The sequence below is a fragment of the Periplaneta americana genome, chromosome 13, assembly GCF_040183065.1.
Source record: "Periplaneta americana isolate PAMFEO1 chromosome 13, P.americana_PAMFEO1_priV1, whole genome shotgun sequence".
NCBI lineage: Eukaryota > Metazoa > Arthropoda > Insecta > Blattodea > Blattidae > Periplaneta > Periplaneta americana.
In genome coordinates this window covers 13,172,445-13,244,533 of record NC_091129.1, presented here as the reverse complement: position 1 = coordinate 13,244,533, position 72,089 = coordinate 13,172,445, and the positions used below count along the sequence as shown (strand labels likewise).

The 72,089-nt window shown below is 35.9% G+C and overlaps 1 protein-coding gene across 3 annotated transcripts; it reads left to right on the top strand.

Moving 5' to 3' along the window:
- Nucleotides 1–14,670: 14,670 nt before the first annotated feature.
- Nucleotides 14,671–68,694, top strand: LOC138711755 (uncharacterized). 3 transcript variants are annotated; one of them, XR_011335441.1, is made up of 3 exons: nucleotides 14,671–14,828; nucleotides 20,528–20,625; nucleotides 32,918–33,159. XR_011335441.1 is itself a non-coding variant. In XM_069842939.1 (3 exons), the coding sequence occupies exons 1-3, from the start codon at nucleotides 14,771–14,773 to the stop codon at nucleotides 68,583–68,585; spliced, it is 372 nt and encodes a 123-aa protein (XP_069699040.1). In that variant the 5' UTR covers nucleotides 14,697–14,770; the 3' UTR covers nucleotides 68,586–68,694. The 3 variants fall into 3 exon arrangements, 2 of the variants coding, with proteins under 2 accessions (XP_069699040.1, XP_069699039.1); XM_069842939.1 differs by lacking the exons at nucleotides 20,528–20,625; nucleotides 32,918–33,159 and adding exons at nucleotides 62,878–63,026; nucleotides 68,421–68,694 and having other exon boundaries at nucleotides 14,697–14,828; XM_069842938.1 differs by lacking the exons at nucleotides 14,671–14,828; nucleotides 20,528–20,625; nucleotides 32,918–33,159 and adding exons at nucleotides 56,320–56,450; nucleotides 62,878–63,026; nucleotides 68,421–68,694.
- Nucleotides 68,695–72,089: the final 3,395 nt, after the last annotated feature.

Genomic DNA, 72,089 nt, shown 5'->3' with positions numbered 1-72,089 from the left:
AATGAACCTTCGGGTTCCTTAAATCCATTTGTAAGTAAGTAAGTAATAATTTATGACATAAGTACACACAGAATAAATGTTGGAAAAATACTAAATTAATATTAAATTAGAGATAAAAATAACATTTAAGTGTTACCTCTACCCCATAATTACACTATACTAGGAGCAGAAGAAATAGGCGGGTACTACCCCGACTCCTATACCCCTTAGAACCTGCTTTGTGTATGGTCCTGTCCCAAATAACTTACCCTTCCATTCGCATGTTTTTGTATTATAGAAAATCTTAAAAGAACAAATAAAATAATAACATGATTTCTAGTAATTACAAATACCTGATTTACTGAATACACTGGTCAACAATGATTTTGTTAAATAAATAATTTCGGGTGTATCTTATGTACTGGCATCTGCTGATTCCAAAAATGAAGTCAGAAATTTTCCATCACCCACTATTTTTTTTTTTTAATTTTTAAAATAAAATTTTCCTGTTTATTAGCACTTGTGGGATATAACATGCTGATTAGAAGGATTATTTTACATATACATTTCATACCTTTGTGTAAAAAATTGACTTATAATATTTGGTGATTTGTCACGAATGACAACAATGACATTTTTCTCTTAAAACTGTAATTGCAAGGTAAAGTTCCCAGATGAATAGAAGCTTTCTTGAAAGAAAGAAGCTAATCCTGTGCTGTCTTCCGTTGCCAATTGAATTCTAATAGAAGTGTATAATTCCGTACCTAATAGTGCATTGTAAGGAGTAGTGTAGAAGTGTATAATGTATAAGAAACATGTCTCGAAAGTGTTTTAATGATAGAAACAACTTCTGTTACGTGTGTGGTAAGCTCACTTGAAAAGAGCAGAGGCGAAATTTTACTCCTCTAGTTAGAAGAGCTTATGACTGTTATTTTAACAACAAAATAGACCAGAACAAGACATGGGGCCCAGAAATCTGTTGTGCCAAATGTGTAACGCTATTAACTGGCTGGTTAAAAGGATCCCGTCATATGCCTTTTGCAGTCCCTATGATATGGCGCGAACCTAAGGATCATTTGACAGACTGCTACTTCTGCTTGACAAATATATTTGGAATAAGTTTGAAGTCCAGACACACTGTTACAAATAAATATCCATCTTTAGATTCAGCAATTCGACTGATGTTTCATGGGCTAGGACTTCCCATACCAACACCACCAGATGACATAACATTGACTGAAGTAATTCAAAGTGTTCTTGATGTTCAGGATGGATTACGGAATGATCCAGATTTTGTGGAAGATGATACTATAAATGAACCTCACTTTCTAACACAGGAGGATTTAAATGATTTGGTTCGGGATCTTAGTTTAAGTAAAAACAAGGCAGAATTACTCGCCTCAAGATTGAAAGGCTGGAAGCTGCTGCAGAGTGACACAAAAGTAAGTTTCTTCCGCCAATGCCACAAGGAACTTGAGCATTTGTTTTCTAAAGAGAAGAACCTAGTTTTCTGCAATTATGTTGAGAATTTGTGCAAGTCACTGGGTGTTAAGCATAAACCTGAGAATTGGCGTTTCTTCATAAACTCATGGAAAACAAATTTGAAAGGAGTGTTACTGCATAATGGAAACAAATATCCATCCATTCCTTTAGCCCATGCAGTTGGTTTGAAGGAAAACTACGAGAATATAAAGCTCTTACTATCCACTGTCAAGTATGGCAATTTTTCTTGGCATATATGTGGGGATTTGAAAATAATAGCTACCTTACTTGGCTTACAGCTTATATTCAATTTTGCTGCTTCTTGTGCAAGTGGAATAACAGAGATAAACGTAATCATTATATAAAAAAGAACTGGCCAAAGAGAGAGTCACTTAATTCAGGACAAAAAAATGTTCAACAACACTCGTAAGTTCTGGAAAAATCTTATTACCTCCACTGCATATCAAACTAAGCTTGATTAAGAATTTTGTGAAAGCAATGGTTCCTGATGGCAGTGCATTTCTCTTCCTGAAAAATAAGTTCCCAAGAATGAGTGAAGCTAAACTAAAAGAAGGAATATTTGTTGGCCCTAGCATAAAGGAAATGATGAAACATTCGCAATTCGAAAATCAGTCAAATATGCAAGAAGCAGATGCATCGTTGTTTTTCAAAAACATTGTCACAAACTTTCTAGGGAACTTCAGGTCTGAGAACTACCGAGAACTGTCAGTGAGATGGTTGAGAACTACAAGATCATGGGATGTAATATGTCTTAAAAATACACTTTCTGCATTCCCATCTGAATTTCATCCCTGAAAACTAGGGGCTGTGAGCGACGAACACGGGAAGCGTTTCCACCAGGATATCGCGGAAATAGGTAGGTGCTATGAGTAAATGGTGTCCAAATATGTTGGCAAAGCGCAGTAGAGCCGAAAATTTACTTCACATACATTTTAGGTCAGTAAATGTAATTTCAGCTAAGATATCATAATACTACAACATATAGACATGAAAAATGTTTTTCATGTGATTACTCTAAAACCCTGGATGATGGAAAAGTTCTGTAAAAAGATTTGAAATCAGCACATAAAGGTCACTTAGAATCACCCATTTTTTCTCTTTTAACAGACGAGTGTTTAAATTTTGTTGACCAGTGATATTGCTGTTTTGTTTAGTTAACTGAGCGAACACAGGTCTGAAACTCATAAGTAGACATCGGATTTTTAGGCACTAAAAATTGCAGTTTTAGGCGCCTAAAATAAGCTCAAAATTTGTAAAATTAGGCTCTATTTTAATGAAAATAGGCATTTTAGGCACATCAAGGTATCATACTTATTTCTTTCACTGAAATTTTTAGTTATACACTAACATACGCACAAAAAAGTATGTTTAAACATTAAAAAAGGATATTATATTATATTTATAAACAGAGCTGCACAAATTTAATGTATTGAAACTAATGAAATAATGATTATTGATATCAAGATTACTCATTTTAAGTTATTGAAATTCAGTTCAATGCTCAGACTTTATTATAATTATCTGCACAGTACACCACCAGAATTTTTTCTAAATTCTCCACAGTTAACCTTTGCCTTTTGTCACTGAGAATCATTTTGAAAGCAGAAAAACTTCTTTCAACCGAAACTGATGTGAGAGGCGCAAATTTTAAATTAGGTACAATAGAAACATCAATACTTACTGGAACATTTACACTTTCCCCCGATATCACTCTTGATACTTTTTCCAACAATGAAAATCCTACATTCTTATTTAATACGTTGTCCCACTTATTTTTAACTTTTTTCCCAGTTTCGCCCAAAGCAGAATGTATGTTCACTTGAGCTTCCTTTACTATTGCTATTTGGCTACAAAGAGATTGTTTTTCACGTTCTAATTGTTCAATGCTTGCAGGTATGAAAGAAAAGTTTGATGTTATGTAGGCAATATCGTTTTTCACTCGTGAGTCATTCAGACAATCTTTCACTGCTTTCACACACGCTGCACTATCAGTTTCAGGTAATTTATCAATAACTGTGACCACTTCTTTAAAATATTTAGAATAATACACCACTGACTGAATCCAGGTTCCCCATCGTGTAACAACCGGCTGAGGTGGGAGTGGGATATCTGGAAAGTTCTCTCTGAATATTGAAATCCTGGATGGGGCTTTACAAAAACATTTTTTTGTGTTAGAAATAAACGAACTGACAAGAGGAAATTCATTCCGGATTGTTTCAGAAACCCTGTGAAGGCCATGTGCTAGACAGGTTACATGCGTGAGGTTAGGATAAAATGTTTTAAGAAGTGGAGCTGCAGCAACCATGTATGAGGCAGCATCAGTACAAAAACAACAGAACTTTAGAATCATCTATATTACCTGAGTATAAAGACTGTAGGCCTTTATTTACAAAATAAGCAATGGCTTGGCTATTCACTTTCGAAAGTTCCTTAACACATACGAGGTGTGGAATCGAAGGTCCATCAGGACTAAGTTTTCCTACTACCATATTTGCTATATACCTATTCATAGGATCTGAGGTTTCATCCACAGAGACCTATATGTAAGAATCACCTATATCCTCCCGAATGGAAGCTAAAGTTTCATTGTATATTCTGTCTAAGTAATTTTTTCTTAGGGTCGACTCAGAGGGGATATTTTGTTTGCAGTATTTTTGTAAAAACTGTCTTAAAACCGGATTTTCAATTGCATTCCAGGGAATGTTAGCAGCAACAAACGCTCTGGTTAAATCAGCATAGAAATTGCTGCTGAGATTGGATGAAGTAGGCTGTGGTAGTAAAGTTTGTTGCAGTTGATTTTTCTGCTGAGCTTTAGCCTTATGAGCCGCTCCTTGCACATGCTGCTTTAGGTGGCACTTCTTTTCTTGCGAAATCTAAAAATGCAAAGTAAACTGAATTAAAATAAAATCCTAATTGTTGTATTGCCGTATTTCTATCACAAAGTTAGTGGGTTCGAACAATCAAAATTTTAATGACCTGCAAATACTTTAACTATCGGAATTTAAAAGGTTAAAGTGTAGTGGTCTTAAAAAGAATTATACCTCAGGATAGCTCAGTCATTGTATAAATATTATAGGCCTACTCATTAAAATTAATAGAATTTATATATTTCAACTATTGTTACATACCTGTTTGCTACAAATCTTGCAGAATATTATTTTTCCATCATAAGTGAATTCTGAATATTCTGTTAGCCATTGCCGGATCAATGTAGATTTTGCACTTATATTTTTCGGCATTATCGCGTTAAACTTCACAGGAAAACGTCCTACCGCTCAAAACTTCTCAACACAAATAAGGTGAGGGAAAGAGCAACTGTTAACGAGCATTCAAATGAACCGTTGTTATTGAGATTCAATTGGACAAAAATACAAAGTTCCACTTATTGTTGCATTTCCTGGTAGTGTTAACACTAGGAGGGCCATTATTTTAAATATTTTGTAACGGTTTACCCTACTAATTCGCAGTTTTACGACTTTTCATAAATATTTCAAAAACACTCTTTCTCCAAAAATTGTGATTTTATGACACTCTGAAGGGCAGTACAACTAATCGGTTTCAGACCGAAAACAGTCATTTTTATAGTATAGTATATCTCTGAATCGGTAGCACCACATGTTGTGATTGTTGCCTGCTTCAAAACTAAGGTTGGTTCTTTGTCGGCATTTATGCCTCCAAACATGTTAAATGCGGTGAAATATATTGCGAGTGTCGTGAGATTCAAAACATTTTGTTTCCTTTATCAATGGTTTCATGGCCGGTGTGAAGCAAACTTTCCACTTTTTAAATGCCTTAAATTTCGCAGTGAATGCATGTATAAATTATAAAAAGTAAGAGTAAAATGCGAAACTTTACAGTGAGTTAGGCATTTTTAGGCGAATATTGACAAATTAGGTTCTAATAACCGTTTTAGGGCATTTTAGGGCACTATAAAACTCTTTGAATACCTTTCAATTTCCATGAAACACAAATATTAATAATTATTTTTACTTTTCTCCTAAAGAAACAAAATAGGCATTTGCCCTAGAATCCGATGTCTGCTCATAAGTGACAACAATAAGACATCACTAATGAGGTAACTAAGGCAGGAGATAATGAGTTATTGTGGCCAGTTCTCTTTCCCCTTCCATCGCATACATCGCAGAATAGTAGCATTATTACACTAATGAGACTTTAGATGATATCATTTATATCACTTCGCAAATTAGCCATTTCACAAATATATTAATTACTAGCCGTACCCTTGCGCTCCGCTGCACCCGTTAGAAATAAATATGAAGTAATTACATAATTAAAATAAGGCATTTGGTCCAGGGAACGTTCGTGTTTGATAGAAGGATTATGTCACTTAATTTAAATTGTATTTAAAAAATTAAAATGCCATCATTTTGATCCAGAGACCACTCATTTGGTCATAAAAATTATTTTAGGAAATACAGGAAACGAATGTACAGAATAGTCTATCAAGTTTTCTGTGCATAAGAAGCTATTTTAATCTTACCTGTCCTCGATTCACTCAGAAGTTACTGTAATAACATTATAGCATTATGTCCATCTAGAGAAACTACACTTTCCAATGGTGAATTAATAATTAATTATACAAATCGGTTAATTTAGCTTCCGATATTACTTCATACAAACACAGAAACATTCTCTATGTTTCATAGCTTTCGATTGTTGTTGTCCAAGGCCCCTTATAGACGAAGTCGTTTGTTTTTTATTTCATTACACCGCCTTAGATGGCGTTGTTACTGTAATTTTTAAACTCATTTATCTCATTAAATATCAGCCCTATCAAAATTTTGCATAGAATAAAACTTATCGGAAATTATTTTTAAAGAAACTTTTGTTATGTAATATTTTTCATGAAAATTAATAATAAGGGATATATTTCGATTTATTTAATTCAAGCCCCATTATAACCCACCTTTTAAATAAAATATTTTGAATGCCATATAGCCTAAAATCTAAGTTACAACGAACTTAATTTATATTCCAATTTTCATCGAAATCCGTTCAGCCATTATCGCGTGAAAAGGTAACAAATATCCAGACAGACAGACAGACATACAAACAAAAATTTCAAAAAAGCGATTTTCGGTTTCAGGGTGGTTAATTATATATGTTAGGACCAATTATTTTTGGAAAATCGAAAATTACCAGAAAAATTTCGGCTACAGATTTAGGCCTATTATTAGTATAGATATCATGTAGGCCTAATGTAAACCTAATACGAGGAATCAAATGTTCAGCATTACACACAATTAGTATTTTGTTTTTATGTGTTTTCGGAATAATGTATTAAAATAGTAACTAGTAAATAATGTTTATAAAGTTACCAACTTTGTGAATCATGAGGAAATTAAAAATTAAAGTGCAAAAAATAAATATATATTTACTATATGTAGAAAATGCACACGTTATTGTAACATGAACTAGTTTCGTAATAAAAAATACTTGTGTATTAGAAGCACACTTAAGAATGGTTTAGCTTAACAAAACAACACAATAAGTATGACTAAAAAATCCTTCTGCACAGATTCTCTTAACCGATCGTAGAGAAACACTACACGCCCGGGCATGGTTGTCTGCGTTGATGATAGGACACTTTTAATGTCGTCGCAAACTTTAAATTATTTGAAGAAACAACAAACTTTATAAATAATGCCTTTAATATGACTTCTGACAAGACTCGACTGGGACATTATAGCGATCACTTGGATGATTAGTATTTAAAAATACTGTTTATTGTGTTATTATGATATATTTTTTCAAACAATTTGTAACACAGTAATATCACAGACGAGCACTTGTCAACATCTAACATTCGAACGCAGCCACAGGAAGGTCTCTTTGTTCAGGTCATAAACCGCTAGAAAAAGTGTGGAGTGAGTACTGCCCGTGTCTCACGTCCTGAACCGAGAGCTCCCTATTGCTTATAACCACGACTCTTAGGTCTGCTCGGAGCGGCACGTCAGCTGCAGCGTGGCGGCACGGCAGCATATTACATGTGCCGAAAACATTATCCTATGCTATTGCAGGGGTCTTTACTGTTTATAATACTGGAAACACTAGTCGTGGTTACCACTATATCTCTGATGGCGATTTCCTTAAATGTATGTACACACTAGGCCATTCTTCGTTGAGTCTGGACAACTGCTGAATTACCATAGAGCAGCATTTCTCAAAGTATGTTCCGGGGTTCCGTGAGCCCTATGTGATTTTAAATTTTATTTTATACATTTTTACTTGGTTATTTAACGACATTGTATCAACTACTAGGTTATTTTGCACTGATGGGATTGATGATAGCGAAATAGTATTTGACGAGAGGAGGTCGGGGATTCGCCAAAGATTACCTGACATTCGCCTTACGGTTGGGGAAAACCTCGGGGAAAAAAATCCAACCAGATAATCAGCCCAAGCGGGAATCGAACCCGCGCTCGAGCGCAACTCAGGATCGATAGGCAAGCGCCTTAGCCGACTGGGCTGCTCCGGTGGCTATTTTATACTTAGTGGATACTATAAAAATATATAAATGTTACGAAAATATGAATCAGTAATAACATGAAACCACAGATAATAATAATAATAATAATAATAATAATAATAATAATAATAATAATAATAATAATAATAATCCAAGAATATGCGTAATATAATAATAATATATTTAATGAACATCTAAAACGGAAAATACCTATAATACTTATCACTTTCATGACTGGATTCTCTGCGCATGTGTTCACTAAAACAAAATATCGAAAAGACAAAATGCAGAAGTACAGTAAAATGCAGTAGTACCAGATGCAGGCTTAAAAAGCAAACACATTCGCCCCACTGAACAGAATTATTGAAATACTAGCTTTCACTTGTCTGTTAATTATTAAATACTAATCAAATATTACAAGGATTCCGCAATTACACTTTAGATTAAAAGGGGTCTCGCGGTGGAAAAAATTTGAGAAACACTGCCATTGTAGAAAGAGTTTACGGATGTGTACACATGACAACCATAATCGCGATTAGGTCGGTAATATCGAGTAGAGACTAGTGTACCACTGGTATTAGTGTTTAGTTACAGGAATTGATGAGAACATAATCTGTTTTGTCCATGGCTGATCTTGCTCCATAGCTGACGAATGGAATCCTGAAAAGGCCGATGTGTTGAACGTAGGGTAGTAGGCACATGCGGTACCTAGCACCTCCTACTCCCCCCCCCTCTGCCTCTCGCCCCGCAAAGAAACAGCTCAGGAAGTGAGGAACGGGCAGTAGTTCCCGCACAAGACCAAAAACCCGTCTATTTCTTCTGCCTTTACTATAATTGGATGGAGCAATATAATAATGCTTTTTACTTGGTAGTTCGAGACTTTTCCAAATTTCCACAAAATAGCGTGTTATAGTGCCGCATTTTCCCACCATCAATCCAAACACCTGCAGCATGTATTTTGCTTTATAGTAGTTCAACGTAGGCTCATAAATGCCCTCTGCTCGTTGTTCGCTTCCTCAGGCTGACCTTTGTGACGTTCAAATCTAACATCCGGGATATATCCTTTAGAACTATTTTCTTTGAAAGCGATTATGTCGATCCTACGTCAGGAAAATTTTGTAGGGGTACATACACTTTTTATCGCCTCTTTCTCATCCTTGATATTCAAGGTTACTATTGATATTTTCTTCGCCTAACCTGCCAACTCAGATTATTCGTAAAATCCGTATTTTAAATTATAATATAATAATAATAATAATAATAATAATAATAATAATAAAAACTCTTACTTACAAATGGCCATTAAGGAAACCGGAGGTTCATTGCCGCCCTCACATAAGCCCGCCATTGGTCCCTATCCTGAACAAGATATCATATCTCACATCCCTCAAATCCATTTTAATATCATCCCCCCATCTAAGTCTCGATCTTCCCAAAGGTCTTTTTCTCTCCGGTCCCCTAACTAACACTCTATATGCGTTTCTGGATTCGCCCATACGTGCTACATGCCCTGCCCATCTCAAGCGTCTGGATTTAATATTCCTAATTACTGTATGTTAGGTGAAGACTATAATGCGTGCAGTTCTGTGTTGTGTAACTTTCTCCATTCTCCTGTAACTTCATCCTTCTTAGTCCCAAATATTTTCCTAAGAACATTATTCTCAAAGACCCTTAATCTCTGTTCCTCTCTCAAAGTGATATTCCAAGTTTCACAACCATACAGAGCAACCGGTAATATAACTGTTTTATAAATTCTAACTTTCTGATTTTTTGACAGCAGACTGGATGATAAGAGCTTCTCAACCGAATAATAACAGAAATTCCCTGATTTATTCTGCGTTCAATTTCCTCCCGGGTGTAATATTTATATTTGTTACTGTTGATCCAAAAAATTTGAATTTTTTCGCCTTTTCAGATGATAAATTTCCAATTTTTATATTTCCATTTCGTACAATATTCTGGTCATGAGACATAATCATATTTATATTTTGTCTTTTCGGGATTTATTTCCAAACCTATCTCTTTACTTGCTTTAAGTAAAATTCCCGTGTTTTCCCTAAATGTGTGTCGATTTTCTCACGACATCTGTATAGACAAGAAGCGATGTAACCCGTTCAATTCCAAACCCTCTCTCTTATCCTGCACTTTCCTAATGACATATTCTAGAGGAAAGTTAAAATGTGAAGGTCCTATACGGACTCTGCTGTACCTTTCACTAAGACACATTTTAATTAATCGAACTAGTTTCTTGGGAACACCAAATTCAATACGAATATCATATAAAACTTCTCTCTTAACCGAGTCATATGCCTTTTTGAAATCTATGAATAACTGATGTACTGTATCCTTATACTCCCATTTTTTTCCTCTATTACCTGTCGAATACAAAAAATCTGATCAAAAGTTGAGCTATTACGCCTAAAAACACACTGATGATCCCCAATAATTTCATCTACATATGGAGTTAATCTCCTCAAAAGAATATTGGACAACATTTTGTACGACGTCAACAAAAGTAATATTCCTCGAAAGTTAATACAGTTAGTCTTTTCCCCCTTCTTAAAGATAGGTACAATTATGGACTCCTTCCATAGTTCTCGTAGGATTTTCTTTTCCCAAATAGCAAGTACAAGCTTATAAATTTCGCTAGATAATGAGTTTCCACCCTCTTATATTAATTCTGCTTGTATAATAATAATAATAATAATAATAATAATAATAATAATAATAATAATAATAATAATGTTAGAATAGACTTTCGATGTCCTATATAGAGCCCAGATTTATGGCACAATGCCTTTTTTTAAATTGATGAGCATTAGAAAAGATTTAAGTTCTCTATCAGACATTATGGGAAGGTTTTCCTTTTTCTCTTTTTTTGCCTTTTTGTATTTTGATACCTATTTCCTGCTTTTCTGTCTTTTTCTACCATTTTGTACCTTTTTCCTATTTTCTTATTTTTGCAATTCTCCTGTTATTGTAGTTTAGTTCTTATTTGACAGAGATTAGAAGTAGGTCTAATTGTCTGTTCCAATACAGTTCTTGTAAAACATTATTCTTGCGGCGGATTTCATTTTATAAATGTATTCAAGGTCAAGTAGGTCGCTACCTGATCATCGTAAATTTTCACTGAAATGTCGATTTAAAAAGTTATTGAAGACATTCTGGCGACATATTTTTCATTCTCGACAAGGATAGTTCTCTTTCAAAACATGCTGATTGTTAATACAAAAAATATTAACAAGAAAAACCAGTTCTTCAGTAAATGTTGCCGTTATACTTCAGTTCAAAATTTGACATCATGCCGAAGACAAATTAGTACTTACTTACTTACTAGCTTTTAAGGAACCCGGAGGTTCATTGCCACCCTCACATAAACCCGCCATTGGTCCCTATCCTGAGCAAGATTAATCCATTCTCTATCATCATATCCCACCTCCCTCAAATCCATTTTAATATTATCTTCCCATCTACGTCTCGGCCTCCTTAAAGGTCTTTTCCCCTCCGGCCTCCCAACTGAAACTCTATATGCATTTCTGGATTAGCCCATAATTGCTACATGCCCTGCCCATCTCAAACGTCTGGATTTAATGTTCCTAATTATGTCAGGTGAAGAATACAATGCGTGCAGTTCTGTGTTGTGTAGCTTTCTCCATTCTCCTGTAACTTCATCCCTCTTAGCCCCAAATATTTTCCTAAGTACCTTATTCTCAAACACCCTTAACCTATGTTCCTCTCTCAAAGTGAGAGTCCAAGTTTCACAACCATAAAGAACAACCGGTAATATAACTGTTTTATGAATTCTGACTTTCAGATTTTTTGATAGCAGACTGGATAATAAAAGCTTCTCAACCGAATAATAACAGGCATTTCCCATATTTATTCTGTGTTTAATTTCCTCCCGAGTATCATTTATATTTGTTACTGTTGCTCCAAGATATTTGAACTTCTCCACCTCTTCGAAGGATAAATATCCAATTTTTATATTTCTATGTCATACGATATTGTCGTCACGAGACATAATCATATACTTTGTCTTTTCGGGATTTACTTCCAACCGTATCTCTTTATTTGCTTCCAGTAAAATTCCAGTGTTTTCCTAATCGTTTGTGGATTTTCTCCTAACATATTCACACATTAATACGTAAATTAAATTGTTAAAAAGTTTGGAAGTCATATATTTTTTTTCAATGCAGTTTAGATGGAGCCTGAGTGGGTCTTTTTAAAAGTAAAGTAATGAAGGAGAAGTCACTCGCCTTGAGAAATTAATAACTCATAATATTGTTTCATAATAGTTCATCTACATACTAGAAATGTTTAGCTTAAATGTAGTTCTGTTTATAAGTACAGTATGCATAAGGGTGTAATAATTTGACTTATTTGAACTGTTGTATCAGTGAATCGAGGTGAGTCAGTGAAGTTATGGTTTTACAGTGCAGTGAATAGTTCCGATCAGTGATAATTTATAGCGTCAATGAAATGTGTTCTATAGTGTCAGCGAATTGTGTTATAGAGTGTCAGTTAATGTGTCCTAAAGTGTCAGTGAAATGCGTCATAGTGCCACTACAGTGAGTGAGATGAGAGTAAAGTGAAAGACTATTGAAACTTATGTAGGGCCTATACATATGTAGGTTGTATTGTAAAATTAGGTATTTTATGTTTTATTATTAATTATAATTATTGTTTTAAATTGTATTGTGTATTCTTATGGTATTGTATATATAATTGTATTGTGTATTGTAAATTTTATTGTGTATTGTTTATCATTTTATTGTGTACTAGTCGTACCCGTGCGCTCCGCTGCACCCGTTAAAAATAAATATAAAGTGATTACATAATTAAAATACAACATCTGGTCCAGGGAACATTCGTGTTTGATAGAAGGATAAATCGTTTAATATGTTACTTAATTTAAATTGTATTTGAATAATTCAAATGCGATCATTTTGGTCCAGAGACCACTCATTTGGTGCAATGATAATTCCTTTACCATGTTTCTTAATTGTTATTACATGCAAAAAAAATTAAAATATGATCATTTGATTCAGAGAACATCCGTTTTTGGTGCAATTTGGTCCCATCAAAATTTTACTTGGAATGAAACGTATTGGAAATAATTTTTAAAGAAACATTTGATATATAAATTTTTTCACAAAAATCAATAATAAGCGAGATATTTCGGTTTATTTATTTCAGGCCCCCTTATAACCCCCCTTTTAAATAAAGTATTTTGAATGCTATATAGCCTAAAATCTAAGTTACAACGAACTTAATTTATATTCCAATTTTCATCGAAATCCGGTCAGCCATTATAGCGTGAAAAGGTAACAAACATCCAGACAGACAAACATAAATATCAGTCCTATCAAAATTTTGCATGGGTTAAAACTTATCGGAATTCATTTTTAAAGAAAGTTTTGTTATGTAACATTTTTCACAAAAATCAATAATAAGCGAGATATTTCGGTTTATTTAATTCAGGTCCCCTTATAACCCCCCTTTTAAATAAAGTATTTTGAATGTCATATAGCCTAAAATCTAAGTTACACCGAACTTAATTTATGTTCCAATTTTCATCGAAATCCGTTCAGTCATTATCGCGTGAAAAGGTAACAAATATCCAGACAGACAGACAGACAGACATACAAACAAAAATTTCAAAAAAGCGATTTTCGATTTCAGGTGGTTAATTATATATGTTAGGGCCAATTATTTTTGGAAAATCGAAAATTACCAGAAAAATTTCGGCTACAGATTTATTATTAGTTTGGATTGTTCATATTGTGTATACCACTGCCACCGGGTGCTTGCCCACTTGCAGTGTAAACAAATACATACATACATACAATTTAAGTAATTACATATCACCTTAATTAATTACATACCAACTTAATTAATTACATATCAACTTAATTACGCATCATCTTAATTAATTACATATCACCTTAATTAATTACATATCAACTTAATTACGCATCATCTTAATTAATTACATATCACCTTAATTAATTACACATCAATTTAATTACTTATAATCTTAAATAATTACATATCACCTTAATTTATTTACATATCAACTTAAATACCGGTACATATAATCTTAATTAATATGCTATGTTTGTAATTTGTAATATAGAATAATCGTTGTAACTTTTCCGCTTCTTGAGACAACGGGACGCATTAACGAAAAACGGGACGCATTAACGAAAAACGGGACGATCCCGTATTTTACAGGACGTCTGGGTACCCTACAGAAAGAGAGTATGAGGAAAGGTAGACAAAAAAAAGAGAGAAAGAGCAAAACCGTGTTGGAAAGAAATTGTTGCCACTTAATATGTACCAGTACAAGAATATAGTTAGACACTAGGCAAATTAGTAGGCCTAATATGTTTACAGGGAAACAATTTCATTCGGGAGGCAACTATGTGCAGCCGAAGTGACTGTGTATCCGGAAGTGTTTTATGACAGCTCTCTGGCGAGTGTTATCGATAATCGTAAATCAAGATAACGTCATGTTTTGAGTCTAACAGTAATAAATTTTCAAAACGCGATGAGTAACGTAATATATTTCCTAAGAAAATCAAGCACCAAGCCGTCTTGCTTGATTGACATCTTGTTCCAATATTTCATAGTAGCACTGCACAAAGGACATCCGTGATGACAAGTATTGTAATTATAATGGTAAAGCATTTGAGTGGTATGTGTCACAAACTGTATATAAAGAAGTAACGTGCCGTGTTCAGGCCAGTCGTTATTCGTTTGCAGAAACCTTCACTTGGCACTTCTTCACCGAACAACATGATGAGCAAATCCCTCATTGTCTGTGTGGTTCTTGCTACGCTCCTGGCATTTTGTGGTAAGTTCCATTACTCTTTTCCATAGGCTATTGCAGTGAAAACTCTGTAAATTAGACATTTACGGTTCAACCAAAATGTGTCCGAGATAAAGAGTGGACAAAATCTCTGAATGCAATAGTGTAGCCTTTATATCAGAGCAGAAGTGGTGTAAGTCAAAAATGGGTAATGAGTAGGGCTAGGATTTTGATTAAATAATTGCATCTTTTTTCTAGTAAGCCAGAAGCATTGCTGCTTTAGTATTTATGTGTTATTTGATAAACTGAGTAGTAGTAGGTTATTTTACGACGCTTTATCAACAGCTTAGGTTATTTAGCGTCTGAATGAGATGAAGGTGATAATGCCAGTGATATGAGTCCGGGGTCCAAAACCGAAAGTTACCCAGCATTTGCTCATATTGGGTTGAGGGAAAACCCCGGAAAAAACCTCAACCGGGTAGCTTGCCCCGACCGGGAATCGAACCCGGGCCACCTGGTTTCGCGGCTAGACGCGCTAACCGATACTCCATAGGCGTGGACGATAAACTGAGTGTTTTAAGACATTTTGTTAGAGCATTTTTTGCATTTTTTGCCTGTTTCAACTTATGAGAGCATCTTTTGTTTTATTCGGTCATTTTTTAGGCATTTTCATTTAATTTTGGCCATAAATCCCCATTATTAATGTAAAATAATGTTTATTTCCTTTGATATTTTCTTTACATATTTTTTCCATTAATACCCATTATTTTGTATAATATTTAATCGTTTTTCTACACATATATTGCCATTTTAACATAGTACACCCCATGTAATGGATCGATCAAATACCCCTTCAATATAGACTCCTTTATACCTGCTAATTCCGGATCAGAGTGGCCTTGTGGTAGACTACATGGAAACTAAAAGTAAATTAAATCCATGGCGCTACAGCCCATGAAGGGCCAAGACCGACCAGCTGACTGCTGACCTCACATGCACATGCCGAAGCAGAGGTGAACGATCATACATGGAAAGTACATCAGCTAAAATAATTAAAGTGTACTACTTAAAAAAAATTATGTAAAATTTAATTTAATTACTAGTCTAAATATTAAGTACTACAAAACCTCTTTTCCTACTAAGCCAATTATGCAAAATCAATTTTTAGGGCATTTTTAATGACATTTTTTAAAGATTTTTAGGTCATAAATGCATTGGTTTTAGGACATTTTTTCATGATTTATAGGTCATCAAAATCCTAGCCCTAGTAATGAGGGTTAAAGTAAACATTCTGTAAAATACAGCGCAAAGTAGCAATTAACATTCAATTTATTTAAACTATTAGTAGTCAGTGGATAGCAAGAAGGACATATTAATTGCTATTTTGCGCTGTATTTCACAGAACTCTCATTTTAAACCTCATTACCCAATTTTGGCTTACACCACTTTTGCTCTGAACAGCTCATATAGTAGTGAAAAACGAAACTTCTTGTGTATTTTACCATGAAGCGTCTGAGACTCAAGTTTTAACGCGCTGATCTACCACTCAGGTGGCCCGACTTCGATCACCGGGCAGTTCATAATGGAATTTGTGGTGGACAAAAACGTTTCATAGGGATTTTCTCGGGGATTCCCGTAAACTATTTTTACTGCTGTCATTAATTATCTCTCTTCAAATTTTCATTACAATTTTTGAAATTTTATTTCTTCTTCAACTGTTTGACATTGCCAGTAGTTTGAAAGTTCCTTCCTTGGAGCAAGTAAAAGTCTGGAGTCAGCATAAGCTGCCTTTAAAGGCAACGTAGTAAAGGACAGAAGGACGAATCGGTTAGGAAAAATGTCCATTAACTACGGTCTTTCATACATTCTGTCTGTCGTGTCACCATCTTTCAAAGACTGTCCAATCGCGCGTTGACAGATTCTGACCAAGTTGCTTTCATCAGAATATCCAGTAATATAACTGTTTTTATAAATTCTATTTTTCATCTTTTTTGAATGTAAACTAGATGACAAACGTTTATCAACTGAAAAGTAGCAGGCATTTCCCATATTTATTCTGCGTTTAATTTCCTCTCGAGTGTCATTTCTATTTGTTACTGTTGCTTCAAAGTATTTGAATTTTTCCACCTCTTCAAAGAATAAATTTCCAATTTTTATGTTTCCATTTCGCACTATGTTCTGGTCACGAGACATAATCACATCGTTTGCTTTTCGGGATTTACTTCAAAACCTATCTCATTACTTCTTTCAAGTAAAACTGCCATGTTTTTCCTAAGAGTTTGTGGATTTTCTGCTAACATATTCAAGTCATCCGCATAAACAACCAGCTGATGCAATCCGTTCAATTCCAAACTCTCTCCGATTTCCTGGACTTTTCTAATGGCGTAGTGTAGAGTAAAGTTAAAAAGTAAAGGTGATAGTGCATCTCCTTGCTTTAGCCAGCAGTGAATTGGAAAAGCATCAGACAGAGACTGGCCTATACGGACTTGGTTATACATTTCAATGAAACACATTTTAGTTAATAGAAGTAGCTTCTTGGGAATACCAAATTCATTAAGAATATTATACAAAACTTTTTTTAATAGAGTCATATGTCTTTTAATGTTTATAAATAACTTGTATAACTTACACGTCACGTTTTCCTCTATTATCTGTCGAATACAAAAAAAACTAATCAATAGTCGATCTATTACGCCTGAAATCTCACTAATGATCCCCAATAATTTATACGTACTGAAAAAATTTTTGTCTTTGTTGATAGCTACAAAATAGATTAAAACTAGTGCCTTGTGCAGCAAATACTGCTGAAAACTAAGTCCATTAGACGTTCAAATAAAAATTTTTCAGATTTATTTTCAATGAAGAATACTTGTCTTTTTGATAGTTATTTGCTTCCATAATAATGAAACATACTCCCTCTGAATTGATTGTTTTAGGCCAAATACTTTTTCTTGAACCTATACAACATCAGTTTTTGAGTTTGAACGCGAAAACGCAAGTATCAATGTCAGGACGATAGCAGTAGCTATTTCAGGTCATTGTGGATTGTAGGCAAAAGTTAAAAAAATGTCAGGTTTGCTAAGCTTTCGAACAATAGCAATTTCGCAGAACTTGAAATGTAGAGCGTAAATTCATTTTATCCTACTAAGAGATCTTGCTGAAATGATCTGGAGACTACAAAAATTCTAGGCCTCTTTTTTTATCAGTAAGTAATACCTTTTGATCTTTCCTTAGGAACTGTAATTTTTGCGCTCTCTCGAGCCAATACTGAAGACAATGACACATATCAATATCTACATTACACCGTCATTATGTATATGAAAAAGACCCAACCCCACTGGGTTAATAAGTATAAAAATATTTTATTTTTAATAATAATATTATTATCTTACTTAAGTTTTGTAGTTACATACAGTATAGCAGTCATTCAGTAAATTATAGAAATGAAGATCTAAATTAAGATATTCTCTACATTTACTTACATAACCACAAAACGTTTCACTTTCATGTCATCAATATAGCATCAGTATTATGTACAATTAATGAAAAACAGATGCATCATGATATTAACTACAATAATATTTAATTTCTAATGGTAATAATGTCATCAAACCACCTCAAGTTTCGTAGATTTGAATATCCAATACACAGCTATGCTCAGAAAATTATACACTGCAGAATAAGTTTTTAATAACAAATTGAATTGAGCTCTAGATATGTCGGTAATCCTGCAGGTCATGGCCTTCGTGTAATAGCCTATTGTTTATTGTAGTGTGTGTTTTGTTCTGAAATTCAATCAAGTCGGCCGTGAATGTAATTAATTAGTTCTCAAAACTGACGAAAGATGGATTTTGGAATAAAGGAAAATGATGTAGGAAAATTGACATTTCACTGAAAACTGCTACTTTTCCGGAAAACTTTGGGTTCCAAGCTTCAAAATGAGGGGTCATTTATTAAAATCCGTTCAGCCGTTTTCCCGTAATTTCCATTACCAGTTCAAATTATATATATATATATATATATATATATATATATATATATAGATAATTCCCCAGCCTGTTAGTAGGGTAAGGTTGCGTATATCGCACCACTTTAGCATTTATAATTTTTATTGAACAATACAATTTTTATTTTCTGCATTTCTCTGTGGAAATACATTCCCAGAACATTTACCTTTCATGTAAAAAAGAATCCTTGAATTTGATTTAATATTTTTGAAGTAGAATGACATTTTCGAAACACTTGTCAGTGGTGCCATTTAGCAACCAGTTTCCTAAATAGCACCTGCGGTTTCTTAAATCGCACCTGTTTATCTGCAGGGAACTGGATGAAGGAAAGGTTTTAATATTGAACATATTGAACAGTATTTAATATGAATAATGTAATAAATGCAAATTAAAAGTTTATTGAAATTAGTGAAAGAGAGTAACGCATCTTCAAATGAAATTGAAAAAATAGAGCATAAATTACATAACATTTAAATTTCCTGAATGCGTTTTTTATTGTTACACATTTGCCATGTGCTTCACCAGGCAGTTCAAACTGTAAACTGCGTCAACTTTTCTCCACTATTATCTCGAACTGCTTCATGATTTAGATGTCTGAAATGGTTTGAAGATAGAAACATCTAAAGACTGGACCTCTGAGTATTATGACGAGGAAGCTAAAATAGGAGAACATTATTTTCCCGAGATAATATAGCTTCTAAATTTTTGGAATGGTTCGTATAGGTGGACATACAGAAGCAGCACTTTTTTCTATGACAGGTTTGAGTGGAAATAAAATGTTTGAGCTATTCGACAAATAGTTCACTGTTGATGTAACCTGAATCAGAGCAAACAAATAACGATCCTGGAAGAACACCAGCTGATAATGTAGGATGCACTGTTTGACGTTTAAAAATTTTAATAGGTGGCACAAAATATCTGGTGCGCTTGTACAACACACACTTGTTGTATTAACGCCCTTTTCACCACTTGATATTGCACCCACCTGATGCATTCCTCGTTGAGTTAAAATTTTTGGGCCTTCTTTTGTACGGCTAGAATTGCTACAGTTGCTCATATCGCACCGGTGCGAATTAGGCACCTACAAAGTGGTGCGAATTAAGAAACTACGTCATAAGTTATTATTTCCTTCATTCTAGCCTATAATCACCACATGTTCGAAAATCGTACTAAGTTAAATGTTCTTTAATATTTCTTTTAACCAATAACATCTTAAGATTATGGATTCCTTTGCATACAAATCCGTTATTTAGTTACAAAATGTTAGCTAAATATACATCCACCTGAGAGATTATATTAAATACTCTATCACCACGTTGCTAGCACAAACAAGTGGCAGAAATCAAGTGACATGGTGGAAGTTCATATGGTAGATTGTAACAATACCACTAGATGCTACACTACTACAGTAACTTGTTTTAAACTAGCAGTGGTGCCATTTAGGAAGCGGTGTGATTTATGCTACTCTACCCTAAGTATTATAATATGTATTTATATTAAACTTTTTCAATATTTTGTTCTAATTTAGACCGTTTCGACTACAAACTCACAAAAAATACACAATTATATAATAGAGTGTGAATTTCTATACAAGACTCTACTTAAAAAATCTGGTTGTTTAATGTATTAACATAGACAAGATACATTTCTGCTAGTTTTACATCCGTAGCTATGGTAGACATGTACATATTATTTGCTTATAACATATCACTTTAAATATAAAAACTCTTCCTACAGGCAGAACTGAGGGCGCAGAAGACTCCGAAAACCCCCTGTCTATTATAGGCAACTTTGGAACACAAATCGAAAATTTTATACAGCAACTAATTTCACAGGTAAGTAGACTTTATTTACTCAACAATATATTCTTTAAAGAATCCAGGTAATCTCACTGTATCTAACCATAGTAATTATCAGACCTTCTTAACGATTCTGGACTCATTTCGTTTCATCTCACTCAGACGCTAGATGATCATAGCAGTTGATAACCAATTAAAAACAATATTTTTCATATCCTTTGCTTCCTACACACTAAAAGAACCAATTATGATATGTGAGGAACCGTTGAAGAATGAATAGAGGACCTCAAAACAAGCAAAAATGTTCCTGTAAATACATAGTTAATTCAGTTACAACTTTATTTCTACATCTTCGTTTACAAAGTCCATGCATAATTCCACATACAGTGCTCAAAATGGCTACAGGCTTCTAAACGTCGCATCATGGAATGATTTACTCTCTCCCATATTCCGCGTGTCTGTTTTGTCTGCTGACACTCTTATTCAACATTTCAGAGACACAGTAAAGCTGGGCCCACACTATATAACAAAACACGTTACATAACAAACTTTGTTAAGTAACATGTTTCTTTAACTTGCTATATGTTATATTTGTGTTGGTATCAAAATAGCATCCTTGTAGCAAATTATATAACACGATAAATTAAATAAATGTCACGACTGAAAATGGCGTCGAGTGCAGATGATGTAGTTCTTGCTGCTGCTGCTTGTGTGATTCTGGCAGGAAGTAGTAGGCCTTGTGAACGAAAATGTTGGGTGCGGCCATCATTACAAGTTAGAAAACTATAAAGTAGAAGTAGCCTTTTAGCAGATCTTATGAGAGATGATGGTGATTCCTTGGCAGGAGAACTTGGATATGATGGATGTTTCAAAAACTTTGCCATAATGACCAGTTCTGATTTTGAATACCTTATAAACGTAATCGGACATAAGATAAGTAAGAAAGACACTTCATTTCGAGATGCAATACTGGCGAGAGAAACCGTTACTTTAAGATTTCTTTCAAGTGGAGATTCCTATAAAATTTTAAGCTATTTGTTCAAATTCTCAAGCCAGAGCATATCCAAGATTGTGCCAGAGTATGTGAAGCTATCACTGACTCATTTTGTCCCTTAAAAACAAGAGTATCTTGAAGTACACCCATTTTGATTTGTAGTGAGCGTTTGCTCCATATCCACTTTTCTCTTCCTTTAATTGTCTCTGGAACTGTCCAATAAGGATTCTCATTTCATTTTCAAACTCTTGCACATCCATTTTCATATTAACACCCAATTCAGCCCATACGTCGTGCTTTTTATTTGTCTTTGTAGTCCATATCATTCGCTGATCCCATAATACCCGTTTTTCTCTGTACAGCTCAATTAACTCATAAGTTGCAGTTTTGTTTCACTACATTATGCCAAGTTGACTTCGGAACACAGATTAATAATCACGCAAAGCGCACAGATAATGCTTGCAAGATACTACGCAGTATGCAAAACGCAGGACGTGATGATTCCAGCCAGATTCAGCTCGTATCGTTTTATGTAGCGGATGTGTTTTATAACAAGTTACAAGATGCGCAAACATGTTATATAACGATGTTCTATAACAGTGGCCGGCAGAAGCTGCAGTTATGACGTAAGAGCCAGTCAGGCCTCAAGAGCTTGGAAGAGCGAGCAGTTGAGTCGTATTACTGTTAACACGCACCAGCGCAGTGGCGTCAGTGCAGACAGTTCTTGGAGATAAATTGATGGAATCACATTCCTGTATTTTGCTAGGGAATAACTACTCTGCGGTCATGATGGCAACATTCTTGGCAAATTCCCCGTCATTAAAAGAACGCATGTTCTTTGCAATGGCTAGTGAAATCCTCTATCTTAAGCCTTAAGCTTACCATTGATTCACTGACAGTGTGTTCCCTAGCTTCACTTAACAATTTATCTTTCAATTGCTGCACTAGTACTTGTCGATATTCTCCCCCATATTTGTCATAATCATTTGTGTGGCATACAGAATAATGGCGTTGTATATTGAATTTCTTTACGTGCTGAAACAGCTGGCCACAAATCAAACACTTCGCCATTCCTCCATGCTCCATAACACAGTTTGATCTCGACAAAGCATTTAGCTTATGCACGATAGTAACACAAAGTGATGGTGTGTTTCAAAAGTTGAAATATACTTTGCATACTACTCACCAAGTTAGGGCCTAGATAGTTCAATCTGTATATTGTGTAGGAAAATGTCTGCTAAAAAACACTTGAACTGTTTTCAAGTTTCCGAGTAGACAAAGTGTTGTAGTACTGCTTAAATTATTTATTTCTATATTTGTATATTTATAGCAGTTTCGGAGCCTCATTTACATAATGCGAACGCTTCTGCAGCTGGCTGTATTATGCATTTCATATTATTATAAGTATATTAAATCTGATTACAAACCAAAATATTTTGTTACATTGATTTATCACGGATGTACAGTTTTGTTTTCGTACAATGTATTGTAATTGTGCTGTTCCTATACTACCTCAGACGAATGGATCGCGCTCTGTCATTGCATAGGCGCCGTGCCAACACTGTTCAGTTGAACCTTCTCTCCTCGCTGTGCTCAGTATGCAGAGTTTCCCGAGCAAAGAGCCGCTACGGCTCCGTGATATGACGTCACAGAGCACGGAACATGCCGGTCACTGTTCTATAACATCCTCTGATCTTTACCGACACCCGATGGATAACATATAACTTGCTATATAACACAAAAAAACTCATGTTATATAACATTTTCTTCCTGTTTCTACACCAAGTTATGTAACTTTGTTACATTGAAGGTCTTGTTGTTTGATAAACGTCTTCAAGGAAAGTGTTCAGCACAAGAACGCTTTGCTTCATTCTATTGCAATTAGCACATCCATACATGATGAGCATATATGCCATTTAACTCTGGTCCTGGAGATACAGAAGGAAGAGTCTACAGTGATGAAGTGTTTCAAAGAGAATGGATAAACTATATGAAAGAAACCAGAGAAGACAGACTAAAGGCAAGTGTTCTACTAAACAAAGTAGCAAGTGATATAGATACATTAGTAAACAGATACACTGAAGTGGAAAAGAAGTTAAAGGAGGTTGTCCAAGAGCAGGTGGTGTTAAAATCGACAGTTAAAAAATGGAAAAATGATAGTAGAATTAATAACATTGTGATTTATGGTGTTGAAGAGCGCGATCATGAAAAAGGAATTGATACTGGTTTCGTAGTGCTAGAATTATTAACTAAGTATTTCAGTCTAAACTTGGACATAAGTGCGATTAATAACGCGTATAGAGTCGGTAACGGAAAAAAAGACCAATTATTGTGAAATTGAACAGTTACTTTATCAAAGAGCACATCATTGCCAATACGCGTCAACTCAAAGGCACAAATATATTCATAGAAAATGGCTTTGCAAAAGAAATTAGAGAGAAAAGAAAGAAACTAATTCCAATATTAAAAGAAGCTCGAGGTAAAGGATTGAGGGCAACTTTAGTAAAAGATAAAATGAAGATAAACGGAAACATAGTTAACGTAGAGGCCTTAAATAATCAATTCACTGAGGATTTATTCAGTTGCTGCAACAACAGAAATAACGAAATAGAGACTTGTGGAAATAGAGCATCATCGACACCACACGTAAACAGAAGTGCATCACGAAACAGGAAGTCTAGAAGCGTAGAGAGGACTGATAAGAAAAGTAACTCATCAAGTGGGCAGAAGGAATCAGAAATAACAAATAGAAGAAGTGATGAGCTTAGGGGAGTGAATGATATTAGAGCATACCTAAATAAAAAATATCTGCCATTTTCTGATTAGAATACATTCTGATCACAATACAGTAGCAAGCAGCAAATACTGACAAATCCCAAGAGGAATAACAAATCACGGAACATCCACTATTCCTTGTTTTCAGTTGTCAGGTGACAATAATGACTATACGTCCTCTTTTCCTTTTACAAGGCCTACTGATTTAATAAACATGACCCATTAATACAGGTGAGTCAGGAGAAAAGATACATGGTTTGAGGGGTGGTAATATTGGTGATTGTAAGCAAAAAAGTTTATATGAACATATGTCCTCTTCTTAACGATCTCGGAGAAAACTAATTGAAACAATGAGGAACGGGAAAAGAGCAGATGATAGTATATTAAAACACTGTCACATTATGTTCTATTTAATTGTGTAAGGTAGGTGTCCCTGATATGGCCATGCTAAGGTTTGAGAATTTTTCTAGCCGCCATTTTGAAAAAAATGTAAACCACTTTTTTCTTACTCGTTCTCAGTCTAATGGACTTTTTTAAAACAATTTCTTTTCCCCATAAAAATAGCTTTAATTGTCCAAAAAGTCCCAAATTCCAAAAGTCTACCTAGTGGCCATATCAGGAACATGTGCACATGACGTGGCCACCCTTGTTCCATGTTCTACAAATCGTGATTGTTTTCAGTTTGATAGCGCAGTTGTGCTAAAATTAAATAATTTTGGTGTAAAATGAATAAACATGACATTTTTTTTATAATTCAAAAGTGTAGTCAAAACAGGTTTTTCCATAAGAAATTAAGTTGTTTTTTTTTAAATACAAAATGTTTGCGTAATCCCAGCTATAAGGCATGTAAATTTGTAACGTAAAAAAATAAAAGTGAAATGAACTTGATATGGTGCATTTGATATGGCCATATCAGGAGCAGGTAAGCTTTCACGAAAATCGTTTGATTATGAACAACTCGTAAAAGATACGCCATCAACGACAACACCAATCAACAGAACATTAAAAACTGAATGGAGTACGATTTCATGAAACAAGTTTTTGAAAAACATGCATAAAACAAAGGAGACTTACCAGAGAAAAATAAGAAGAGGTCACATGAAAACCGCAAAACAGGCAACTGACGCCATATTGCTCAACCTGATTGGATGGAAAACGATCAAGTGACATACCAGGATGCCCTTTCACTGGATGCTGCTGCAATTTAGCGGAATTTTTGGTTAACTAACTCACAATAGGGGGGTGGCCATATCAGGAACATGGTCATAACAGGAGCACCCACCTTACTTCTCTTTACAGAACATGTTCAAAAAGTCCATCGTCAACTTCAATGCACTTTGCAGCTTTTGTAGACAGTTACTGTGTTGCTGATCTGAGCTGATTCGGACATTCCTTTACTACAGCACAAGCATGTAAAATCCGAGCGAGAAGTTCCTCCCTTGTTTCCACTTTGCACTTGTAGACTTCGCTCTTAAGCCAACCCCACGTATGGTAATCCATTGGAGTAAGTCGGGTGACCTCGGTGGTCAAGAAATAACTCAACCGCGACCGATCCAACGCCCATTGCGGATTGAAATTGCCAATAAAGACAATACTACAACCTAATATCGTTTTGGTTGCGTCCGCATGTGAGTTCTGATGAAGGACATGAGACTGACGCCCGTGATTTTCAAACAGCTGTATGTCAGACACTATTAAGAATAGGGCATATGTTAATATAAACTTTTTTGTTAAGAATCGCTAATATTATCACACCTCACACCCTGTACTTTCCTCCTGACTCACTCTGTATATGAGCTAGATCACACGTACGAGGCGCAGCCAGAAAGTAAGTTTCCCAATTTTTTCCCCCTTGAAAGTAAACGTAGGGGAGAGTCGGGTAGTATCGGACATCGGGTAATATCGTACAGTGAGTTTCTTTCATCTACCACACGATGATAGTACCAGATTGACATGGTTACGTTTCTGTGATGTCGCATAGAGAAACGTAACCATGTCATTCAGGTACTACCATATGGTGGTAGATGAAAGAAACGCACTGTCCGATACTACCCGATGTCCCCTAATTAGCCGTGTCAATTGCGCATGCGTAACAGATCTATGACGTATCAATCATATGCCAGCCGGACAGGTCCCGCCTGGTGCCAGTAGCGTGGCAGCAGTGGTCCGAAATGGAAGCTCTTATTCCTTCTCCCGCCGCTTGCGAGGTTCGGTCGGTGATAAAGTTCTTTAATGCACAAAGCATTGCGCCAATTGAAATTCATCGGCAGCTCTGTCAGGTCTATGGGCCGAACATATCTCCCTCCCTCTCTCTCTCTCTCTCTCTCTCTCTCTCTCTCTCTCTCTCTCTCTCTCTCTCTCTCCCTCTCTCTCTCTCTCTCTCTCTCTGCACCTCAAGAAATTCCTGTCCTCCGGTGAGCGTTTTGGAGCTGAAGACGTCTGTCACACGCTGGTTCCATTCACAGGCGGCAGAGTTCTACGACAGAGGGATACAAAAGTTGATCCCACGATACGACAAGTGTCTCAATTCTGATGGTGGCTATGTTGAAAAATAGCTGAAACATTGCTGTACCTGTTGCCAATAAATGTTTTCCTGAAAGTGTGTGTTCTTTTTTTTTAAAGAGGGAAACTTACTTTCTGGATGCTCCTCGTACAATAGATTGTAGACCCAATAAAAAATGTATCTGTAATTAAAACACAAAGCGTACGCCTAATTGACTCCATGTTTAAATTAACTTTGTTACTTGTTTTAGGTTTTCTATCCATTCCCAAAATTTTCCGACATATCAGTTAATACTATACATAAGACAAACTCGAATAATTTCGCAGTACGTCTAATTTCGCAGTATCTCACACATTAATTAATTGCGGAGTTGTCAATGTTCGTTTGAGCTTACAAAAAATTCGAATAAATGGTAGAACCTGTCGGGGATGTTTCATGCAGGAAGATCTTATTGCAACGCATTCTGGGTAAAGTTTTACAACTATCTGCTTTAGTAGGAGTGTGTTTACTGAGATATCGTGAGTGAATTTGCAGTGTTGTTTCTGGACATGATATCGTCGAGATGTTCAGAACTGTAAGTATCACACTGTGATTAATGAATTCTCCACATTTTTATGATTAATTTGAACCCTTACTTGTTGTTTTATCTAATATAGTTTGTTCAATATCTTAACTAGTTTCCATTAGTTGCCGGCAGAGCAGTTCGAGTGGCACACAGATTCTAACTTCCTTCAAGAAGCGCTAAGAGCTAAGTATGCGATAGCCAGAAAATCTGTCCTACCATAGAGCAGCAGCCTCAACTCTCTCGAATTTGAACGATTTTTATGATGTGCTAGGAAGTGTGTACGTGAAGGCAGAACTGAGTGTACCAAGCCTGATCTCATTTGGAATTTAGATGAAACAGGGTTTTCATTGGATACCAAACCTAACAAAATTGTGTCCCCAAAAAGGAGCAAAGTCTGTCCACCTTCAAACAACGGCAGAGAAAGGAGAAACAACCATTGTTTTGTTAGCGGAATCTTATTCGGATTAGACCTAAATAGTTCTCATAAAGTATTTTTTCTATCTTTGGCACAATGTTTAATGCAAATATGTATTAGATAAATGTATTAATTTACAATTAATATGCAAGCCCTTTCCTGTTATTAGTGTTAATAATTGAAGCGCAGTTCTTCCATATTTATTGCCTAGTTTGTTAATGTGTGTTCAGTTCATGTGTGTAAACACGTACTGATGTTTAGATTACATTAAAACATGTTTTGAGTATTCTTGAGAATTGCATAAATGTTACTGCGAAATTGCCCGAGCAGTACTGCGAAGTTACACGAGTTCCTGAAAGATACACATATGATCTCATGTTTTAAGTGGAGCTATTTCTCTGTTGAGATACACCTTAAAAATCAAAATTTTATACCAACCAATAAAATTATGTCTAGTGATTAACTGGCGCATGAGGGAAGTTTCTTTAAGCATTTTTGGGTATAACTATAGATAGAAAACCTTAATACTGCGAAATTAGCCGAGTTTGCCTTACTACATATCGGACATATCATATATACCGGTTGTCCTAAAAACCTATTCATTAAATTTAAGGGATGGTAGAAGAAGTCAAAATAAACCTTTTTTTGTCATAAAATTTGGAATCGGCGTTCCGTTCTTAGCCCACTAGACGACTTTAGACCTGGGAATGCTGTGTCACATAAAGTTTATTATCCTGCTGGTTACAGCTATTGCCTGCCCTTTGAGCATTTAGAGGGAATTCTCAAAGTGAGGACCATTATCTGAACCACTGTCTGTCAGACTCTTAGAGAGATATACTCGTATATAAAAAAATGGTTTGACATAAATTAGCCTATCTTTCTATCAACGAAAATAAAACCATAATTATTCCATTCTCATTATCTGAAAAATATAACAAACCTCCTATATCTATATTAAGTACTAGCCGTACCCGTTCGCTCCGCTGCACCCGTTAGAAATAAATATAAAGTAATTACGTAATTAAAATAGGACATTTCATCCCGGGAACATTCGTGTTTGATAGAAGGATAAATCGTTTAATATGTTACTTAATTTAAATTGTATTTAAAAAATTAAAATGCGATCATTTTGGTCCAGAGAGCACTCATTTGGTGCAATGACAATTCCTTTAACATGTTTCTTATTTGTTATTACATGCAACCATAGTTTAATGAAGATTGGCATATCTTTTAGTTTTAATATTACTTGCTATATATTTCAGAAGTTATTGTAATAACATTGTAGAATTATGTCCATCTAAAGAAACTACACTTTCCAATGGTGAAATAATAATTAAACAATTAATTAGCTTCCGATATTACTTCATACAAACACAGAAACATTCTCTGCAGGCTATGTTTAATAGCTTTCGATTGTTGTTGTCCAAGGCCCCTTATAGACGAAGTCATTTGTTTTTATTTCAGTACAGCGCCTTAGATGGCGTTGTTATTGTAATTTTAAAACTCATTTATCTCATTAAATATCAGTCCCATCAAAATTGTGTATAGAATAAAACTTATCGGAAATTTTTTAAAGAAACTTTTGTTATGTAAGAGTTTTCATGAAAATTAATAATAAGGGAGATACTTCGATTTATTTCATTCAAGCCCCCTTATAACCCCCCTTTTAAATAAAGTATTTTGAATGCCATATAACCTAAAATCTAAGTTACTACGAACTTAATTTATATTCCAATTTTCATATAAATCGGTTCAGCCATTATCGCGTGAAAAGGTAACAAACATCCAGACAGACAGACAGATATACAAACAAAAATTTCGAAAAAGCGATTTTCGGTTTCAGGATGGATAATTATACATGTTGATACCAATTATTTTTGGAAAATCGAAAATTACAAGAAAAATTTTAGCTACAGATTTATTATAAGTATAGATTAAATTGCATAATTCTGATTGTTGTCTTATACAGTGTAAATGTCCGATTATTAAAGAGTCTTCTGAAGTTAAGTATTTATGCATAATTTTCGATAATCATTTGAAATGGAACCAACACATTAATTATCTTTGTAATAAATTACATAAATTAGTATATTATTTTGTTTTATTGAGGAATTACTTGTCAATAAGTTTATTACGTACAATATATTTAACTTTATTTCAATCGGTAATTATGTATGGAATTATAGGATGGGGTAGCTCATTTAAATCCAATTTTAATCCACTTTATTCATTACAGAAGAAAATAATTAAAATATGTCTTCATGAACCTATTGACTTTCCATCTGAAAATTTATTTCTAGACTTTAATGTACTTAACGTAAGACAAATTTATTATATTGTATTAATAAAATTCATACATAAAAATCGAAATAATTTTGAATTGTATTCTCATAGTTATGAAACAAAAGGTATGAATTCTTTAAGATTGTTTGAACCAAAATGCAACACTGTTACAGTATTTAATCACAGTAGTAATTTAGGCCCAAGAATATATAACAAATTTATATTTAAATATCCTAATCTTGTCACTTCTAATAGTTCTAGTATTAAATTTAAAAAGTTATGTATGGATTTTATAAAAATTGAAAAATTGTAAATTTAAATTTATATACTATAATTGCACAGTAGACATAAGACAAATTGTATTGTATAATTATTAATTTCAATTCAGGAATCCGCCCCTGAGCACGAGTTCTACTCTTTCAGGGGCGAGCTAAAATTTTTCTGTATATATTATATTTTATGTTAAAATTATTAGCAAAATAATAAATAAATAAATAAATAAATAAATAAATAAATAAATAAATAAATAAATAAACAAATAAATAAATAAATATAGCAGCAGCCTCAACTCGCTCGAATTTGAACGATTTTTATGATGTGCTAGAAAGTGTGTATGAGTACCAAGTCTAATCTCATTTGGAATTTAGATGAAACAAGGTTTTCATTGGTTACGAAGCCTAACAAAATTGTGTCCCCAAAAGGAGCAAAGTCTGTCCACCTTCAAACAACGGCAGAGAAGGAGAAACAACAATTGTTTTGCTAGCGGAAGCTTGTTGGGATTAGACCTAAATAGTTCTCATAAAGTATTTTTTCTATCTTTCGCACAGTGTTTAATGCAAACATGTGTTAGATAAATTTATTAATTTACAATTAATATGCAAGACTTACGTGTGAGTTCCTTAACTCCAACATTATTTAAAATCTATATTGATATGCCTTAAAAATTGGTCTAGAAATTATCGCCATATCGGACTGCAAATTCAACTAGATTATTATTTATACCGCCTATTATTTGCATATGATCAGGTAGTGATCACTCAGAATATAAATTATGCATCTTACATGATAAGAAAATTAATCTATATTAATAATAAATCTGTAGCCGAAATTTTTCTGGTAATTTTCGATTTTCCAAAAATAATTGGTCCTAACATATATAATTAACTACCCTGAAACCGAAAATCGATTTTTTGAAATTTTTGTTTGTATGTCTGTCTGTCTGTATGTTTGTTACCATTTCACCCGATAATGGCTGACCGGATTTCGAAGAAAATTGGAATATAAATTAAGTTCGTTGTAACTTAGATTTTAGACTATATGACATTCAAAATACATTATTTAAAAGGGGGGTTATAAGGCGGCCTGAATTAAATAAATCGAAATATCTCGCTTATTATTGATTTTTCTGAAAAATGTTGCATAACAAAAGTTTCTTTAAAAATAATGTGCGACAAGTTTCATTCCTTGAAAAATTTTGATAGGACTGATATTTAATGAGATAAATGAGTTTTAAAATTAAATAACTGCCATCTAAGGCCGTGTAATGAATTAAAAAACAAATGACTTCGTCTATAAGGGGCCTTGGACAGCAACAATCGAAAGCTATTAAATTTAGCCTACAGACAATGTTTCTGTGTTTGTATGAAGTAATATCGGCAGCTAAATTAACCGATTTGTATAATTAATTATTATTTCACCATTGGAAAGTGTAGTTTCTCTAGATGGACATAATGCTATAATGTTATTACAGTAACTTCTGATAAAATAATGTAATATAATATAATGTAATATAATATAATATAATATATGTAATATTATATAATATCATTTAAGTTAGTTGAAGGGTTCATAACATAGTGGGCCAAGCGCCATTTACTGAATACGTAGAAAACAAGGGTTAAAATTAAGTTATTACCATAATTCAATGGAATCCTATAACAAGTAAAATAAAATATACACATTAAATCTAAATGATGTCAATCTTCATGAAACTATGGTTGCTTGTAATAAAAATTAAGAAACATGGTAAGGAATTGTCATTGCACCAAATGAGTGTCTCTGGACCAAAATGATCCCATTTTAATTATTTGGATGCAATTTAAATTAAGTAACATATTGAACGATTTATCCTTCTATCAAACACGAATGTTCCCTGGATCAAATCTCCTATTTTAATTATGTAATTACTTTATATTTATTTCTAACGGGTGCAGCGGAGCGCACGGGTACGGCTAGTTACAGAATATGAGAAGTGATGATTACAGATAAATTTCGAAAAAATTTAATGTTTGACATTAGGTATGGATGAACAGTTAATACTTGACATAGAAAAGAAAATAAAAAATATATTGAAATTTGAATATAACTGGGTTCAAATTTGAAGAAGAACAAAACGATAAATTTTAATATTGAAAGAAGATTAATTCGTGGTAGCAGTATAATTATAATAATTTTAAACTAGTTTATTTTTCGACGCTTTAACAACATCTTAGGTTATTTAGCGTCTGAATAAGATGAAGATGATAATGACGGTGAAATGAGTCCGGGGTTCAGCAAAGAAAATTACCCAGCATTTGCTCATATTGGGTTGAGGAAAAACCCCGGAAAAATCTCAACTAGGTAACTTGCCCCGACCGGGATTCGAACCCGGTCCACCTGGTTTCGCGGCCAGTCGCGCTAACCGTTACTCCACAGGTGTGGACTGTATAATTATTGAAATGTTAAATTCAATTCTATGAAGTAGAAATATTAATGGATATCATACTTAGCCTTTGTTGATGTTTCTTTCTACAGATTCAAATGATGGTGAAGAATTTTCCACAACTTCTTCAAGGAGGCATACAAGAATTTATATCTGAAATTTCGAAGTATATTCCACCTGAATTTCAAGGCATTCTGCACAACCTGAATCAAACTATATATAGTGCAATTACGTCTGGCAAAAAGTAAAAAAAGTGTGTTATATTGAAATGTGTCTAAAAGAAATGTCATATCAATACTTAACTTAATTTAAGTAATAAAATACATGGAGCATATTTCGTTGATTCATTACTTGTAAATATAATTTCTAATTTTAGCTTTCTCCTTTAAGTACTAAATATCTCTAGAAAAAAAAATATATATGCTAATATACATAAAAAACAAATTAAGATAATAAAATTTGAAAACGAAGATGATGATGATGATGATGATGATGATGATGATGATGATACTGATTTTTAGTATGAAAACCCACCGCGAGACTGCAAAGATTTGAGCTCATATAGAGAGACATCATTTTATTTTTACTAACATTTCTAATATTAACCTGGCTATACTTCAGGATTAACAATTTAGAAACGGAAACACCTTTTGCTACCCCCTTCCACGACTGCAGTTTGTCGATAGTGGCGTAAAATACAAACAAATCACTTTAATAGGTATAGGAGGGAAGAAAATAGTTCGTCCATTTATGTAAACTAGGAAATATCGCGATTTTGAGTTTGTTAATTTTCATTAGGTTTTTCTTTAATAAAAATACAGTACTGTATTAACAATAAGTGTTTTTACTTACTGAGCTATCCATTCGGACGTATTCATTATGCAGTATATATTATGCTGTCTACAACACATTAGCATACAATATAGAGAATGAAGTTAAATTGAAAAATAATCATAATATGGATATTTAAATACATTTTTGAAAATGGTGGCCGTTCATTTCGATACAGGCTTCAGTTCTTTTGTGCATATTATCGCAATATATGCCTACTGTACCTAATTGCAATTAGGTCTACCGGTTTCGTCCTTCATACTAGTAACTCATGTTAAATTAATTGCGTACCTACTCTATAAAAGATTACCTTACGTACTGTAAATCCAATCTTTACTTCTGCCCGATCCGAAAAGATAAAAGTACTCAGACATGCTATCTACTCTCCGTCCAAGTGAGTTTGTCGCAGGGTCGTAGAAAGGAGGAAAATCACGTGACAATTGATTACTTAACGAGGCTCTTTTATTTAAGTTACTTTAAACAGTTGTATAAAATTACGAAGAAGTCCAATTCCTAACAGAAATTAATGTTTTCAGAAAAGAGCTAAGACAGCCCAGACAGTACCTGTGCGAAAATATGGTTCAATATTGAAAGCTCTTTCGTCACTGGAAAACGCGAAAATATTTCTGAAACATATCATACTTACTAACTCAGTACTGTACGGCGACTTTGACTGTATACGCGGCCTTGGTTCTGTGTGGTGGACGGTTGTAAGTAGAGGGAGTGGGAGTGAAGTACATTCAAAAACTCAAGTACAATAAAAATTGAAGTAAAAATAAAATGATGTCCCTGCAGTTAGAAATATGAATGTATACACAACAGCTACTAAACATGGTAACATGCCTTATACGATATTTCAAAGCCATTATTTAGTATTTAGTATTTATTTATTTAACCTGGTAGAGATAAGGCCGTAAGGCCTTCTCTGCCCCTCTACCAGAGAATTACAACTATAATATGAACAATAAAATTACAATTAACATTAAATTTACAATTACAATTACAATAAAAATTGAAGTACGACAAGGTTACCTGATTAATGAAAGCTAGACAATTTATCATAGAAGTTAAGAACAAAGAATATTTTTTTATTTACTGAATTACAAATTAAACCTACAATAACAAAAATCTATAGTAATGAAATTACCTGATATTGAAATATTTTGTGATAAATTAAGAGAACTATTTACAAGAAACCATGTCTGAACGAGTCTCAATTACTGACCAAGTGCCTAGTAAGTTTGCGTTTGAATTCAGTTTTATTTCGACAGTCCCTGATGCTAGCAGGTAACGAATTACAGAGTCTTGGCAGGGCTATTGTGAAAGAGGATGAGTATGAGGAGGTACGATGGGATGGTATTGTTAGTATTGTTTCATGGCGAGAGCGTGTGTTCAGATTATGGTGGGAAGAAAGGTAAGTGAAGCGAGACGACAGGTACGAAGAAATAGAAGAGTTCAAGATTTCGAAGAGAAGGAGAAGTGAATGTAAATTTCTTTTCTTATCTAGTTTGAGCCAACCTATTGTTTCCAGGGATGGGGTAATATGATCATATTTACGAACATTGCTTACAAAACGTACACACAAGTTATGAGCACGTTGAAGTTTCGTTTTGTTGTCGCTGGAAAGGTCAGTCAGTAAAATGTCAGCATAGTCAAAATAGGGAAATACAAGCGTCTGCACAAGTGACTTTTTTAAGCAAGAGGTAAGATGAACATTTATTCTTTTTAGCACATGGATAATAGAATATACTTTTCTGCAGGTTTCTGTGATTTGCATGTCCCAGTTGAGATTATTATCCATGTGAATGCCAAGATTTTTTACCGAAGAACTGAAAGGGATATGCACTGTACTTACTTTAACGGGGGAAATGTCGAGGTGTTTTACAGCGTCGGTTTGCCGTTTGTGTCCTAATATAATTGCTTGTGTCTTTCCAGGATTGATATTAAGATGGAATTTCTTTGTCCATGTCACAATCGAGTCAATGTCTTCGTTCAGTTTATCTATAGCGTCATTTATTCGGTCTAAGCGGGAAGAGATGTAGCATTGAAGATCGTCAGCATACAAGTGATAGTTACAATGCCTTATAGTGTTACATTTAATTGGCGAGGTTCGTATGACCCAGCATAAAGACCATCCCCTGATCTGCAGTACCATTCCCTCCATTTAGATGCATTCCTAACCCACACCAGCTGATTGCGCTAAGATTTGCTGTGTATTCGCAATGCAAGCAGGCAAGCCCTCCCGTGTCCAAACCAGCATCCCATGTATCCGGCAGCGATCAGAGAATGCTGTGAAATGGTGATGATCAGGCTTAGGATCCGAGAAAACTTAAGAATGAAGTGAAGTTAACAGTGCAACGGAGTATAGATGGGGTGAGGTTGCGCGTTGAGTTTTGTTTAAAGTAGCCACGTTCAATTAGTAGGCTAGCGGTGTCAAAGAGGACGGAAGCTTTGTAGTTTCAATAATTTTAATTATGTCGCTGTCCATTGTCGTCGACAAGTCTTTTGAAGGCCGCTCCATTGTCGTCGTCAAGTCTTTTGAAGGCCGCTCCAATACTCCACGCGGAGTGTATAAACCAGAGTTGCAAATTTTAGCAGTGTGTCTTATTCTAGTTCACAGTGAAAATTAATTATATTACAGTTCAGTGTATAATAAAAATGTGGAGGCCGAGGGAAGCGAATGAAGTGTCGGAACCGATACCCATGAACGCCAATAACGACGATGGTAATAATAATAATAATAATAATAATAATAATAATAATAATAATAATAATAATATATCAGAGTTAAATAACAATTCAAATTCAAAAGCTAGACCAAAATTATGTAAGCAGTGTCAAACGTTTGTGTGCAATGCTCACACGTATGTTCTGAAAAACAATTTAGGTCAAGGAAAAATTTCGGAGACATCTAAAATTCTTAAATTAAATAGAAATACTGTAAGTAAAATTATAAAAAAGGGACCTAAGACACCTAAAAAGCGTGGGCACAAAGTCACAAAATTTAATAAAGTAGATGGTTTTACGTGTGATTACATTCGCCGTGGAATATATAGTTCTTACAATAAGGGCCAATCCTTAACAATAAAAGAATTATTACAAAAAGTCAAACTTTCCGGTTTTCCTTATGGAGAAACATTTAATTATCTCTTTAAATAATTAATTTAAAATAAATAATCTAAATAATATAAATAATCTTCAAATTAACTCATGCTTTGAGCAACTAAGCCTAGCCCATATCCATGTTATATTAATATATAGCAGCAACAAACAAGACGTGACAACGTCGCATTTTCATTTTATTATCGGTGCATGCAATAAAGACCTACAAATCTTAAAAGGAATACCGCTGCCTAATAATTAAACGAGGCAACTTTACCTGTGCATTAGAGTACAATCCGGTTCGTGATCAGAGGTATAGTATTCTTCCGTCTCTCCCTACCAAACGAACTCAGGCCATCACAGTGCATTTTCAATATATAGTGAACAGTTTTTTTTCAAACTAGTTGCAAGTATGTACATGGTTGTTCATTGTAACGCTAACGACTTCAATGTCGCCGAAGGACATGAAAACTTGTGAGGTATGTATCCTACTTCATTTTTCACAGTCACTAGATTGTACAGGGACATCATTTTATTTTTACTTCAATTTTTATTGTACCTGAGTTTTTGAACGTACTTCACTCCCACCCCTTCTACTAATGAAGTTCAACCGTCCTCCACACAGATCCAAGACCGCATATACATTCATAGTAGCCTTACGGTCATAGTAAACAGTACGTTCCAAAAATATGTTCGCGTTTTCCTGTGACCAAAGAGCTTTCAATATTGCATCATTTTCCATTTGCCTACGTCGCATCCCGGTTTCCCCCACCTGCTTCTATTCGCCTCTCTGTAAATGCTAGTGGCTGGGCTGTCTTAGCTCTTTTCTGAGAACATTAATTCCTGTTAGAAATTGGACGTCTACGTAATATTATACCCATACAATTGTTTAAAATAACTTAAATAAAAGGGCCTCGTTAAGTAATTAATTGTCACGTGATTTCCTCCCTTTCTACGACGATGTGACGTAACCACTTGGACGGACAGTAGATAGCATTTCTGACAAGTGAGTAATTTTATCTTTTCGGATCGGGCAGAAGTGAAGACTGAATTTACAGTATGTAAGGTCTCTTTTATATAGTAGGTACAGAACTATTTCAACATGAGTTACTGATACGAAGTACGAACCTGGTAATTGGAATTACGTACGTCTATAGTGCGATAATATGCACATTAGAACTGAAGCTATATGGAAATTAACGGCCACCATTTTCAAAAATGTGTTTAAATATCCATATTATGATTATTTTTCAATTTAACTTCATTCTCTACATTGTACGCTAATGTGCTGTAGACAGTATAATATACACTGCATAATGAATACTGTTGTCACGCCAGGAGAAGGCGGCTGAAGTACTTAGACGGAGCGGAGGGGAAACAGTCGCGCATGCGCACCGCGCTGTTCACTGCAATATTCCTGTTTCACAAACATCTACTACACGTGTCTATGAGTCTTTGCGACTTTGTGAAAATAATAGTGGGGTTTTTACTGTAGTGTTTTATTAGTTTCAACAAGACAATTGTTTTCAGTCTACCACAAATCTTGTATTGCTTTAGTTATCATTTGCTTTTCGTGTTAATAGTGTTAATAATAATATAGTTAATAGAATTTATGTTATTGTATACTGTTATTTAGGTTTATAGCAGTTTTTTGTTTATTGTAAATATGTCGACAAAGAGGAAACTAGGATTGACAATCTATAGCGAAGAAAGGAATATTATCAGAAGTGCAAAATAATTCTATGATGAAGAAAAAGAACAACAGTGCCTTTGCATTCCTCTTACGAAACCTACAGCAAAGGTAGAAAAGTACTCTAATCTATCCACAAGAACAATACAGCGTATAAGGAATGAAATGAAAGACTGCACAGAAGAAAGTGCGTTGTCGACGCCTGAGGGAGAAAAAAAATGTAAACGTCCAGACTACCGAAACGCAAATGTAGATGACTTCGACGGGAGATTGACAAAAAAGATATAATTGAGAATTTGTATTTGAAAAAGAAAGAGGGCCACCGACGTAGCTCAGGAGGTAGCGCGTTTGCCTGCTGATCTGCAGTTGTGCTCGGGAGTGAGTTCGATTCCCGTTTGCGCTGACTACCTGGTTGGGTTTTTTCCGAGGTTTTCCCAAGAGGAAGGCGAATGTCAGGTAATCTATGGCGAATCCTTGGTTTCATTTCGCCAAATATCATCTCGCCATCATCAATTCAATCGACACTGAAGAAGCTAGTAGTTATTACAGTGTCTTTAAATAACAAGTAAAAAAATAGTACCAAGCTGCAACAAACGTCTACCCTTTTGCAAGATAAAATTGATTTGAAATGAAAGACAACATTAAGACGAATACTGAAGAAAAAGGATTCCAGGTGGAAGAAGTGTGCAGCAAAATATTGAGGAAAACACTGTAAATTAGAATACGTGAAGATATCTACAGCAAATAAGAAAGCTTAGGAAAGTGGAAAAACCGATTTTGTATCTGGACGAAGTGCGGTTAGATATGCCTACCAATTTAACGTTTCCCAAGTTCTGGCACGATAAAAATGTTACGGGAGTTTTGACTACCGTAAATGTGTCCAGAAGACTCATTGTTGTTCATCAGGATGGGGGCGGTGGGGCTAATGGCTTTGTTGAGAGATTCGAATTAATATACACGGCTGGAACATAAACAGACGATTATCATGGACAGATCATACTCCAGCAATTTTGAAAAATGTGATAATGATAGTCATAGCGACAGCACCGAAGATGCGGAATCTTTTATGTCTGACTCCGTTCCTGTGTAGCCAAGTAAGTGGACTGAAGTTTTCAGGTCAGAGTGTAGCGTAAAGTTCCCCCGTCCCGCTTATCTACTCCCCGCGCCAACTCGTAGCGCGAAGACAGTACGTCCGCATAGACAGATCAGTTCGTGAGTAAAAACACTTATTGTTAATAGTATACTGTATTTTGATTAAACAAAAACCTAATGAAACTCAAAATCGCGATATTTCTTAGTTTACGTAAATGGATGAACTACTTTTCTTCCTTCCTATACCTAGTAAAGTGATTTGTTTGTAAATTACGCCAGTATCATCGAACTCCAGTCGTGGAAGGGGGTAGCAAACGGTGTTTCCGGTTCTTAATCGTTGATCCAAAGGTATAGCCAGGTTAAAAATCAGAAATGTTAGTAAAAATAAAATGATGTCCCTGTACTATTAACAATGGAATATAACGCAGGACATTTACGTCGTTGGTTACATTCACAGTATGTCTGTCTACTATGTTCAAGGAACTCTATAGTCAAGTTGTGTGTAAATTTGTTGCTAAAGTGTCCCGGATCTTAAGCCTGGTGATGATATTGAGATCGTGACTGAATGATGTACAGTTCTTTTACGTTTTCGTTACCGACGGCAGAGTTGGAACTGTTGCAGTCGGAAGGAGAACGTAGAGGGGTGCTTGTACAGTACAGGTCAATAGAAATTAATCGCTGCAGGCCGAACGTGACATTGTGTGAGTGAGTAGTTGTATCAGAGCGCCTCTTCTATCCGCTCTGGTTGTAGTGATGGAGCATGGAGGGTCCTTCTCATGCAGTGACACATTCATACGGTAAGCAGACAATATACAGGGACATCATTTTATTTTTAATAACATTTTTAATATTAACCTGGCTATACCTTTAGAGAACCGGGAACACCGTTCGCTTCCTCCTTCCACGACTGGAGTTCGATGATACCGGCGTAAAACACAAACAAGTCACTTTACAGGGTATAGGAGGGAAGAAAAGTACTTCATCCATTTACGTAACCTGGGAAATATCGCGATTTTGAGTTTCATAATTTTCATTAGTTTTTTTTTAATCAAAATGCAGTACTGTATTAAGAATGGGTGCTTTTACTCACGAACTGAGCTATTCATGCGAACGTATTCATTATGCAGTGTATATTATACTGTCTACAGCACATTAGCGTACAATATAGAGAATGAAGTTAAATTGAAAAATAATCATAATATGAATATTTAAACACCATTTTTTTAAATAGTGGCCGTTCATTTCGACACAGGCTTCAGTTCTTTTGTGCATATTATCGCATTATATACTATTGCATCTAATTCCAATTGCCAGTTTTGTCCTTCGTACTAGTAACTCATGTTGAAATAATTCTGTACCTACTCTATAAAAGAGTACCTTACGTACTGTAAATTCAATCTTCACTTCTGCCCGACCCGCACAGATAAAATTACTCAGACATGCTATCTACTGTCCGTCCAAGTGGTTATGCCGCAGGATCGTAAAAAGGGGGAAAATCACGTGACAGTTAATTACTTAACGAGGCCCTTTTATTTAAGTCATTTTAAACAGTTGTATAATATTACGTAAACATCCAATTCCTAAGAGAAATTAATGTTTTCAGAAAAGAGCTAAGACAGCCCTGCTTTTACAGAGGGGCGTGCAGAAGCAGGTGGGGAAATCGGGATGCGACGTAGGCAAACGGACAGTACCTGTGCGAAAATATGATTCAATTTTGATAGCTCTTTCGTCACTGGAAAACGCGAACATATTTATGAAACGTACTATATTCAATAACTCAGTGCTGTTTACTATATGCGGCCTTCATTCTGTCTGGAGAACAGTTGAAACTTCATTAGTAGAAGGGGTGGGAGCGAAGTACATTCAAAAACTCAGATACAATAAAAATTGAAGTAAAAACAAGATGATGTCCCTGTACAATGTTATCCAGTTCTGTGAGTGTGAAAAGATAAACGATCTGTTCATTCCACTTCAAAAAGCAACTGAACGAGCAGCGAAATCCGTAGAAAAAGTATAAAAACTACGAGGCGCATCCAGAAAGTAAGTTTCCCTATTTTTTCCCCTTGAAAATAAACGTAATTAGCCGTGTCAATTGCGCATGCGTAACAGATCTACGGACAGGTCCCGCCTGGTGCCAGTAGCGTGGCAGCAGTGGTCCGAAATGAAAGCTCTTATTCCTTCTCCCGCCGCCTGCGAGGTTCGGTCGGTGATAAAGTTCTTTAATGCACAAAGCATTGCGCCAATTGAAATTCATCGGCAGCTCTGTCAGGTCTATGGGCCGAACATCAAGAGTTAGCAGATGGTGCGTCGCTGGTGTAGGCAGTTTTCCGAAGATCGTCAAAGTGTCCATGATGAAGAGCGCAGTGGGCGACCATCTCTCATCAATGATGATCGTGTTGAGCTCGTGCGACAGTGCATCATGGAGAACCGTCGCTTCACGATTACGGAGCTGAGCAGCCATTTTCCGCAGATATCGCGATCCTTGTTGCATGAGATTGTCACTAAGCACCTGCTGTTCAAAAAAGTGTGTGCCAGGTGGGTGCCATAAAACCTGACACATGAACACAAAATGCAACGTTTAGGAGCAGCACTGACATTTCTGCAACGGTATCACGATGACGGCGACGAGTTCCTCGACAGAATCGTCACGGGCGTTGAGACTTGGATTTCGGACTTCACCCCGGAAACCAAGCAGCAGTCAATGCATTGGCGGCATAGTGGATCTCCGGTCAGGACGAAATTCAAACAGACGCTGTCGGTACGGAAAGTGATGTGCACGGTGTTCTGGGACAGGAAGGGCATTCTGCTCATTGACTTCCTTCCAAGAGGTGAAACAGTGAACGCTGACCGTTACTGTGAAACACTGCGAAAATTGCGACGTGCCATTCAAAACAAGAGGCGTGGAATGCTTACTGCAGGTGTTGTGCTCCTCCATGACAATGCTCGTCCACATACGGCTCGGCGCACAGCAGCTGTTTCGACGGAATTTGGCTGGGAGTTGTTTGATCAACCACCCTACAGTCCTGATCTTGCTCCCAGCGATTTTCACGATTTCTTGCACCTCAAGAAATTCCTGTCCTCCGGTGAGCGTTTTGGCAACGACGAAGAGCTGAAGACGTCTGTCACACGCTGGTTCCATTCACAGGCGGCAGAGTTCTACGATAGAGGGATACAAAAGTTGATCCCACGATACGACAAGTGTCTCAATTCTGATGGTGGCTATGTTGAAATATAGCTGAAGCATTGCTGTACCTGTTGCCAATAAATGTTTTCCTGAAAGTGTGTGTTCTTTTTTTTTAATAGGGAAACTTAATTTCTGGATGCGCCTCGTATATATATATATATATATACATACATGGTTGTTCACTGTAACGCTAACGACTTCAATGTCGCCAAGGGACATGAAACCTTGTGAGGTATGTATCCTACTTAATTTTCCACCGTCACTAGATATTACTATTAATAATGGAATATAACGCAGGACATTTACGTCGTTGGTTACATTCACAGTATGTCTGTCTACTATGTTCAAGGAACTCTATAGTCAAGTTGTGTGTAAATTTGTTGCTAAAGTGTCCCGGATCTTAAGCCTGGTGATGATATTGAGATCGTGACTGAATGATGTACAGTTCTTTTACGTTTTCGTTACCGACTGCAGAGTTGGAACTGTTGCAGTCGGAAGGAGAACGTAGAGGGGTGCTTGTACAGTACAGGTCAATAGAAATTAATCGCTGCAGACCGAACGTGACATTGTGTGAGTGAGTAGTTGTATCAGAGCGCCTCTTCTATCCGCTCTGGTTGTAGTGATGGAGCATGGAGGGTCCTTCTCATGCAGTGACACATTCATACGGTAAGCAGATAATATAGAGTGTTATTACAGGGGCGGCTTTCGAAGAGGGGCTGCGGAGCTGCAGGACCCCCAGACATTTGTGGCTCTTGTCTCGTTTTATGTTGCGAAAAACATTTATTATACAGTCTCTATCTAGCGGCTCGAATTAAAAAAAAAATTCGATCTCAATGACATGCACGCAATCGTTAGTGTGAAGTCACTTCCTCCCCTGGTGCTGCCAGAGCGAAACCAGAGACAAGGACTATAGGGTGAAGCCACTTCCTCCCCTGGAGCTGCCAGTCTCGTCTCGGATGCTTTGTGCGTTAGTTTTACCCCTCCTCCCTGCTGCCCCTTGCCGTGAATCCAGAGTTTCCAGGAGCTGCAAAATTTGCAGCAGTTTGTCAGTAGCGCGCAGTTTTAAATACATTTTCTTTAATGTTGTGAGTATAACAAGTACAACAATGTTTAATTCTGTACAATATTTACAGTCTATTCAGTTCAGAACCTTAACAATTCAGGAGAAATGTGAAATTAAGTGCCCATCAGTTGAATCTCATAATGGAAAGAGCCCTAAACAAAATACAAAGGCTCGCATATTTTTTGCTAATTTATCCAGTATCCCTGCGTTCTTCTCTCGATCTCCACTCAGTCTGTATTAGATTAATGTGTTTCAAAGACAATTCCATCAGCTGGGGCAACAAGATGGATTTAAAATAAGAACAGTAAATGTTGTTCATGAGAAGAAGGAGCCATTGCTAGAATGTTTTCAAACCATAATGGAATCTGAAACATCTAACGTCACAATAAATGAGGCAAGCGCCCTGGTACGTACTCTTGAAGATCCTGAATTCAATTTCTGGCTCAGTTTTTTTCATTTATTGATGTATCATGTATATATATATTATACAACCAACTACAACATCGCCAGTTAGATATTTCTAAGTTTCAAATCTGCATATAAAAAATTAAATTATGGTTTATTTAACAACACTCGCCACTACAGGGGGTATATCAGCGTCGCCGGTGTGCCGGAATTTTGTCAGCAGGATTCTTTTAAATGCCAGTAAATCTACTGACATGAGCCTGTCTCATTTAAACACAACTTACAAGATAAAGCGCATGGAACTAATCTTTAAATAAAGTAAGTTGCTTGATTTATTTTTGTATGCAGCCCCCCTTAATTCAATACCCACGAGCCGCCACTGAGTGTTATCCAGTTTTGCGAGTATGAAAAGATAAACGGTCTATTCATTCCGCTTCAGAAAACAACTGAACGAGCAGCGATATCCGTAGAAAAAGTGTAAAAACTATTTATAATTATAACAATAGAAAGGATGTTGAGAAAGCATGTGCAACAGGATAAAAAATTTACAACTCCTAGAAAAGTACGCAAACACAGACATAAAATTAATTTGATGAATTCGGTAAGTATGCGGTCAGAAGGAAATTACAGAACTTTATGAAGTGAAGGAGGAAATTTCAACTCTTCGGAAACTTCTCCAGTTTGCAAAAAATGAATTAAATTTCAAGGGTGGGTACAGTACATTTAGGAAAATCATACAAGATATGGGATTCAAGTTCAGCAAATGTAAAAACAAACGTTTAGGCCCGATTGTATAAACCATTTAATCTTAGATCAGAGGTTAAATTGATCCTTGTTTCAGCTGAACTTGGAATTTTGTGTTCTACAAAGTCTAATCTGAGATTTATTTGTCTCAAACTAAAGTCAACTTTGACTGAAGAAATTTCTCCGATTAAGTTAGATGATCCAAGTTCAGTTATTTCTTTTCTGTTTGAAATATACGAGTGACAGATTGTGCAAATAAAATATCCATTATTATTAATATTAATAGATATGTTAGGTACATTTATATATATATATATATTTCTTTCAATTTCTTGCCTTAATACACAAACAGTCTTATATTTTATAAGGCTCTATCGTGTTCAGCAGTGTCAAATAACATAACCTATAATTATATTATGTTTATAACAACCATTAATTATTAATGGATATGATAGGTAAATTCATAAATTTTCAGTTAACTGTATTACTAAACGAAAATTGTCGTTTTATAAAGCTTTATTATGTTTAGCAGTATCAAACACCATAACATGATAACAACTCGGAGAACAGTCAACCTTCTTCTTATTGTCCGCCATTATTTACATTGCACAAAAAAAAAAAACAGTGTCTGCAACAGAGTGTACGGAAAGTCGCCAAAAAGTAGTTGTAAAGTCGCTAGATTTCTCATTATCAACAAAGAAAGCTTACATTTTGTCACTATGGGGTGCTAAAAAGGTCACTAAATCCCTATTTAAGCAATATAAAAGTTAAAAGAAATTGTTGTTGAAAAAGAGTTAAAGTCGCTAGATTGGCAACACTGAACAAACCTGTATAACATGGTCCGCGCATCACGTATTTCACCTGTTTAGGCGATGTTGCCAAATCCTTTTCACGTGAACTTAGATTGCATTTGAACCAAGGTAATTTGATCGCAGAAAAGTTTTATACAATAGAAGAAGTGTTTGAACTCGGTTCACTTTTCGATCTTCGATCAAAGTTGATCTTTAGTCAGGGAGTTTTATACAATTGGGCCTTAGTGTTCATAGACTGCCACGATATTGTGGCACGCCGTGCGGCTTACTTGAGAACAATAAGACAAAATGAATAGGGGCCTCAAAAACCTGTTATTTATACAGACGAGACTTGGATCCATACACACTATACTGTCAACCAATGTTGGCAGCATGAATATTTTCCTGGAGTCCTTCAACATTCTAGCGCGGGAGAAAGGCTGATAATAGTGCATGCAGGGGGTAATATGGGCTTTGTTCAAGGTGCAGAGCTAATTTATGATTGGAAGACAAAATATGCCGATTACCATGATGAGATGAATGTTAATTCAGGGACATCATTTTATTTTTACTAACATTTCTAATATTAACCTGGTTATATCCATGGATAAACGATTAGGAACCGGAAGCACCGTTTGCTACCCCCTTCCACGATTGGAGTTCGATGATACTGGCGTAAAATACAAACAAATCACTTTACTGGTATAGGAAGGAAGAAAAGTAGTTCATCCATTTACGTAAGCTAGGAAATATCGCTATTTTGAGTTTGATCATTTTCATTAGGACTTTGTTTAATCAAAATACAGTATAGTATTAACAATGAGTGTTTTTACTCACGAACTGAGCTTTCCATGTGGACGTATTCATTATGCAGTGTATATTATACTGTCTACAGCACATTAGCGTACAATATAGAGAATGAAGTTAAATTGAAAAATAATCATAATATGGATATTTAAACACATTTTTGAAAATGGTGGCCGTTCATTTCGATACAGGCTTCAGTTCTAATGCGCATATTATCGCACTATAGACTATTGTACCGCACCCTAATTACCAGGTTTGTACTTCGTATCAGTAACTCATGTTAAAATAATTCTGTACCTACTCTATTTACGTACTGTAAATTCAATCTTCACTTCTGTCCGATCCGAAAAGATAAAATTACTCACTTGTCAGACATGCTATCTACTGTCCGTCCAAGTGGTTACGTCACATCGTCATAGAAAGGGAGGAAATCACGTGACAATTAATTACTTAACGAGGCCCTTTTATTTAACGATGAAAGAATGATGGAATGGAGAAAAATTCTCTCCGGCGCCGGGATTTGAAGCCGGGTTTTCAGCTCTACGTTCTGATGCTTTATCCACTAAGCCACACCGGATACAACCCCGACGCCGAACAGAATCGTCTCTGATTGAGTTCCAACTCTTGGGTTCCCTCTAGTGGCCGCCCTTTGCACTATGTCATAGATGTCTATGAACATAGGACTGAAGTCCACACATGTGCTGAGGTGCACTCGTTATGAGTGACTAGTTGGCCGGGATCCGACGGAATAAGCGCCGTCTTAAATCACTTCGTGATTTACGCATATCATAGACATCTATGACATAGTGCAAAGGGCGGCCACTAGAGGGAACCCAAGAGTTGGAACTCAATCAGAGACGATTCTGTTCGGCGTCGGGGTTGTATCCGGTGTGGCTTAGTGGATAAAGCATCAGCACGTAGAGCTGAAAACCCGGGTTCAAATCCCGGCGCCGGAGAGAATTTTTCTCCGTTCCATCACTCTTTCATCGTATGATGACGCAGAATATCTGCATGGAAATATCATATGTACTTCGGTACGTTGAAATAATACCTTTTATTTAAGTTATTTTAAACAATTGTATGGGTATAATATTACGTAGACGTCCAATTCCTAACAGAAATTAATGTTCTCAGAAAAGAGCTAAGAAAGCCCAGCCACTAGCATTTACAGAGAGGCGAATAGAAGCAGATGGGGGAAACCGAGATGCGACGTAGGCAAATGGAAAATGATGTAATATTGAAAGCTCTTTCGTCACTGGAAAACGCGAACATATTTTTGGAACGTACTGTTTACTATGACCGTAAAGCTACTATGACTGTATACGCGGTCTTGGATCTGTGTGGAGGACGGTTGAACTTCATTAGTAGAAGGGGTGGGAGTGAAGTACATTCAAAAACTCAGGTACAATAAAAATTGAAGTAAAAATAAAATGATGTCCCTGTATAATTACAACAGGTGGCTGGAGGAAGAATTGATTCCGAAACTTCCATAAGGCGCCATTGTGGTGTTCGACAATGCTCCCTACCACACTATTCCAGAAAATAAGGTCCCAACCAGCAGTAACGGCAATATTGAAATTCAGACCTGGCTACGAGAAAACAACATTCATTTCACAGAAGATCCTATGAAAGCAGAACTATTAGATATTGTAAAAATTGCAAAACCTCCCCCCCCCCACATACGAGGCAGACAGATTTCTTCAGGAGAGAGGCTTCACAGTTCTGAGATTACCTCCTTATCACTGTGATCTGTCGCCGATTGAATTGGTATGGGGTATGGTACAGCATAAAGTCGCAACACAAAATGTGAGAAGCCTATCTCTCACAAAGCAGACTATAGAGTGAATCGGGGGGACATGACTATCAGGGGAAGATGCTTATTTCTTTGTAGTTTCACATTCTTCTAAGAGAGAACGCCACGCGCATGTCTTCATGATCACTGAGACAGTTGAATGTCTGTAGAGTGGAAGCTAACTCATTTTGCCACGTGTTCTTGTGAAAAGAAGAAAAACAAGAAAACAAGTCATTTTTCTGCTATAAAATAATTGCAAAGGTTACAATTTTAATACATCCTTGAATTCGTAATAACTGTCAAACCTTTGTAATGGATATTGTAGTAAAGGTTCTAAAGTTTGTATTATTAACAACCAACGACCTTTTTCCGCCATCTTAGGTTGCGTCACAGCACTTGGCATCTTACCCCGATACTTGGGAAAGATGATCATTTTTTTTTTCGGGGTTAGATCGCAACTTATTGCAAGAGTTTTATTTTTTGTTTTATTGCAGGGAATGTGTAAATATTATGTAAGATCCTCTGAGAGAAGTCAGTGGATTGAGGACAGTCATCAACTTGCGATGGAACATGTTATAACAGAGGATATGAACTGTTTTAGAGCATCGCAAACATATGGGTTTTTTTACCGTACCCTTAAACGCCTCCTAAAACAGAATGATGAAAAAAAAATGTACTGGATTGAATTCATTGTATGCAAGAAGTGATTTCACGAGTCTTGCACACGGCAATAAAATCTGTGCAATGACTGTGTTACTAAGTAGTGATAAACGAGTGAGAAAGTGTCCACGAGCTTTAGATTAAGTCCATTTTGTTATATACATGTATCAAACCAAGTTCAGGTAAAATACATATATCAGTAAATATGTCAATTGTATTTGCCATCTTACCCGACTATCGGGGAAAGATGCCTACAGTGCAGGTAAGAAGAAAACCTGTATCTATAAACAAGGTAATTAATGTTTTCTGTTTTGTACCAAAAATATAGTTTCAAAATACCTTCCATACTTCGATATTTCAATATGAAATTCAAAACTAAATGGACAGTATCTTAAATTCTCAATCAAGGAAAAAGCCAGCCATCTTCCCCCTATCCACTCTAAGCGAAATAAGTCTACGGATTGGTCTCGTGCGTACGCTGACTTAAAAAATATTGAGAATGACTACTGGCGTAGGGACGCGCTTACTCAGTACGAAATAAAATAATAATTAATGTTGGTTTTGTTTCTGGAAGCGAATCTGAAAAAAATTGATAGTGTTAGAGACAGTGATACTGCCACAGAAACAGCTAATAGTGATATTAATTCATCTGGTGATAGCTCCACAGAGGCTGCAGATGAGGATTCTTGCCTTGGAATAAAGTCGCTATGGTGATAAAGGTGTTATGTAGTGTGTAACATCAAGAGTGTGCTTTACTACAAATTAATGTTATGCTCATTAAATTAGGTTACGGTGATCTATCGTGTTAAATTCGCTACGAGATTCGTCCTTTCGTATTACCCTAGATCAGCGTTTCTCAAACTATGGTCCGCGGACCTCCTGTGGTCCTCAAGGTCTGCCCTTGTGGTCCTTCAAAAAAGGCAGAAGAAAAAATAAAATTCAAACTAATTGCATATCACTCTACAGGATGTATCTAAATTGGTGTAAAATATTTTGGGGACGTGTTCCTAACATCGAAACAATTTAAAAAGTTAATAATAATATGGATCCGAAAACCATTCGTTAGGCAATTATTAAAGGATTTGTCCCTTCATTGACCGCTGAATGTTTGATGGTTTTTTTGTTTGTTTGTATTTTGTAGACCAAATAAATAAGAAGAAAATGTATTCTATGAGTGAACAGAACGAAATGATTTGCATCATTTAATTGATGATGTGCTTCTGGACGTCATCCAACGAATGTGTTTTAACACGATGCTGCTCTGGTAGTTCGTAATTTTTTTAATGATCGATTTCCCCAAAGATGTATTGGTCGAAGGGGATTTATTGCATGGCCTGCTCGATCGCCTGACTTGAATCCAATGGATTTCTTGGTCTGGGGACATTTAAAGTCCCTGGTTTATGCAACACCTGGACTTAATGTTGATATTCTGAGAGCGTATCCAAACTGGATTTCACGAAATACGAAACACTCCAGGAATTTTTAACAGAGTACGCCGGAGCATGTAACACAGGTTTAGGGGACACATCGAAGCAGGAGGAAGCCACTCCGAGCAATTTTTGTAACATTAAATTTTGTCTTGTAACTCTGAAATAAATTAATTTGAGACCAATATTCATATGAACTTTTTGTAATGTTTTGGAACATGTCCCCGAAATATTTGACACCAATTTAGATACACCCTGTATAGCTGAAAATCTCAGAATTTGGAAATGACACATGACAATCGCCTTTCACTTTTTCTCCCAGTACTGACATTTTATGAAATTTATTACCCTATCCGACTACTGACTTCCCACTCAACTCTCAACAACAAAAGAGAGATTTAAAGCACTATGAACGTGGGGTTTCTCGCCATCTTTTCCCTACACATCTGTCGCCACCCAAATTCATAAAAGAGGACCGAACCTTTTCATGTATTTATGACTTTCTTAATAGTTTTGCGGACACCCAGTTTGCACATTGAAATGGTCACGTCGTACACCAATAATACAACTCTGAGGTCACAATTTGAAACTTATTTTCCAAGTAAATATGACGAATTTTCATGGGTTCGTGATCACTTTCATTGCGATATTGAAACTAACAAACTTTCATTGAGTGAAAGAGAACAGTTAATTGAACTCTGGAATGAGACCGGACTTAAAATGAAAGGAAGGTATGGTTAATTTCTGGACCGCATCACAAGTGAAAAGAGAATACAGTGAACTGTACAATGGTGCTTTACAGATTATAATTCAGTTTGTTTCTACGTATGTGTGTGAAAAATGGTTTTCATCACTAACTCTAATAAAAACAAAGTAGCTTACCAGCATACGTCCAAATATAGAACAACTGTGGAAGAATCAGCAGGCTCATCCATCTCATTAATGTGATTACCAACATTCTTTTTTTTTTTTTTTAGTTAATAAGTTAAAGATTATCCAAACTCTAATAGCCTTGAATTATTAAAGAAACAAAAATGAATTTTCTTCTATTAACATTAGCTTAGTTAGCTAATACTATTATAAAATTAATTTAATTTATTTAATTTTAATTAATTAATTCTACTTTAAAATAAGTTATAAGTATATTGATATTAAAATAAGCTACAAAAATTATAGATTTTCTTTCGAAGGGAACAAGAGTAAGGTGGTCCGCGGAACTGTTCTGACTTAAAAAAAGTGGTCCCCACTTCAGAAAAGTTTGAGCAACGCTGCCCTAGATCATATATGTACCAGATAACTCATCGCTATGTTAAAATCGGCAGCACTTTGAAAAGAACAACCGCCAGGATCGCCACCCGTCCACCGTAAACAAACACGAGATGGCAGTACAGTCGCCAATGCAATTCAAATTGGAATTATGACGTGACTCTTTATGTAACAACTAGATGGCAGCGTAGTAAACCTGACAAATGTTGTTAACGTCAAAGCTTACAAGGCCGACCTATCTGTTACATATATGATCTAGGGTATTACATATGGTATAGGTTACGTACGTTAATCTTCAGACGGCACTGTACTGAATAGTCTGATGTTTATCGTCAACCGTTTCCTCTAGTCAAAACACGACAACAGCTCTGCGACTCCGATCTGTAATCAAAACGTGAAAGAGCTATAAATTAAAGTTGAACCAAGATTGAAAAAGCAAGACTAACAGCGCCCGCAAAGCCGAAAACCCGCACGACACTATCGCCTGTGTCGTCGACTGCTTAAGCGAACTTTCAAGACATCGGGAGTAGTCAACTCTCGAACGTCAAGCACCCTTGAATCGCCACAGTTATTTATTCCAGACTGTATTTTTATCTATTCTGGCAACTGTTATAAACGTAGCTATAAACAATGAAGAAGCTTATTGGAAGCATCATTAAAATTTAAATTTAAATTATGGTTTATTTAACGACGCTCGCAACTGCAGAGGTTATATCAGCGTCGTCGGTGTGCCGGAATTTTGTCCCGCAGGAGTTCTTTCACATGCCAGTAAATCTACTGACATGAGGCTGTCGCATTTAAACACACTTAAATGCTATCGACTGGGCCGGGAACAAACCGGCAACCTCGAGCACAGAAAGCCAGCGCTATACCGACTACGCTACCGAGGCCCCGAAGCATCATCTCTACCTTTCAGTGTATAAAAATCGGTTCCCCATTCTTTATTTAATTACTAGGTCCTTATTAAAAGACTGGATTTTTTTTTTCGTATGTTGTCGACCTGATTGGCAAGTTGGTATAGCGCTGGCCTTCTATGCCCAAGGTTGCGGGTTCAATCCCGGGCCAGGTCGATGGCATTTAAGTGTGCTTAAATGCGACAGGCTCATGTCAGTAGATTTACTGGCATGTAAAAGAACTCCTGCGGGACAAAATTCCGGCACATCCGGCGACGCTGATATAACCTCTGCAGTTGCGAGCGTCGTTAAATAAAACATAACACAACATAACTTTTCGTATGTTTGAGATCAAGTGTACCAGAAATAAATTATCTGGCTTGGATGTAGAAAGTCCAAATGTTAAGTTTGTTAAAAACATATACTAAATAACAAAAGTAACTTCCGGATGTAAAGGGTCTGGAGGATAAGTAAAACGGGTCAATATAAAACTACATCACCCTGTCAAGTCCTGTATTCGATAAAAATCTCAGAACTGCATTTGTACAATTAAAATCATTTCCAAGAGCGCCACATAGAGTCGGACGAATTCCATATTGCCGACGGACACGGTCATATTTTCTACAATGTAATAAAAATGTTCCACTTACGGTGGAACGTGGCATATATCACACTCCGGTTGAGGCTCGCCATGTAGCAGATGGCCATGTGTCAGACGACAGTGGTCAATCCTCAACCGGATGAGTAAAACCTCTTCGTGTCGTGACGCTCTTATGGACGAATCACAAACTCGAACCGTATTCTTTATACTCATAATTTGTTTCCCTCTTGTGCAGACCTTTCTCCTTCCCATTGCCACCATATTGTATGTTTCAGGTAATTCTGAATATCTTGCCGCCTCAGACCCATTCAAAGCACCATCCCTTGCTGCAGCATCCGCTGCCTCGTTACCAGGAATGCCAACATGACCCCGAGTCCACACTACTCCGATCTCATAATCAGAGGTTAGGAGAGTGTGGAAAAGTTCCTGGGTTCTCAACACAAGCAGATCATCAGAATTCAAACGCTGCAGGGACTGAATGGCGCTTAAAGAGTCGGAGCAGATAAGGAATCTGCCCCGGGGTTGTCTAATTATAAACATTAAAGCTCTATAAAAAGCATATAGTTCTGCGGTAAAAACACTAGTGTATTGGCTCAATTTATATTTAAATACTAGCCGTACCCGTGCGCTCCACTGCACACGTTAGAAATAAATATAAAATAATTACATAATTCAAATAGGACATTTGATCGAGGGAACATTCGTGTTTGATAGAAGGATAAATCGTTTAATATGTTACTTAATTTAAACTGTTTTTAAATAATTAAAATGCGATCATTTTGGTCCAGAGACCACTCATTTGGTGCAATGACAATTTCTTTAACATGTTTCTTAATTTTTATTACATGCAACCATAGTTTAATGAACATTGGCATCATTTAGATTTAATGTGTATACTTTATTTTACTTGCTATATGTTTCCATTGAATTATGGTAATAACTTAATTTTAACCCTTGTTTTCCAAGTATTCAGTAAATGGCGCTTGGCCCATTATGGTTCTGAATCCTTCAAATAACTTAAATTATATTATATTATATTATATTATATTATATTATATTATATTATATTATATTATATTATATTATATTATATTATATTATTATGTTTCTTACGTTCGGAAAGGATCCGAAAAAATAACAGCAGCTCATCTCCACCAAGCACCTAAATACGCCCCTAAAGTAATGTTTTGGGGTTGTTTTACACATGAAGGCCTGGAGCATTAATACCTATCAAGGGAATGATGAATTCTGACAAATATATTCAGTTATTGGAAACCAGACTCGTACCCCAGCTGCAAAAATCATTTCCGGATGGCAGAGGTGTGTTCCAACAAGACCTGTCACCATGCCATACGTCTCGAAAAAAATAACTGGTAATAACGATTAAGAAACATGTTAAAGGAATTGCCATTGCACCAATGAGTGGTCTCTGGACCAAAATGATCGCATTTTAATTTTTTTAATACAATTTAAATTAAGTAACATAATAAACACTTTATCCTTCTACCAAACACGAATGTTCCCGGATCAAATGTCCTATTTTAATTATGTAATTACTTTATATTTATTTCTAACAGGTGCAGCGGAGCGCACGGGTACGGCTAGTAGATAAAAAAATAACTCACTTGTGTGTGCTTAGTACTTATAGGGGTTTGGGAAGAATTTTATTAATAAAATCATCTGTTCCTTAGACAATTTTGATGTGTGTATTTTAAGACTCAGCACTTCATCTTTCAAAGCAAATATTGAAGTTCTGGTTAGGAATAAAATCACACAGAAACGTAATTCACAGAACCAGAAAGGGAATATGAAGAAAAGTAGACAAGAAAGAGAGAAAGAGCAAAAAAGTGTTGGAACTGAATTGTTGCCACGTAACATGTACAGGGACATCATTTTATTTTTACTTGCATTTTTATTGTACCTGCATTTCTGAATGTACTTCACTCTCACCCCTTCACTAATGTCCTTGCTCCCGTCACACACACAAACTTACGGCCACTGTTGCATTCGAAGTCTTCAAGCACTGAAGTAAACACTGCAGTGTATAGTGTGTTTCAGAAGTATGGTTGCGTTTTCTATAGAAGAAAGAACCTATATTAATAATATCGTACTAAAAATTATATTCAAGAAACGATAAATTCAATTTCAAAAAATATGCTTCAAAATGTTTTTAATAATATGCATAAAAGAATTGAAGCCTGCATTGTAATGAACGGCAACCATTTTCAGCAATTTATTTAAAAATTCAGATTAGCTTATTTTGAATTGAGGTGGCTAGAAGCAAAGGAATGCTAGTGGCACTTGTAATAACATGAGTTAAGTGCATCCAGTGTAAGCTAAAGTATCTAAAATTTTAGTGGCAAAGGGATATTTTAATCGCATCACACATTAAAATTGAAATAAAAATTTCACCGATTTTACGAAAGCTTAAATATTTAAACCCCATTTTCTCAAAAGTAACTTAAGTGCACTTACAGCCCCTTACTTATGACCCCCTCAATTTAAATGCACTCTCTATATTGTATGTTAACACCAATAATTAATATGCTAAATAAAGTAGACATTACATAACGAACATAGCCGCCTGAGAAGTTGAGTTTTTGAAAAAAAAAATGTTACTACTCTACTGTATTTTGATAAATTCCGTAAAAGTGATAATCAAACTGAAAATCGTAATATCGTATTTCCTTACAACGTAAATGGATACACTACTTTTCTCTCCTCCTATAGCTAGTAAAATGAATTGTTTACATATTGCACTAGTAACATCAAACTTCTGTAATGGAAGGAGGCAACAGTGTTTCCGAGTATAGCCAGGTTAATGTTAAAAATGTTGGTAAAAATAAAGTGATGTCCCTATACCTGTGTATCCGGAAGTGTTTTATGACAGCTCTCTGGCGAGTGTTATCGATAATCGTATATCAAGATAACGTCACGTTTTGAATCTAACAGTAATAAATTTTCAAAACGCGATGAGTAACGTAATATATTTACTAAAAAATCAAGCACGAAGCCGTCTTTCTTGATTGACATCTTGTTCCAATATTTCATAGCAACATTGCACAAAGGACATCCGAGATGACAAGTATTGTAATCATAATGGTAAAGTATTTGAGTGGTATGTGTCACAAACTGTATATAAATAAGTAAAGTGCCGTGTTCAGGCCAGTCGTTATTCGTTTCCAGAAACCTTCACTTGGCACTTCTCCACCGAACAACATGATGAGCAAATCCCTCATTGTCTGTGTGGTTCTTGCAACGCTCCTGGCATTTTGTGGTAAGTTCCATTACTCTTTTTCATAGGCTATTGCAGTGAAAACTCTGTAAATTAGACACTTACGGTTCAACCAAAATGTGTCCAACTTACCGAGATGTCCAAGATAAAAAGTGGATAAAAGACCTGAATGCAATAGTGTATCCTTTATATGGTAGTGAAAAACGAAACTAGTAGTGTATTTTACCATGCAGCGTGTGAGACTAAAGTCCAGGCAAGTCAAAACCCTGCACATTGTGCAGTCGCGCACATTGTGCAACTGTCTCTATGCGATGTGCATTTTCTATTCCCCTACCTGGAGGGAGTGAATCGCCTTGGAGGGGAACGCGACAGGGCTATACAATACCTGCAGCAGCTTTTGTTTCAGTAATACAGTTTCAGTACTAGTGCCGATTTGTCTGTGTCTGTGAATGAGTTATAACCAAAGCTCGGAACTTGGGGACTTGTGTCTTTGCACATGGCTAAGCGACCGGACTTCAATGTCAACAAACTCCCGCCTCCAGCACGGAGGTACTGTCAGGTCTGCTATAAAACTGGTTTCTGACTGGAACAACATATTGATAGTATTATGGTAGGTTAAAACACGTAATTTTACACCATATATAATAAAAATAAACATGAGAAATATATCAAATTTACTGTTCTGCTCTGTACACTTTATTACAGTGTATGACTACGTACATTCCAATATTTTCAAACCCATAACTTCTTCGCTGATATGAAACAAGAAAAACTTATTTCCAAGTCACATAAAGTGACGGGAGCAAACTTAAAATACTGAATGTCTTCACTGTCACTGTTTTCTGTTTGATTTTGAGCAATTGCTAGCTGATCTCGTATGTGAGAAAGATAAGTATATCCTAAATTTTTCTCAAAAATAGTTTTCAATTTGTTCTACGGTAGGTTCCTCTGCTACTTGATCCATGGCTATGGACAAATTTTCCACTAATTTAAGGGACTGTAATGTCTTTCAATGAATGCCGGTTTCCAGTCTTTAGTTTGTGTGTAGCACAACTTACAAAATATAAACTCTCCATTCGAAGAAAATAATGTATCTCCTTCGAATTCCTCCACGAAATTCTGTACCTAAAGTTTACAAAAATGTATTTTGAAACTTGTATAATATGCATTCGAATAACACGTATTTTCTAATTCCTCAAACAGACCGTTTATCTGTAATTCTCTGAATGTCATTGTCTTCGACATGCCACAGTTTCCTCGTCCGTCTTCCTCTCATTCGATGTGACCACTTCTTAGTATATACGACTGTCCCTGAGCACTTGCAGCGTGAGCTGTGTGTACGTTGTACCTGTAACCTTACTCGTGCACATGAAACACAAGTCCCCAAGTTCCGAGCTTTGGTTATGATAAATAAAGTGAGGAGTTCACAGATACCGGAGAAGAGAAATTACGAATCATATGACATAATTGTTATAATGTTTTCCTCAGCCAAAAATAATAATTATTTTAAAATGAAAGGCTTTCATCAGCCTATATCGAGGTAATAGTGTTGTGAGGTAACAATTTAGATCAGATTAGTAAAGTTCTCAAAATATGATATTGTCAGCGCTTATTTCTTAATCAGTACTCTCACGGCAAAACGTACTTGACAATGGCGTTGTTTTGGAGTCTGTACTAACACAGCCATCAAAGGTTAGACGACTTACGACTTTCATTTCATAAGCTGGTAAGTGATGAGAATATAGTGAGGAATACATGTGAGGCTCTTGAGGTTGTAAGGAGAGAAGAAAACAACTATTTGCAACGCGGAAAAATTTTTCTGGAAAAATATATAATGGCAAATTTTCCATCTCACGTCACAATATTAATTCAAAATATTGATATTAATAAGTCTTTAAATCTGACATAAAGAGAATATTGTCGCTTCACAGCTTGTGAACTACATTTTTAATTTCTTTCAGTAACGCTCCCAACTTTTCGATACTTGCTCTCAAAGTTTTCAAATAAATTATATGTGAATTTAAATTCTAAGCTTAATTTATATTTATTAATATTAATATTAATTTATACTGACATACAGCAAAGAAATAATTTCAGTGTAAAAACTTCACAATGTCCTACTGCATGTAATTAATTGGGAGTATAATATTTTCTTCAACATATTTTGTGTACGAATGGTCACAGTAAATAATAATGCTTGACGAACAATGAAAGAGTATGGTCTATTACTTTAAAATAATTAGTACCTACTACGTAAAATGAAATATTTGTTCGTTTCTTGTTGTTTCTAAATTACCGCAATTTTTTTTCTTCAAATATTGTATAAAAATCGTATTAATAAATTATGCTTTACAAACCACTACTTTGTGAAGTATAACTGAGTAAGCCTAAAGTTTCTTGTATTAAAACTGTCAAATATAGACACTGATAATAACTGTGTTTTTTTCGTTCTGTTAACTATGTTTATAGTGTCCAAATGTCTATTTAACCCAACCCTAGGGGCGCAGAAAAGATTACTGTACACCCCTCCAGCTAAGAAAGGGTAAGAGCAACGCTTGAATGATGCAGTCTGCACAGACCGGCGATCCGCGCACATAACTGCACATTCAGAGTCTGATTTCTGGAATGCCTGCTCAAGTCTTAACGCTCTGATCTTCCATTCAAGCGACCTGAGTTCGATCTTAGGACAGCTCGTGATGGAATTTGTGTGAAAAAAAAGCAGACATTTCATAGGGATTTTCTCGGGATACTCCAGTGCACTGTTATCATTAATTATTTCTCTTCAAATTTATTACAATTTTGGAAATTTTATTTCTTCTTCAACTGTTTGACATTGTCATTATTTTTAAAGTTCCTTCCTTGGAGCAATTAAAAGACTGGAGTCAGTTTAAGCTGCCTTTAAAGCGAGGGTAAACGTAGTATGGGACAGAAGGATGAATTGGATAGGAAAAATGTCCATTAACTACGGTCTTTCATTCATTCTACCTGCTGTGTCACCATTACCAAAGTCTGGCCAATGGTGCGATGACAGATTCTGACCAAGTGCCTTTCATCAGAATCTTCGTCATACTAATTCGCTAAACTGTAGTTTTATGTAATGTGTGTAGTACAGGGACATCATTTTATTTTTACTTCAATTTTTATTGTACCTGAGTTTTTGAATGTACTTCACTCCCACCCCTTCTACTAATGAAGTTCCAACTGACCTCCAGACAGAATCAAGGCCGCATATAGTAAACAGCACTGAGTTAGTGAGTATAGTACGTTCCAGAAATATGTTCGCGTTTTCCAGTGACGAAAGAGCTTTCAATATTGAATCATATTTTCGCACAGGTATTGTCCGTTTGCCTATGTCGAATCCCGATTTCCCCCACCTGCTTCTGCTCGCCCCTCTGTAAAAGCTGGGCTGTCGTGGCTCTTTTCTGAAAACATTAATTTCTGTTAGGAATTTGACGTCTACGTAATATTATACAACTGTTTAAAATAACTTAAATAAAAGGGCCTCGTTAAGTAATTAACTGTTACGTGATTTCTCCCCTTTCTACGATCCTGCGGCATAACCACTTGCACGGGCAGTAGATGGCATGTCTGAGTAATTTTATCTGTGCGGGTCTGGCAGAAGTGAAGATTGAATTTACAGTACGTAAGGTACTCTTTTATAGAGTATGCACAGAATTATTTCAACATGAGTTACTAGTACGAAGGACGAAACTGGCAATTGGAATTAGATGCAATAGTGTATAGCGCGATAATATGCACAAAAGAACTGAAGCCTGTATCGAAATGAACGGCCACCATTTTCAAAAATGTGTTTAAATATACAAATTATAATTATTTTTCAATTTAACTTCATTCTCTAAATTGTACGCTAATGTGCTGTAGACAGTATAATATACACTGCATAATGAATACGTCCGCATGGACAGCTCAGTTCGTGAGTAAAAACACTTATTGTTAGTACAGTAGGCCTACTGCATTTTGATTAAACAAAAACCTAATGAAAATTATTGAACTCAAAATCGCGATATTTCCTAGTTTACGTAAATGGATGAAGTACTTTCCTTCTCTCCTATACCTAGTAAAGTGATTTGTTTGTGTTTTACGCCAGTATCATCGAACTCCAGCCGTGGAAGAGGGTAGCGAACGGTGTTTCCGGTTCTCTAAAGGTACAGCCAGGTTAATATTAAAAATGTTAGTAAAAATAAAATGATGTCCCTGTGCAATATAATATGTATGAGTGTAATGCTAGTAAAGGAAAATGGAGGGGGATTATTTTGTTCTAAAAATACTAATGAAAAGAAAATAAATTCATTCCTCTAAATATAAAATAAAAATATAATTAATAACTCAATAAATGATAAAAGTAATCCATGTGATAAATTTCTGTAACAATAATTTATAATATTATTCATTCATTCATGGTGCCCTGCCTAAGGTCAGATCTTTCACTGCAATACTAGCACGCTCCAAATCTTTCCTACCTTCTGGCTTTCTCTTTCTCTCCGCATATGATCCATATATCTTAATGTCGTTTAACAATTTTTGTTCTAATTTAGACTGTTTCGTCTATAAACTCACAAATACACAATTGTATAATAGATTAAATTGTAAATTTCTATACAGAACTACTTAAAACATCTGGATGTATCATGTAATAATATAGACAAGATACATTTCTGCTTGGTTTCTATGAGTAGCAATGGTAGACATGTACTGTTTTAGAAAAAAGTTTCGTCGCATAGATATTTTTTAAGTCCCAGAAAGGAGGCAAAGCAGCGATTGCAGCGATATTTTAATACTTAATTAACTTATTATTCCCGGAACATGAATTTTACCAGCAATCTAAAAGTATTGGGAATAAATTTCAATAAGGAACAAAAAAAAGTTTCCTTCCCAGGCAGGATTCGAACCACGAAAGTCTTAGTTAGCAGTCTATCCTGCTCTGGAGTGAACAAGGCTCTGAAATGAGCTACAAGGGTCGGTCCGGTTTTTTTTGCCACTACTGTACATATTATTTGCCTATAATTAAACATAGGAATTTATCCACAGAGACTACAAGGATAAAGGCTCATTCACAATGAAAATTAAATATAACGTAAGCGTTAACTTAAGAATGTAAACGTTACGGTAATAGTAATATACGTTACAAGAGCAGTATGTTGACGTTTTCGTGTTCGAGGAAAAGATTGAAAAAGCGAAACGTAGTTGAGCTTTTTTAATTTCCGAGAACATGAAAACAAACATACCGCTCGTGTATTGTACATTATTTTGTGCGAAGGTCGTTTATTACATACCTGAAAGAGGAATTTCTAATTAGTAGCAATGAAATCTCCATCTTGGTTTCTGTTTAATGACGGCAACTTTTAAAAACTAAAATATCTATCTTCAACATTGTTGCTATAAAATATTTTCTGTGTTTACTATATTCCAGCAGGCCGTGATATACGTCTGTCTTTTTTTCCCCCAGTCTATAAATGCGAACTTAAAACAAACGGTAAGGTTATGTAATGATTTATTTTTCATTTTAATATTTTAACAATATTATTTATATAACATATTGCAGTAATAACATCGGCATCTGGAATCTTGTTGATTTTTTCACGGCTTCCTTAATGTTACTTGTATCAGGAATGCAATAAGTTTCGTGGAGTAGTAGACTTTACTTAATGTTTGCAAATATTTAAAAACAATAATTAACATTGCAATTTAGGTGAAATTGCAGTGGTAAGTTTCCAATTTATAATTATCACTATGTTAAACGTCTCTAAAAATAATATGTTAAAAGCCTAAAGCAGTAAAATGAATGTCGCGCTTAAGCAGTAAGAAGAGGGAAATTGTTATGTGCGTTACGTTGAGAATACTGAATGTGGTATTTCACACTTACCGCGTATTGGTTCTGTGCGGAAAACAAGCAAATACGCACGATCTCGCACAAAATCACATCATTCATGGTGGGGACATAAACATAACCGCAAAGATACTTGGTAACCATGGAAACATAACAACGACGCCATTTCCTCATATTCTGTTGAATACTTCAGCGCTCCACGATTGTGTTCTGTTTGAAAATCACGTAAGCATAAGCACGAAAGCTTGGAGTTCGTAGACTTTCATGTTAACGTCTAACGGCAATGTTAATGTCAGTTTTTCTGTGAATCACTGTGAATGATCCCATTTGATAACCTGGCCCCAAACTTCTGTGTTTATGTTACGGTTATGTTTAATTTTCATTGTGAATGGGCATTTAGGTATGCATAGAGTGTTCTTTGTACGCACGAGAAACGTATCACCATTCAATTGCTGCTATACATAACACATTTCAGTTGTAACTTGGCCATACCTCAGGCTTCACGTTATTCATGACGTAACGATAGTCTAAGCACAACTAACCTAATATTCTCATGTTGTGATATAAATTCCTACTTTTACTTATATCCTATCCTTTTAAATATATCAATTCTTCTTACAGGCAGAACTGAGTGCGCAGAATCGGGGAACTTCCTGTCTGATTTGTCTAATGTAATCAACCCAATTGAAACACAAATCCAAAATGTATTGAGCATGCTACAAAATGTATTGAACATGCTACAAAATGGATTGAACATTCTACCTCCAGAGGTAAGTAGACTTTATTTACTTAACAATATTTTATAAAAGAAATGAGGTAAAACTTCACTGTACATAACCATAATATATCAGACCGAAACGATTCTGGAGTTATTTCGCTAGCATTATTTTCTCCATGTCACTCAGACACTGATAACCATAGCAGTTGATAACGCGTCGTAAAATAATTAATTATAAACAATATGTTTCATATCCCTTGCTTCCTACACACTAACAGAACCAATTATGTGTACATATACAGGACATATCAAAAGTCCGGTAACACTTTCAATATTTTATTACACAAAAACTACTAATGATAGCACTTTCAAACACACGTCAGTTTAAAGTCAAACTCTCAAAGTTCTGTTTACACCTTACAGCAGCGGTGGCGAAAATGCTATCGTGGGCCGAGCCACTGTGTAAGCTGCAACGTGCATAGCACCTATGGCGGGAGGCGGACACCCGAAGGGGAATTGAAGCAACTGTCTGACATTAACGGTTTTTCATTTTCCTTACGTCAAGCACTTAAATAAAATTATATACAGTACAAGGCTACAAACTAATATTTAGTACGTGTAACGAAGAAAGAAATGAACAAGAAAACATAGGACACATTATCACAACCTAAAATTAACTGTCTTTAGAATGTCTCTGCGGCAGAGTTTCAAAATCAGGAATTATGTCACTTACTGCCAGTCGTAGTTTATCACGAAGGTATTTGTCTGTCAGTCGTGATCTAAATTTGATTTTTACTATTTTCATTGTTGAAAATAATTTTTCACAAACGTAAGTTGTAGCGAACATGGTTTCAACAGAGCAAGCGAAAGAACGAAGCTTCAAATATTTATTTTTTGCCAAAGATTTGAAAAGTTCAACATTTGTCAAGTCCTTACATCTAGCTTTCATTTTACATCACATTGTAAAAATGTGAATTTAACCGCATTATTCGTACATCTGCTGAAAAAGGATCAACGTACAGCGATGATGATGATGATGATGATGATAATAATAATAATAATAATAATAATAATAATAATAATAATAATAATAATAATAATAATAACAACACTTAACCTTTTAATGTTTCATCAGTAACATGTAGTAACTTATAATGTCGTTTTATGTTATACCACCGTTTTCCTAGTAATACTTGTGAATAAATCATACATTTAATATTCTCATCGTATTGTCAGCAAAAAATGCGTCCCCCCATCCTACTTGAATCTTTAGTTTTTATAGAGGTACATGGTTTCGAAAGAGACATTGCGACGATACGCCACTCGCAGGTCAGAGACAAATATACATGGAACGGAGTTTGACTCCAGTGAGTGAGAGGGTGGGGGTTGTAGGTAGGAAGCAAGGGAAATGCACTGCGAGCCACAATGTGCTCGTGAGTCACATTTTCGCCGCGGCTGCCTTACAGACATTCAATGTGTGAACCACGAGTGACTCGGCAGATGTCCAAACGATAATCAAACTCTTCCCATACCCTTTTCAACATATCCTCTCTGACCGTGGCGGCAGCTTCTCGAATTCTGGATTTAGTTCTAAATCACGTGGCAAAGGCGGTAAAAACACACGGTCCTTTAGGTACCCCCATAGAAAAAAGTCACATGCAATCATATCGGGTGACCTTGGTGGCCATGTCATGAAACATCTGTCCCTTATCCAACGATCATACATCTCCGTCGCTGAAAATTAGGCGGCTGAGTAAGTCATCGTCGTCTGCTGCCTATTGTTGTAGCTGGAAAGAAAATTCGTAGCGCTTGCTTTTGTCATCCTTATTTAGCATATGCAGAAGCTGCAGTGTGTATGCTTTCATAGCCAGCCTCTTATGCAAAATCCTCCACACAGTCAATGAAGGACGTTGAAGCTCACGGGACGCTCTATGGACTCATTTCCTCGGGCTCCTTATGAATGCTTCTCTGACTCGCTCAACGTTCGCTTCACTCACCCTGGGACGTCCACTCCTCTTTTGGGGACACACGACAAGATCTCGATGACGATTTCATCTTTCAGCAAGATGGAGCTCCGCCACATTTCCACAATGCAGTTCGTGCTTACCTGAATACGGAGATGTGTGATCGTTGGATAGGACGTGCTGGAGTAAACATATTATTTCATTCCAGAATTAGACTTGTGTAAAGTTGAAGTGGACGACTTCGATCAACATGTTATTCGGGATACAATCGAAGAATTCTATCGTGTTCAGAAAGTAGTACATAGTCTACGATTAAGAAGATAATTCCGAATGGATGATGCCATTGGCGAAATAATTAATTTTGTAACAAGCGATGATGGCAGCAATGATAGGGATATGTTACTTTTTCTCCTCGGTGGTGTGATTTCACCATAATAACTACCCTGTGGTTGCTGCTCCGTGGTAACACTACTGGTACGCAGTGAAGGAAATAGTTCTATGTTTCTTGACAAGAGATTAGGATGCGGAGCATGCGCAAACAACTCAGTTGGCTCCACCCGCGTTACGCGCTTCCTTCCCTCTGCCCCTCTGTCCTCGCTCAGAAGGTTCAAGATAACTTGCAATAATAGTAGTTACTAGACATCCAGTTCTTTGTATTCTACAAGTAATGTGCGTCCAAGTTCAATAGTTCGCCCACAAATAGCGCAGAATGTTATTACACTGAACGAAACTGCTGAGCGCCTTGGCAGTCAAGTGGTGTTATGTTCAGGTCCTTCTGCCAGTGTTATCAGCACACAGATTCTGTGCTGTCGCCGCCTGTGAACATTGTTTACTCTGTTGTGTTCCAAACATTCTTATTATTAGGTAAGCGTTGTTGAAGAATAAAATAACATAACTTGTGTGTGAACCATTCATATTAATTGCAAGTTGTAGTCTCTATGTAAAATGGTTAAGTTCGAAGAGCTTAGCCACCGGCGTGGCTCAGTCGGTTAAGGCGCTTGCCTGCCGGTCTGAAGTTGCGTTCGGGCGCGGGTTCGATCCCCGCTTGGACTGATTACCTGGTTGGGTTTTTTCCGAGGTTTTCCCCAACCGTAATGTGAATGCAAGGTAATCTATGGCGAATCCTCGGCCTCATCTCGCCAAATATCATCTCGCTATCACCAATCTCATCGACGCTAAATAACCTAGTAGTTGATACAGCGACGTTAAAAAACCAACTAAAAAAAAAAGTTCGAAGAGCTTGACTTGAGAAAAGGTCGGGGCAGTATTGGGCTCCCGTCAATGTGCCTGACACAGCATCAACTTCAAACGGCTTACCCTGATGGAAGATTCGTGACAGAAGCAAAGAAAAAATTTATAGGGGATCTATTGCAATTTATACCCTTGTCAGCATTCTTTTTTTCTTGGCTTAAATTCTAATCCTTGAACTGTTTCCAATGACGATGAATAAGTTGATGTAATCATGATATCAGATGACATCGTATGCATTTCCATTTTGTTCTTTTCAATGTTCATTTTTGTTTGTTTTTCTTAACAATAAACAACAGTTCTATTTTGAGTAGGGTTTCAACTTTTATTCGATCTCATTTTCTTTCCCTGTTTATTTTTGTTTCAATTAGGGGAATGCGATTTTTTCCAAGATCATGTCTTTGAAAAGTTCACTTTTGAGATAGTTAAAACAGTTGCAAGATACATTTATAACTTCTAAAAAGGGGGACAAAACCAACTGTGGTAACTTTCGAGGAATATCACTTTTGTTGACGTCGTACAAAATTTTGTCCAATATCCTTTTGAGAAGATTGACTCCGTACGTAGATGAAATTATTGGGGATCATCAGTGCGGTTTTCGGCGTAATAGATCGACTATTGATCAGATTTTTTGTATTCGACAGATAATGGAGAAAAAATGGGAGTGTAAGGGTACAGTACATCAGTTATTCATAGACTTCAAAAAGGGCATATGACTCAGTTAAGAGGGAAGTATTATATGATATTCTTATTGAATTTGGTATTCCCAAGAAACTAGTTCGATTAATTAAAATGTGTCTCAGTGAAACATACAGCAGATTCCATATAGGTCAGTTTCTATCTGATGCTTTTCCAATTCACTGCGGGCTAAAGCAGGGAGATGCACTATCACCTTTACTTTTTAACTTCGCTTTAGAATATGCCATTAGGAAAGTTCAGGATAACAGGCAGGTTTTGGAATTGAACGGGTTACATCAGCTTCTTGTCTATGCAGATGACGTGAATATGTTAGGAGAAAATCCACAAACGATTAGAGAAAAAACGGAAATTTTACTTGAAGCAAGTAAAGCTATCGGTTTGGAAGTAAATCCCGAAATGATAAAGTATATGATTATGTCTCGTGACCAGAATATTGTACGAAATGGAAATATAAAAATTGGAGATTTATCCTTCGAAGAGGTGGAAAAATTCAAATATCTTGGAGCAACAGTAACAAATATAAATGACACTCGGGAGGAAATTAAACACAGAATAAATATGGGAAATGCGTGTTATTATTCGGTTGAGAAGCTCTTATCATCCAGTCTGCTGTCCAAAAATCTGAAAGTTATAATTTATAAAACAGTTATATTACCTGTTGTTCTTTATGGTTGTGAAACTTGGACTCTCACTTTGAGAGAGGAACAGAGATTAAGGGTGTTTGAGAATAAAGTGCTTAGGAAAATATTTGGGGCTAAGCGGGATGAAGTTACAGGAGAATGGAGAAAGTTACACAACACAGAACTGCACGCATTGTATTCTTCACCTGACATAATTAGGAACATTAAATCCAGACGTTTGAGATAGGCAGGGCATGTAGCACGTATGGGCGAATCCAGAAATGCATATAGAGTGTTAGTTGGGAGACCGGAGGGAAAAAGACCTTTGGGAAGGCCGAGACGTAGATGGGAGAATAATATTAAAATGGATTTGAGGGAGGTGGGATATGATGATAGAGACTGGATTAATCTTGCTCAGGATAGGGACCGATGGCGGGCTTATGTGAGGGCGGCAATGAACCTCCGGGTTCCTTAAATACCAGTAAGTATGTTTGCATATTTAGTAAGTATTGAGCTTCGCAACAGTATATACTAAACTGTGCTGTAACATAAAATCGACTGTACGGAACTTTCTCATGAGGATCAACACCATTTCAAAAATTATCCAAAATAGTTGATTTTTCGATAGACTTCTTACTTATGAAAGACTTTGTATATCTCTCTACGAGTCTGACAGGCAACGGCTCAGGCCAATGTTTGACATTAGATTTAATACTTGGCACAAAAAAGAGGAAAAAGTTAAAATTTTTAAATAACTTGGTTCAAATTTGGAGAAGAACAGAACGACAAATTTTGAAAAAGGACGAAGATTAAATTGATGGTAGGAGGTAATTATTGGAATGTTAAATTCTATTCTATGGAATAAGAATATTAAGGAATATTATACTTAGTTTATATTGATGTTTCTTTTTACAGATTAGAACGATAGCCCAGAATATTCTCAACTTCTTCAAAGAAGTCTTGAGTGGATTCCAATCTCAAATTTTGGGGAATATTCTACCTAACATCCAAGGCGCTGTGAACAATGTGGAGAAAACGTTTGGGCCTCTTCTCAGCAATCTTATACCAGGGAAGAAGTAAATTCTTCTGAAAAATATGGCGACATCTGGAGAGTGTTATATTGAAAAGTGTCTGAAAGAATTGTCATATCAATGCTTAATTAAATTTAAGTAATAAAAGATGGAGCATATTTCGTTGATTCATTTATTGTAAATATAATTTGTAATTTTAGCTTTCTCCTTTAACTACAGGGACATCATTTTATTTTTACTTGCATTTTTATTGTACCTGCATTTCTGAATGTACTTCACTCCCACCCCTTCACTAATGTCCTTGCTCCCGTCAGACACACAAACTTACGGCCACTGTTGCATTCGAAGTCTTCAAGCACTGAAGTAAACACTGCAGTGTATAGTGTGTTTCATAAATATGGTTGCGTTTTCTATAGAAGAAAGAACCTATATTAATAATATCGTACTAAAAAATTATATTCAAGAAACGATAAATTCAATTTCATAGAATATGCTTCAAAATGTTTTTAATAATATGCGTAAAGAATTGAAGCCTGCATTGTAATGAACGGCAACCATTTTCAGCAACTTGTTTAAACATTCAGATTAGCTTTTTTTGAATTGAGGTGGCTAGAAGCAAAGGAATGCTAGTGACATTTGTAATAACATGAGTTAAGTGCATCCAGTGTAAGAAAAAGTATCTAAAATTTTAGTGGCAAAGGGATATTTTAATCGCATCACACATTAAGATATAAATAAAAATTTCACCGATTTTACGAAAGCTTAAATATTTAAACCCCATTTTCTCAAAAGTAACTTAAGTGGACTTACAGCCCTTTACATATGACCCCCTCAATTTAAATGCACTCTCTATATTGTACGTTAACATCAATAATTAATATGCTAAATAAAGTAGACATTACATAACGAACATAGCCGCCTGAAAAGTTGAGTTTTTGAAAAAAAAAAATGTTACTACTCTACTGTATTTTGATAAATTCTTAAAGTGATGATCAAACTGAAAATCGTAATATCGTATTCCCTACAACATAAATGGATACACTACTTTTCTCTCCTCCTATTCCTAGTAAAATGATTTGTTTACATATTGCACTAGTAACATCAAACTCCTGTAATGGAAGGGGGCAACAGTGTTTCCGAGTATGGCCAGGTTATTGTTAAAAATGTTGGTAAAAATAAAGTGATGTCCCTGTACTAAATGTCACTAGAAAAAAAAATACTAATATACATAAAAAACAAATTAAGGTAATAAAATTTGAAAGGTATGATGATGATGATGATGATGATGATTATGATGATACTGATGATTAGCATGAAAACCCACCGTCAGACTGCAACGATTTGAGCTCATGCAGTTAGAAATATGAATGTATACATAACCGCTACCAAACATGAAAATGGTGGTGGAGAATGAGTAGAACGGAGAAAAATTCTCTCCGGCACTGGAACTCGAACCCGGGTTTTCAGCTGTACGTGCTGACGCTTTATCCACTAAGCCACACCGAATTCCAGTTGCGATGCCGGATTGAATCCCTCTCAGTTTAAGTTCCACCTCTCTGTTCCCTTTTGGTGGCCTACCCTCATGAACTGTGTCACAAAATATGTTACAGTGGCACAATGTCCAACACTATGTACAGAATAAGTATGTACCCGGAGAGCGACGGAGCAAGACGCCGAGCCGAGAGAATTTTTCTCCTTTCTACCCATTTTTCACCATATGGTAATGCACAATTCCTCCACGGATATATATTGGGTGTTCATTTCAAAGTGTGTCATGACGTCACTGTTGTGAGTCAGCGATTTGAATCGAGTTTCAGCTTTTATGTCAGAGAAGTTGCCTATTAATCAAGGCGTTCAATCTGAACTTGAGAACGTGTACGGTATAACTTGAACATCGTAGCAACAGATGGCGGTCTGTACTGTCTGTGTGCTACCATAACCTCTTTCGAACTGTGTTTTGTGCGGTCAAGTCGTACGCAGGGTATTTTTTTTATCATCGGTTGCGTACGGTAACATTCCACAACACAAATCAAATGCTCCGTGTCCATGTTGACCGTCGAAGTTAATGTCAACAAATACGTAAGTAATCTAATTTCATTATGTGTGAAGTTTCCGATAAGCAAGTTATAATTTTAAGTATATTGAATAAATTAAACAGTCTGTGCTTATCTAGTATTACATTTATAGCATTAACGTTTTCAGTACGTGTGTACCATTTTCAAATGCGAATGCCTGTTACATTTGAATAGGTCTGCTTGACTGTGGAATTGGAACATTCATGAACATCATTGATGCTGTTAATAAACTACATAAAAACACAACTTAAGGATAAAATAGATAAAATACATATGTTAACAATGGTTCACGTGATCACTTCGGTGACATGTTGTTAGAGTGGTCTTCTCTTAATGTAGATCATCGTGGTTAAGTATTATAAAATATCCAATAAAACGGTAAATGTTAAAATTAACTTGCGCTGATAATCACTATAAAAGACTGTAGTCTTGTTGAGTTGTTTTAATGTTCATTTATGTTCATATATGCTATATGTTGCACTATTTCCCGTTAGATATGTCGTACGTAATGTAGGTTTTGTATTACCTGGTTGTAGCTTGGAGGAAGAGTTGTTAAACAAGTACAGAATTCTTAGTGACTTCGTGCGTAACGTAAGTAATCGTCTTAACCCTCTCCCCATATCCCGACAGTAAGAAAAAAAACCCACCTCAGTACATGTTTCGAAAAAGTTCACATTCCTGCCACTACCGGCGTTACCGTACATATCAGTAAGTAGGCTACTGTTCAGAATGAACGCCGTACTTGCTATGCAACTTCTCTGACACATAGGCAGTAGACCTCTGCAGAAGTGTAGGAAGATTGAATTCTCTAGGCTCATCGACTAGCCACATGACAGCATACAGCGAACCATGACACACTTTGAACTGAACATCCAGTATGTACTTCGGTACATCATAGTAATATGAAAATGGTGGTAACACGCCTTATACGATATTTCAAAGCCATTATAGTGATAAATTTAATAGGGGAGGTTGGTATGACCCAGTATAAAGACCATGCCCTGGTCTACTGTACTGTTCCTACCATCTAGATGTATTCCTAACCCACACCAACTGAGTGCGCTAAGGTTTGCTGTGTATTCGCATTATAAGCAGACAACCCCACTCGTGTCCAAACCAGCATCCTCTGTGCTATTCTAGTTGAAGACGATCAGAAAATGCTGTGAAATGGTGATGATATTGAAATCGTGACTGGAAGTCGTAGATGTCTAACTTGTGTAAATGAGGGATCACTCACAAATATCCCAACCGTGTCCTATTCGCCACAGCCACAGGTGTCAGTATTGATTTCTCAATGAAAATATGAACGAGGCTTGTACAATAGAAGACGTAAATAAGACCTGTCCTGTGACCTCACTGCGTGCCGTGGCTGCATCACCAATAGGTATGGAGGGGGAAGATAGGTTTTAATCTGAGATGGACTTCCGTGCCTGTATAATCGTATAATATTAAACATAGGATATAATCTGAGATGGACT

What these genes read in the sequence shown, in the direction of transcription:
- LOC138711755 (XM_069842939.1), top strand. Translation starts at nt 14,771, where the DNA reads ATGATGAGCAAATCCCTCATTGTCTGTGTGGTTCTTGCTACGCTCCTG. An exon ending in TACGCTCCTGGCATTTTGTG is followed by an intron (nt 14,829 to 62,877) that starts GTAAGTTCCATT and finishes TTCTTCTTACAG; the next exon opens with GCAGAACTGAGTGCGCAGAA. An exon ending in TGAACATTCTACCTCCAGAG is followed by an intron (nt 63,027 to 68,420) that starts GTAAGTAGACTT and finishes TTCTTTTTACAG; the next exon opens with ATTAGAACGATAGCCCAGAA.